Here is a 60,792-nt window from a genome sequence, read left to right as displayed (position 1 = left end):
ATCCAAAGAAACCATAGGAGAAGGCAACCCTTTGGCTTGTCCTTACAGGCCCAGAAGGTTTGGTTTCCTCCTGTGCTTCCACTCTGCAATAGATCTGGCTGCTGGGACACCAACTCTGGCCACAGGCAGGGACACCCTCCACTAGACCAGGTTGCTCCAAGCCTCATCCAACCTGGCACATATGGCAGTGCACGAGGCCAAGAGCTTGTTGGTGGTGGTCCCTTCCAACCCCAACCGTTCCATGATTCCATCACCCGGAGAAGCACGCTCTGCGTTTGCTGCGGCTGCTAAACAGGGCAGTGCCTCAGAGGCAGGAGTTATCCAAAGCTTTCTCTCTCATCCCACACAGCTCAGGGGCTCCCACCCCTGATGATGTGGGAAGTCTGTGAGTTTCCCAGCTCCTCCTCCTCAGGACACGTTGGGAATCGGCTGCCATTGGGCTTACGGTTTATCAAAGGAACATATGTCTTAGGAAATACGTGCCTACACAACTGGGGAACTCTTTGAAGGAGGCAAACCCTACACACACACACACATATGTGCTTCAGTGACTAACAACTAGAGCAAGTTAGCTTCAGGAAGCCTATTTGGGTCAATGGGGAATTCTGCCACTAAACCGAGGTGTGGCGTGAACACAGCACACGGTGGTTTCCCATTCAGCCCTGCATTAAGCAGTGCTCTGTGGTCCAGAGCATCCTGCTGGAACAGGAGAGCTCCAGCTCTGAGATTCTGCCATACAAACACCATTTATGTGATGGAGTTCAAGGCCGGGTTGGATGGGGCTTGAAGCAACTTGCTCTAGTGGAAGGTGTCCCTGCCTGTGGCAGGGGTTGGAACTGGATGAGCTTTAAGGTCCTTTCCAACCCAAACCATTCTATGATTCTATGACCTCAATTCATTCACCCCAAGATAATTCTCAATGATTTTTCCTGTTAATTTCCCCTTTTTCATCCATTTTATTCCTAGCCACTTCTTCAAGCAACTCCGAAGGCATTTTCAAGCAGTTCTCAGCCATTGCAAGTGGTGTCACTGCCAGAGATGCTCTTCAGATGAAGATGTGCTCTCCAGTTCACACAAGGAGAAGCTGGAAGGCTCATGAACAGACCTTGACAAGTATTCCTTACCCTTGGCACTGGTGTTTAGTCCTCTTGTGGTTCGTCAGCACTGAATACGCCCAAAACATGGATGAGAAGCTGCTTCCACCCAAGCAAAGGAAGCAAGGACACCAACTCAATGAGCCTTCAGTGTCCCCCAGCCTTACCCTTTACTGCAGAAATAGCTTAACGTAAGAACGAACCTTGCTGATAAACCAAGCACATTTATACATATCTAGGCCCAATTTGGACATAAAGGAAGGGACACTGGGATACACAGCGTGTATGAGAGGTTCTGGGGTGTTACCTCCCCCCAGACAAAGTAGAAATCCTTTTAGTGTGAGATGCAGCATCCCACAGGGAAATTGAGCTTTCCAAGCTGTATCCTAAGCTCTCAACTCTTCAGGGACAACACAGCTTCTATCTGGACTAAGAATAAAAGAGGGATACCTGCATTTAGGCAGTTTCAACTGAAGGCCATGTCAGGTACTACAGGTAGGCTCCATGGAAACGTACTTTTTACTCACAGGTAGTATGACTGAGTCCAGCTTTCACATTCCTTCAGAATTCCTTATTAATGGGAATGGTTTTGATCTCCCTGTGGAAACTCTTCAATATCAGTGGTGATGTTGGACCTTCTTTTCTGGAAGCAGGGGGTGAAAACCTCACCTGTTTTGGGTCCTGATGTCCAAAAGATGGAGTTTCATCACAGAGGCAGTTCAAGAAGGCTGCTTCATGATTCTCCTTCTTGCCCACACTCCCACATCACTCTGCATGCTTTCTCCACGTGGATTAGCTGCCCCAATTCCAGTGTAGAGTCCACTACAGCTCTACCTGCATTACCAAGGCAGTTTGGGGCTTTATTTTGCACTTCAATCTTGTGCATAGACATGAACACTCCTTCCACAATGTGGCTGTGGCTGAAGGATGGTTGGAATTTGATGTTCTCTTCAGAGACCGCACCAGCTCCCAGAGAAGCTCTCCTGGCTTAGCTTCCTTAAAGAAGCTTAATTCCCACACATCCAAACCATGCTGTGACCCAAACCAAGCTTTAAAAAGCAGGAGTGACTGGGGCACTCCCTTCAAATCCAAGATACTACCCCAGACCAGACAGGGACAGTTTCCAGTGCTGCTTTCATCAAGGCTGTTTTATCTCTCTGCTTTGCAGCGCTGTGATTCCTTTGACAACCTCCCATGGATTGAGAGAGCCCAGAGGGAAGATAAATTCCTCCATGAAATCATAAGCAGACTTCCTGAAGCGCTAAGGCCCACAGGAGCTGACAGGCAGGTGACACACAGAGTTAAAGATAGCGTGAGACACGTTTCTGGGAGGATCTGGACAAGGGAAATGACTGTGGCTTTAAGGCAGAATTCTTGGTGTGAACCAAGATCAAGCAGAACACTGAGTACCCACATTTACCTTAAGATTCTCCTATTCCAAATGTTCTAGGAAGGGAGAAAATCCCTGTTGTTATAATGGGTGAAAGAGTTGCAAGTCACTGAGTGAAGGGTCCAGGAAGTACCAAAGCACCCAGTGTTTTTATGACAACATTTATTTTAGTATAGAAGGCACTTACAATACAGAAAGAAAACAAAACATGAACTAGGATAGGCACCAAAAGTGAAGTTAGAATTCAAATGACAAAGAAACAGTTTACCAGACAAAAGGAGCACCCTTCCCTGTTAACAACAGAGCACACAGAAATGAAGCTATTGATGACTAACTCTTTAAACAGATAGGACTTTAATAGAAAAAGATAAAGACTGTTCTACTGAAATTAAAAAGGAATCCCTCCACACCTGCACAAGGGACTGGGAGGTGGTGGTGGTGGCAGTGGTCACAAACATGGGGCTTTTCAGCTCTGGCACTGCAGGAGGTCCTGGTACATCTCGATGAGGTGAGCGGCCTCTCTCTGCCCAGAAAGCACAGCACCGTGGGTAGTGGAATAGTACTTCCTGTGAGTGGCCTCCCCTGAAAACATCACCTGCATTGGCTGCAGAGGGGAAGAGAAGCAGAAAGCTCAGCAGTGCCCATGGGAAAGCTAAAAGGAGACAAAACTTTGTCTCCTCCCACGTCCCCATGAGCTGACGGCGGTGTTTTAGAGCGCTGGCTCCTGACATCTCAACGTGGTGCACTAAGAGCACAGCGCACCTCTACCTGTGTCATAGAACACAGAACACTTTGGGTTGGAAGAGAGCTTAAAGCTCCTCCAGTTCCAACCCCTGCCACGGGCAGGGACACCTTCCACTAGAGCAGCTTGCTCCAAGCCCCTGTGTCCAACCTGGCCTTGAACACTGCCAGGGATGGGGCAGCCACAGCTTCTCTGGGCACCCTGTGCCAGCGCCTCAGCACCCTCACAGGGAAGAGCTTCTGCCTAAGAGCTCATCTCAGTCTCCCCTCTGGCAGGTTCAAGCCATTCCCCTTGGCCTGGCCCTACAGGCTAATGGTTATTAAATGCAGAGATCACAAAGATTCCAAAGCCACATGGATGAGCAGCTCTTGATAACTTCAGAGATACAGGGATCCCTGAGATGTTGGCATTCCAAACAATTGAAGAGGTAAAATCCTACACACATCATTTGTCCAGATATTACAAAACCTGGAAAACACATTATTGGAGGCCTAACCACAGATTGTCTCTTTTGCCCTCCCTCCCTGAGAACCCACCACCCAACACCGTGTTACCCTTATTGCCACAGAGCTGATTTGGGCCATACTTACAGTAGTTTTGGAGCTTTCAGCATAAGGCAGTGGTTTAGCAAGTTTCTCTACATCAGCCCCACTAGACCCAACTTGGGTGTAAGAGTAGGATCCCCGGAAGTAGGGATTGCTGCCCCAGGAGGACCGCAGGATCCGGCGAGGTTTCGGAATGTTTGGATTTCCTGGGTGGAAAGCAGAAGACAAGAAATAAGACCATGTCCAGCAGAAAACACAGCAATGCCTCTGCAAGGTGGGGGTGGCATGATTTCAGCCTGGTTTATTGAGAATACAACCTAGCAGAGCCCGCAGGCTACAGGGAAAAGGCTCTAAACCACAACTCTTTCCTATTACTGAGGATCTATACAACAGAAACAGCATCCCTTTAACCTTAGCTGCTGTCTTCCACTGTGGGGAAGATCATTAGCCTGGTGTGAAGTGTGCCTCCAAAGAGGAACAGAGATAAGGGGTGTTAGAAGGCAAATCCTCATTATGCAGGGGGACAGGAAAATGTGTCAGGAAGTTCTCAGAACCTGTATTATTCACTCCAATTGCTACCCACTAGCCCCCCAAACGAACCTAAAATCCAACAAACCCATTCTGTGCAATGCCCATGGCACAGAAATAAGGCTTTTGAGGCTAGAAGGGGGATTTCAAGATTGCTGTAGGATTTCCACTGCTAAGAGGATGGAGGACCTAGAGGTGAGCAGCACTGGAGTGCACCAGTGGTAGGGCTGCTGTCCCCATCCTAAAGAGTACAGGGGCAACCTCACATATCCAGGCAAGGTTCAGCTACTTGGGTCGAGCCTAAGTCTTCTTCACTGACAGGGTTGTCAAGCATTGGAACAGGCTGCCCAGGGCAGTGGTGGAGTCACCGTCCGTGGAGCTCCTTAGAAGACATGAAGATGAGGTACTTAGAAGACGTGAAGATGTGGTGCTCTGGGACATGGTTTAGTGGTGGCCTTGGCAGTGTTGGGGTAATGGTTGGACTCGACGATCTTCAAGGCCTTTTCCAACCTAAATGACTGTGATTCTAAGTCTGTAAGAGACTGTCAGCACAAGAAACAAGAGTACTGAGAAGTGTCTGCATCTTGTACAGCCCATGTGCCAGCTTCAGGGCCTGACTGTAACCCTTCAGCACTCTATGAAGATGATCCAAATTCCCTCACAGCTTGGAGAGGGAGACACCCAACTGTAAAGACTCGTCAGGCACTACATCACTTACTTCTACTCCACAATTATTTAGTCATGCCTTCAATTCCTTCAAACCAGGAGCAGGTTACTCCTCTGGGTCAGCTATTGCTTTCAGGAACATCCTGTCTCAACCACAACTATGAAGTCCAAGGCTGAAGCAGAGCAAAGGCACCTGGATGACTCAAACAACACTGTGAACACTGTGTAACCACTAACCCCAGCTCAAAACAGCAGTGGCACAGAGCAGCAAATAAATACACCCTGCAAACAAAACACATCCTACAACTGAATGCTGTTTCAGGAATAACAACTTAGCATAACAAAGGCTCTAAATACGCTCCTGCAAGGATCTTCAAAGCCTAGGGTGGAAGTGAAAAGCCCAAGGGAGTGTGAGAACAAGGAGCTCTCAGATATGGCAAGGAAGTAAGTTATCACGTTTTAGTTTGAAGGGCTGTGGGAAAGCCCAGGAGAACACACCATGAAAGCTGTCAGATAACACAGCACCAACCAGGGATGGAGCAGTCATCCATCACATCGCATCGCATGACACAAAACCAACCGCACAATGATGTCTTTGCACATAAAAGAAGTCTCTGCAGTGGGCTGGTGGGGCCTCTTCCGTGGCTGGTGCCTGTTCTCATGTTCCTGTGTCAAGGAACCCTGAAGATTTTCAATACAGGAGACAACAAGATGTTGATAAAAAGGGGATTAACATTAGGAACTCACGGTGTTACAAGCAATGAGATGAGGGCTTGTCAGCCTGTAAGGCCACAGATCTGCTAAAAGACTGGTATTTGTTAACAAAAGGGGTTTGTGGAGTCATTACCCAATCAACAGTTGTATAAATCCAGCTATCCTTCATATCTATCTACAATAAAATCAGCTCACAGATCTAAATTAGACACCCGAATCCAGCTGCCTACCTGAGAGCAGGGTATCTAAGATCCCATCCAGGCAAAGAGAGATCTGTGGTACTACACACACATTAGAGTCTCCAGCCACTAGAGACATTAGGGTACCCCAGGCATCCCATGGGGCTGGTAGATGTGATGCAGGACCTAATAGAGAGCCATTCCCCTCCAGAGAAATAGCTGGGGTATGGGGAGGACAACTACTGCCTCCTAACACTTGAGCTCAGCCAACAAAGAGAGCAGAGCAAGGCTTGTAATTGTGCACAGCCAGCCCATTTGATCAGATTTAGAAGACACCACTTTTCAGTTGTGAAAAGCAGCTGTTGTCAATGGTCCTTAGGGTAGAACAATCCTCAGAGCTTTCCACAGCAAAGCCAGATCCACAGCACTGACCTGTGAGTGAAATGTAAGTCACCTCTCAGCGGGAGTCTAAAGAATGGATTTCACATAGGATTTAACATCTTCTGAGGCCAGAGCAAAGGCCTCCATGAGCAATGGACTAGAAGAACAGAGCTGCAGATGGGAACCCACCTGGTAATGAATTAATTCTTTAATAGAAGAAGAAGAAATAAGAACCTGGGGGACTTTAGATGCAGAACACTGAAGCTACAAAAGGCAAAGTGAACACTAAAAGGTTCATACTACCTGCTTTCATTACTGAATATGAGGCTCTCTTTAGACTTCATAGAAAAAGCTGCTTCAGAAGATGTCACAGAGCACCAAGCGAGGTGTGGAAGATCCAAACTGCCTTATGGAAGAGTCTTTCCAGTCAGCTTAGAACCCTAGGTTCTAAGGACTGGTTTCCCAACAGAACCTACATGAAGTTGGGTACTGGGAAATGCTTCAAAAGCTGGGTTTGAAGACAGAAGATTGCTTTGTGTCCCCCCACAGGAATCCCCTGGCTGGATTAACCCACTCTCCCACTCCCAATGAAACAGATGAGTGGAGAAGACATTAGGTGCATGGAAAGCTTCTGTTCTTTCAGCCTGCCTGGCACTTGGCCCAGGTTAGCCACGTATTGCTTCTTCTGTGAGCCTGCTAGGGAAAACAGGAGCAAGGGCAACAGGATAAACCCAAGCACCTTAGCAAGGCCATCCTGGAAGATCTATGGAAAGGTTTTCTATAAACTAGCAAGTTTGGGGGGCAGAAAGTGGAACGTGTTGTGTAATGGCTGCTCCAAGAACAGGTTTTTTTCTCGCAGTTTCGGGGCCACGTCTCCGCTTATGTACAAAATGATTTCTGCAGGGCAAGGCCTTGGGAAGTTCAGCGTAGAATTCCCTGGGGTTAGATAACCAGGATTAGCAGAGGGCTGAGGCAGAGCCCATAGTGTTGCTGAGTCTGATGGACAGTGATCAGGTGCAGCATCAGCTGGAACAGCAACTGCAGCACATACCCATGACCCAGTGCCAACAGATTTCCATCCTCAGAGGAAGAGAGGAACATCCAACACATGCAAACAATAACAATAATGAAGGAGCCCAAAAAGGAAGAAGGAGATTATGTTCCATCTGCCACAGAAAGACCCAAAGAGCCAAATTCCCACTAATGAATCAAGATGGCTTAAAAAAACAAAGGTCTTGAGCAAGAAGAGCTGCACAAACCAAGTTGTTTATACGTTCTGAGAGACGTCAGCACTGGAACAACTTGGCCTTGAAGAGAGGAGCCTCCTGTTCTGCTTGTGTGAAGCAGCTGGGCTGCTGAGGTCAGGAGGAAAGAGCTATGTACGGACAGTGCAACGTGACGTAGGGACACCAAACACCACTGAAAACAAACAAGCTGCCCCAATCCAGTATTCACTGTTTCATTCTACTTGTCTGTGAGCTGCAGGACAGCCACAGGTTCATCATCCAACACTGAATAAGCGGAAACACGATTCAGTTTTGGTCCCTGCACTGAGGCTTCTGAACCTAGTGCCTATCCTATGGATTTTGAAGGGAGTAATAAAACCTTTGTTGGCAGTAGCCAACCACGTAGGTGGTCCTTAGCTTCCAAAGCCCCTTCTCTAGATCTTCACGTTGCATTCAGCAAATGGTCTGTAAGGACAGGGGAAAGATACACTTGTGAAGGCAAACTTCTTCAGTGGACAAGAAGTAAGGCTGGAAACCCACTGAGTGTCGAGATTTGTTTAGCACGAGGCAGCAGGCAGATATAAATAGCTTAATCACAGGACTCGTCTCTAGAATAGCTTCAAATACATCTAGTCTAGGATGATGCTGCTCTTATAATTGCTTATAACTATGTGCAAGTTCAAAGTCCTTATTTCCAGGCTGAGTCAACCACTGTTTCTTTCAGCATTGCTACCTGACAGTTGTGCTTGTACAGTGCCTTCCATAAGGGGATCTCAAAGACTCCATAGATACAAAAACCCCTTTCCATGGGAAGATGTGCAACTCTAGGGCAGTGACTGGAGGCAAACTAAGGCCCAGCATTACAACTTTTAGTGATTTCATCTTAGATTTTCTCAGTGCAAGACACCTAAGATCTGCCTTGCTCCAACTGCTGCCCTTAATGTGATGCATGCCCAGTGAATGTGAAACCTGTAAAGTCCAGAAGGTTTAAATGAGGTAACCAGAATGTGGGAACTCTTAAGATCAATGGATTCTTTGAGAATTAGGCCAGAGAGATTTCCATATAGCCTCGGGTTCAACGGAAGTCGGGGATGTGATTCAACCACCACATCTCAGCTGATCTAAGTTAGTTCAACTCCACTGGCTCTGAAAGTGCTGCTTTCCACCCCTGAGATCAGCCCTCAGGAGTACTGAGCCTGACAGCTCCAGCTGCTGAAGAGTTACTTGTGATTAAATAGAGCAGAGGATGTGGAATCCTCAAGCACTTCTGCCCCCCACTTCCTGAGCTGGTTATCAGCCCCTCTATAAATAGCTTTCAGGCACACCCAAGCAGGAGGGATGCTGGAAGCAACAAACACAGCCCATTCAAAGGGATACAGAATGCCAAAGAACTAAAAATGACTTGCATGCATTTCCTTCCTAGCGGCTATTCAACACCCCGGCCCCATCTCCCTCCCCTCTCCACTCACCACAGGAACCAGAGCATGGCTGACCTGTGAATTTACGTAGCATTTCGGTGCAGGTTTCTGCCACAGTTTCATCATCACATTTCTCCATGATGAGTGCCTCCTCTCCACAGATCCAGCCACTCAGGACATGGCCATACCTCTCCGGTGGGTAGAGTACATCGAAGCTGCAGATCTTCTTGTACCACAGCTCCTCAGGGTAAGTCAAGCTCTCACTCTCTGCCTCATCTTCCCAGACAAACTGGATGCTGTTGCATTCAGAGCTCCAGAAAGGCTCTTCAAACTCCAGGAATATCTTGTCAGTCGTATTGATTCCCAGTTTCTCAATGGCCATCACCTTCTCCTCTGGCAAGCGGGGATGGAACAGGCTTTCATGGCGCTTCTTCAAGACTCCCAGGGACACGGTCACAATGACGTGGTCAGCTGGGATGAACTCACAGTCCTCGCACTCTACGAAGACATTGGAGCCCTTGTCCTCCTCGGGGAGGTCACTGTTGTGGTCAGCCACCCTCTCGATCTCCTTGCTGACCGACTGGTTCCAGTGGATGCACTTGACCGGCTTGCGGAGCTGAATGACAGACTCGGGGATGGAGCGGGCCAGGAGCTCCACGATTTTAATGAAACCACAAGGAATGATGTGATGAGCTCCAGGGATTTCGGTCCATTCCCCAAATTCACTGAGTGACACTTCATCCATGCTGTGGGAGCTGCTCTCGCAACTCTCTACCTGAGGGAAAAGCAACACAAAAGCAACGTTGCCACAGAGCAACTCATTTTGCCTCAGCACAGCATCACAAGGAACACAGAGCTGCTGCTGGGAGTCCTGAATCCCACTCTTACTCCACATTATGAAGAGAAGAGATTCAGAGCAGCCCTGCGGAGAAGGACTTCGGGGTGCTGGTTGATGAGAAAATGAAAAGGAGCCAGCAGTGTGAGCTTTCAGCCCAGAAAGCAACTGTATCCTGGGCTGCATCAAAAGGAGCGTGACCAGCAGGTTGAAGGAGGTGATCCTCCCCCTCTACTCAGCTTTCATGAGACCTCACTTGGAGCATTGTGTGCAGTTCTGGGGTCCTCAACATAAAGAGGACATGGAACTGTTGGAACAAGTCCAGAGGAAGCCACGAGGATGATCAGGGGCTGGAGCAGCTCCTATATGAAGACAGGCTGAGAAAGTTGGGGCTGTTCAGCCTGGAGAAGAGAAGGCTGCATGGAGACCTCAGAGCAGCCTCCCAGTACCTGAAGGGGGGCCATAGGGATGCTGGGGAGGGACTGTAGTGATAGGACAAGGGGGAACGGGTTAAAACTTAAACGGGGGAAGTTTAGATTGGATATAAGGAAGAAATTCTTTCCTGTTAGGGTGGTGAGGCACTGGAATGGGTTGCCCAGGGAGGCTGTGAATGCTCCATCTCTGGCAGTGTTCAAGGCCAGGTTGGATGGAGTCTTGGGTGATATGGTTTAGTGTGAGGTGTCCCTCCCCATAGCAGGGGGTTGGAACTGGATGATCTTAAGGTCCTTTCTAACCCTAACTATTCTATGATTCTATGATTATTTTTGCTACTAAAGGAGTGTTTGGCCATAGGACCTTACACAATCAATCCTCAGCCTTCTTTCCAACCAGAGAAAGCATTTTGTCATGGTAAGAAGCTGCATCAGCTTCAGTTGCACTGGCCAAGGTTGCATCATCCAGAGTTCAGAGATGACATCTTTGCTTCTGCATGATTTGTGGTTAAAGCTCTGACTGGTTTCTATCATCTAAACCCCCCTTCACTGGCTGGAGACTGGCCTCTTGGTGCTCCTACAACACAGGCTGGAGCTGTGTTAATCAGATGCTTTTTCCAATGTTAATAAATGTTCCCATGAGGAGCCATGGAAAACTTTTGGCAGCTATTCCTGCTGTCTGCAGCTTTCAGCAAGCTGTCATATAGCAATCAGCAAGCAAACAATCTGCCAGAGGCGAGAGGACTCAACAGAGAAGGAACTGAAGGAGACAGAAAAGGGAAATGCCAAGATACGAGAGACCTGTGTTTGATTCACTTGATGCGATTACCAAAGCTTTAGATTCAGGACTTGTTGGTCAATGTTTGTAGGAGTATCAGGCATAGCTGCAGCTTCCAACAATCACTGGAACAAAGGCAGGATGTTTGGCCTGTCCTGTGATAAGTTTCTAATGATAATACTGATGCATGGGACACAGTGATCTTAAAATCTTCAAATCACTGGAGTCACGATGATTTGCACGCTCCAATTCTTTAAGCATTTTAGTCTTAAATTACATTACATTACAATTCCTTGCCTTCCCCTTTGGCCAGTTTTCCAGGCCTTTCCACACTTTAATGACCCCATTTTGGAAGCCTGGCAAGCTTAGACCCCTCTCCCTGTGGGGCGTCTTGGTGCAGGGCAGGAATCTCTGTGCTGGGCTAAGCAAACAAGTCAGAGCTGTTCTAGGAGTTCACAGGCTGTGACTGTACTGACAAACAGGGGCTGCCCCTTCCTGGTTGTTGCCCCCTGACTCCAGGCACAGCTCTTGGGCCACATCCCTTCTTGAAGACCTATTCTCTGAATCTGCTGTGGTTGCACCCCATCTGATGGCTGAGCAAGCACTCACAGCACTCGCCCAAGATCATTTTGGCTGGTCCACAGCACAAACCCTGCACCTTGGGTCTTGCAACAGGCCATTCATCCCGCCTGGATGCTCCAACAGGACACTCCACATGCTGAACACAACAAACAGTGGTCGCTATTTGATTCAACCACAAAGGACAAAAGCCAGGAAGAAAATCAGGGAACTACCAAGACCATACTTTGCCTGAGACACCAGTTAATCCTCATGCTCTCAGCAGCTCCAATCTGATAGTCTTAAGCACCAGAAGCTTTGTTGTTCTCAGGTATTTACACATGAGAAGGGATTTACCAGGCCTGCAGAAAAGTCTCTGGCTGTGGCAACCTGTAGCAACCACAGAAGAAACCACCAGGAAAACCAGAGCTATACCAGACTAACATCATCTACATAGGTGATGCTGATGGTGTGGATAACACTATCGCTAGTCTATGTGGCAGCTGTGGAGACTCCCAAGCTCTTGGGTTAGACACTGAGATACCAGAACAGCACTCAGGATGCCTGAGTTCGTATCTCAGCTTTATCACAACCCCCTGTGAGGATCTTTAGATCTTTCTCTTTATTTCAGCTTCCTACCTGTATGTAGTGAATATCATACACTTCCTCACATCACAGCATGCTCCTTCCCTCCCCTGCCTCATTTCATAAACCTTTAAGTCATTATAATTGAAATAGGAATGACTGTTACACTTTACTTGTGGAGTGCTTGATGGAGCATTAAGTCCTCATCCCACAGAGATCTTATTTAGGCCAAAGCATCAAGGAGATAAAAAGAACTAGGGAAGCTGTGAGGAAAAATGATTACGACATGGGTTGATACAATCAACCTTTGATTTTATTGCTTTACCTTCAAACTGCTTTCTAGGGATTCCTTCAGCAAATTACCAGTATCAAAGTTATATTTCTTCTGGCCTCTGAGATATGGACAGATGTGGAAGGGAATGAAAAACACTCAGGAAGGATTACGGTGTCCCTGGTGTAAGGCACAAGACATTACTAAAAGAACCTGACAGTCAAGTTAGCTTCAGGTAGTAAGAAAACATTAAATCACAGCAGAAAATTTAACAGGACCTAGGAAAGCCCCTTCTAGGTAGAAAGCTGGAAGTTTAAGGTAAGAAGATAAAAGAATAAAGGTATTATTTCTTGCAGGACACTCTGCATATGCCTCATGAGGAAAAGCTGTCCCATCTAAACACAACCTGCCCCAGCTGCAAGAGACGAAAGTGATTCCCCAGTGATGGGCAAGGCTTAGCAAGGTGTCTGAGGTTCTAGAACTGTCTGTTCTTAGTTAAAACAAAATGTGCACTCACACATACCTTAAGGTACTGCTGGATCATGGCTAGTTTCAGCCTCTTGATGGCCTCTGTGTCATCCGGGTCGGCCTTGACGCGCTTGCGCACTACATCCCGTGTGAAGACACCCACACTGTTCTGGCTCTCAGCGTTGACTGGTTTACCTCGTTGGAAGAACTCCTGAGTCAGGTTATAGACCTGCCAGAGACAGGGCAGAGAAATGGACAACGTGATTCACAGCAGAACCCAAGCAGGATGCTTTTTCCTCCATCCAAACCCAGCACATTCGTCACCTCCTCTTACCAACTCTAATAGCGCACTCTTGCCCCAACACCATGTCAAGTTGCACCCACAGCTATGGTGATAAGAAGGCAGGAAGCAACATTTCCCTGCAGGCAAAGAGAACCACCCTTACTTACCTGCAATAGCCCAGTTACTATTGTTAAGTTGCTATTAACTTACTATGAGTTATTTTTTAACTCAAGCATGTCCATCCTATCACTTGCAGAACACCAAGACCTTCATTCCATTCCCAGTAGCTAAACCATGTTGTTCAACCAAATGTTTAGATGCTGCAGCTGCATTTGCAAGGCAAGTTAAGTTCAGACTGCAGAGCACCTCTGCAGAACAGCTTTGGGTTTGCTCTGTGTGATTCTGGGCTCTGCTGAACAGTATCACAGCCACCAGTCTCCATCCAAAGCCTACTGGGAGTTGAACTCAAGCAGTAGGAGCCATGTGCTTCCTCGCATCTGGCAACCAGCACCAGCTCTTCTCACAGCTCAAAGTCTCAGATGCAATCCCAGCCCATACATTTGACTGCTCTAACCTGGAACCAGCCCTTCCACCCTCTCCATTATTTAGGAATAATGCCCAGGAACCCACCAGGAATTCAGTTTTATAGCTGCTTTTCTCTTGTCCACTGAAAATTAGGAAGCAACCCACACAGGCTTAGCAAAGGAATGATGTATGCACACAGGTTTTACTTGTTGAGTAAAAGACAGGGACAGGCATACATTCATGGAAAACCATGATGTATCCCACCACTCTGAGAAGGGCCCACAAGGAAAATCCCCTTCTAAGAAATCAATGCTCTTTGGAGATCTTCCTGACGTATTTTTAACCCCAGTTTTCCACCCTAAAAGCTACTCAAAAGCAAGAAAACCACCATCCACCTTGACCATCTGCTTGTGGCTGTCTGAAGCAATCACTGTTTCTGCCTGTGATATCACCAGAAGAGCCCGAGATGGAACCACGGCCTTTCATTTCCATGGAAAAACTCTGAGGAATCTTTTAACACAGGAAAGCTCTTAAAAGATGCCTCTCAGAAGTACAACTCATGCCATTAGTGACCAGAATGAGTCAACTTCCCATTTATATCATGGCACTTGGGTGCACGGTACTCTGTACAAAGAGAGAGGCAATATCCCTGCTTGGTGAGTTTTTCCTATCAAAGATGGTTTGATTACAGCTTATGATCCTTTTTGTGGAGACAGATTAGTTGGGCATACTGAGTTCAACTCAAAAGTAAATGCCTGGTAGGAAGCTGTGGGAGCCTCTCCTACAAATGCTCCCAGGGCTTCCCATTCTCTGCTGATACAGATAATCCACCATGGGTTAGTTTCTTCCTGTTCTGATGCTCCCCAGAAGCTTGATTTTCTCTTGGGTTTTAGCAATAACGTGAATTTGAGGAGGCAAAAGAGAGGGATGATGAGGAAAGGAGGTGCTGAGGAAAAATGCATGGCAGTGGTAGGAGTAAGAGGAAACAGGTCTGTAAGGGAAGGAGGAAGGTGAGTAGAAAGGGACAAGTAAGGCATGAAGAGGAAACTGAAGAAGAAAATAAGTGAAACAATGAAAATAAAAGGGGAAAACTACAAAACCAAGTAAATAATCACAAGGAAAATGAACAGAAGTGGTGAACAGAATTGCACACACTGACTGAGACACAGCCTTTCCAAGGAGATTTCCAGACAAGAAAGGTGGAGACCAATGCCCTACATGAAAGGAAGGAAAGGATATAGAACCTTCTCTGTTCCCCAGTGCCAAGGGCTCTTTGGCAATTTTAATATCTCACAGTTCTCAGGCCCACCAATTTATGAGGCTCAAACCACTTGCTGCAGGCACAAGGCGCACAGACCCTTGCGTCAGCACAATGCAGTTCAGCTTCCATAAGCTGATTGCATGCTATAAGCAGATAACAAATTCACAAGACAAGCAAAGCTGTGTTAAAATCCAGCTCCCATTTGGCAAAAGGTTGAGTGAGCCTTTTGGTTTTATTAACCACTGTATTCCTCATTGCCCAACAGAGAAAAGAGCAGAAATGCAGAGTTATCCATGCTGTAAACATCAGGTAAAGCCTTTCCTCTGTATGTCATCCCATTGATCAGCCAGCAGGTAAGTATAATCACCATTAGGATTTAGTATTTTCTCTCGGAATCCCTATCACTTCATTACTTTTTCTCTTCTTGGGGGTGCTGAACCATCTGATGAGGAACAGAAGGCAAAGCTGTTGTAGGCAAGAAGCAGAAGGAGAAACAACAGCAAGTCCTACATTAAGAGATACATTGGCATACTGAAAGAATCAAAAAGACACTCCATATGTATTAATATGCATATGCAGCAAACACATCCTATGTAAGAAACTGTGGGAAAGGTTCACTGGAAGCCTTGATTTAAGGTAGGTTTCCAATGAAGCAGGAGCAGAATTGCACTGTCTGGAGCTGGGGTTACCTAGACTTTCCTTCCCTAGGTGGGAAACTGCTCACGTAACAGAAGCCTTCATCACGCCTATGGACCACCTCTGAAGTCATTGGAAACAGCATTTGTGAGGTCTGAAAACACCTTCTCCTTCCATCATCTCATCATGATGTGATGACAGAAGGGATCCCAAGAGTGTTCAAGTGGGCTTTATCTCAACGATCCTGCTGAAAGTAGCATTGAGAATGACCTGAAAGATGGCGCTGATCTTCCAGTTAACCCTGCAAATACCCATGCATCCAAACTGAGAGTGCTGTGCCCGTCAGCAAGGAGACCTACACCACAGAATCACAAAATCATAGAACAGTTAGGGTTGGAAAGGACCTGAACATCATCCAGTTCCAACCCCCCTGCCATGGGCAGGGACACCTCACACTAAACCATGGCACCCAAGGCCTCATCCAACCTGGTCTTCAACACTGCCAGGGATGGAGCATTCACAACTTCCCTGGGCAACCCATTCCAGTGCCATGTACAGCCCTGACTCATCTCCCTTTCCTAGTATCACAGACCTGACACAAGAAGGAAGGAAGGAAAAAAAGGACAGACTCCATCACCTCCCAACTGCCACCACTGGCAAACACATCCAAGCACAATGATCTGACTGCTTCTCACCCTAAAGCTCCTCTGGGTTTGGGCAAAACAACTGCCCTTAGAAGCCCCTCTGAAAGAACTACCCGCAGAAGCAAAAGACACAGAACATCTCAAATGACTATTCATTCCAAGCAGACTTCCTTCCCTAATTCTGAGGGTTCACATACAGTCCTTTTGGGAAATAGGACTGAAGGTCAGGAATTCAAAGGAGTTAATCCCATCCTTCATCTTCTTTCTGACCAACTCTGGGGCATCCCACAACCAGGCTGTCTGCAGAGAACATAGGTTCCACCCGCATTATCCTCTCTGCTACCTACAGGCTTTCACCTACAACGTCTTTACTACATACGTGCTCCTCCACCATGGGACGAGGCAGGCTCTTAGGAAAAGCAAATCTAAATAAAGCAGTTTCTCAGCACCGAAGGAGGTCAGGAAAGCACATCCCAATCCACACTCCTTCCTGTCAGCGCCGCTGACGAGCCACAGCATTGTCTTTTTCACACTTGGCTTAAAAACTGCAGTGACTTAATCCCTGGTCAGTACAAAAGCCCTGTTGGAAATAGGTCCATGCTGTTACCAGGCCAGACATCTGTCAGTGCAATAGAGGGACAGGGAAGGAACAGTGACACTCGGTGGCCCTTTGGTCCTGCTTTCGATGATAACACAAGGCGCTGGAGCTTAATTGGGGATGGCACAAAGCCCAGCACAGGGTGGGGGTGAGAAGGGTGGAAAACTTTGTCATGCTTTGGCTGCATCCCTGCCCCCAGAAGCTGTGCAAGTACACAGGAGTAAGCTGATTGTTCAAGGGAGGGTTCCTGTGAAGCAGGTCTTTAGGGACCAGATCCTTACTGGAAAGCCCAAGTAAAAATAGGCAGGTTTTGGTTATCAGGCTGGCTGATGGACTGTGACATTCCTGGGTAGGCAAAGAAGGAGGATTTTTCACTGCATTTAACTTATCCAGCTCACCACTTCCCTCCCACACTTCACTAATACCTGGGCTTTAAATACCTCTTTGGGGGGAGACATGAGGACTTAGCAGGGACAGAAGAGCAACCCTGAGATGGATCATCCCTATTCACATTTTCCCAGTAGTTATCTGCACACACAGACACTGATGTCTGTGCAGATGCTACCCTCAAAGATAACATTTCCATCACTTTGAGGGGTTGTGCAGATGTGGCGTAAGCAGGCTCATCCAGTTCCACTAGAGCAGGTTGCTCCAAGCCCCATCCAACCTGGCTTTGAACACTGCCAGGGATGGGGCAGCCACAGCTTCTCTGGGCACTCCCCCAGTTATCTGAGCAGGAGTGACGAGGAGCATGGGAATATTATGAATACATGGCATGGACATCACTGTAGAACCTTCCAGTGGTGGTGCCCCCTTCCTTTGAGAGACTAACTAAACGAACCGATGGGGACCCTGATCAGTGCCAGCCCCACACAGCACACAGCCTAAGGATCATCTTAAAACAGCAGTGGATGGAGAGCTGTCCTGCCAACAGAAGGCTCGATGCTGTTTCTCATACTGCATCACTTGCCAACGTGTGGTTGGAAACCCAGGTAGCAGTTCTGCAGGACTGGAGACCTTCTTTACAGGCACTGCTCACTTTGCTGGTGCTCTCATATGGAGGAGGAATAGTCACCTCATACACAAGCTCTTGATAGATCTTGACTGACTTCAGTGCCGTGCAACAGCCTCTTGTAGAGCACTTCCCGCTACAGAAAAGCAGAGCTGAACACTTACACTGCTCAGCTTCCATGTAACCAAATAAAGGCTCCTGTGAGGCATCCCTACAGCTATTAACATTCAGGCTACGGCAAACAAAGAGAAGCCAAACTTGAAGTAGAAGAAGCAGCCAAAAAAGATTGGACACGTGCCTGGAAAAAGCACAAGGACTCCAAATGAACTAGTGAGGCAAAGAGATGGAGGTACCGGGGAGCTCTGCCCTTCACACCAGGAAAACTCAGCACACATCGAGACCTCTCCTGGCTCCCGCATCAGCAACTTCACATACCCAAGTGAAACACTCAAGGGAGACCCTCTGCACTTGGCACTCACTGAAGGTGGTGTCCAGGTGACAAAATAACTGGGGCTAGAAACAGACTGAAGACTAAATTCCTACTGTTACTGCCCAGCACCCATTTCATCACCAGTTAAAGAAAGAGCATTTGCCAGCTAGGGTGAAACATGAAATGATGGAATAGACTCAAATGAAAATGCAAGAAGAAATGCTGGGGAAGTGGGAGACAACAAAACACAAACCAAAAATGCACCAGGCAGACTCAGCCTGTGTAAAAAGAAACATTCCCTGCACTTTATGCCAGAGGAAAATGGCCCCAAAGCCACATGTGCCTGCAGCACATGCTCCTGACTAGTACCCATGGGTACTTGTGAACTGGAGATGTTCAGGAGATCATGTAGCTCACCTTAATCCCCACTTTTCTTATGCAGCACAGGGAAGAAACTACCACCATCTGTTTCAATCAATAAAGACAGTCCAATCTGACACCCCAAAGAGGCTGGGACAAGAAGCTCAATTGCTCTTGCAACCAGCACACTTGGAAGGAAGACAGTGAATGCACCTCCTAACAGCTACAGTTAGGAACTGGCTGATGTCCTCTTCTTGGCTTAAGCTGTCCCTTACATATTTTTTATGACAGACAGTAGCTGCAGACATCTTTACAACCCACAAATGTGAAAGCCTTTTCTATCTCCTAGTGATAGAGACACCCAATGATAAGCTAACAGTGTGCTGCGTAAAGAAGATTAACTTTCAATGTGGTGTTCTCTCCTGTCGCTGGCTGCCCCCCTTTTCTCTTGCTTTAAAAGAAAGGGCAGATTTACCAAATTCATAATTTCTCAAAAACTGGGCACCTTGTTATAGCCTTTATCACATCAGTTGCATCTCAAAGCTACTTAGCGCTCATCTTTGTGTCCCCGTTTCAGGCTACTTGCCTCTACACCTTCCCTTTGCTGGAGATTTTCCTACCCTCTTTGAGGCAGGATGCTCACCAAGCAGCACATGCGGCTTGGTGGTGTTCCACTTACATAAATAATGCTGCCCACTGCAGTATTTTCCTTACTCCTTCTCTCCTCTTTACTCTCAGTTGCTGTTCATCTTGCTCCCTGTAGCCTGGAGAAGAGAAGGCTGCATGGAGACCTCAGAGCAGCCTTCCAGTACCTGAAGGGGGGCTATAGGGATGCTGGGGAGGGACTCTTCATTAGGGACTGGAGTGACAGGACAAGGGGTAATGGGTTAAAACTGAAACAGGGGAAGTTTAGATTGGATATAAGGAAGAAGTTCTTTCCTGTTAGGGTGGTGAGGCACTGGAATGGGTTGCCCAGGGAGGCTGTGAATGCTCCATCCCTGCTGGTGTTCAAGGCCAGGTTGGACAGAGCCTTGAGTGCCATGGTTTAGTGTGAGGTGTCCCTGCCCATGGCAGGAGGGTTGGAACTGGATGATCTTAAGGTCTGTTCCAGCCCTAAGTATTCTATGTGTCTATGATTCTGTATCTCCCCTGGCTTTATCTGGTTCTGTCTTCAGTCAGATGTTCAGATGAATTCTCTCCACCTTTGTCCAAGAAGAATTCCCTCCCTGCCATGGGTTGCTAAATTCCTTCCATAATGAGGTTTCTTTGAAATTCCTATAAGCCTTCTCTCAAACTGGAATAATTTTGTGCCATCCCATCACAGATTCCAGTTCAGAGACCCCGGACAGCATCAAAAGTCTTTTCAAACAAACAAAAAAGCCATGTCTGTTCCCTATTCAATTCTTGGTAATCCCTCACAGGCTACAGTGACTTTTTGGTGGCTTTCCAAATGCTCATAGGCATATTTTTAAACATAAAGTATGCAAGAGTAACCTGAATCTAGGGCGTGCTTAGCCAAGCATTAGATATTGGTGAAGTTCCAACCCTAACTATTCTTCGATTCTATGATTTCAAGTTCACTCTCAGATGAAAATCTGAAGGTTTTAGGCATGGCTACAGCATGATGAGAATCACAGAGTTTTGTTCTATTTTATACCTGCTTTATAACCAACCAACATTATAATCAACTGACAGATCCCATTACCTGGAGGACTAAACATTCTGCATTGAACCCCTACAGGTATTTCATAAGTGACATGAATAAAAGGTAGGAAACAGTTATCATGGAATCATGGCATGGTTTGTGTTGGAAGGGACCTTCAAGCTCATCCAGTTCCACCCCCTGCCACAGGCAGGGACCCCTTCCACTAGAGCAGCTTGCTCCAAGCCCCTGTGTCCAACCTGGCCTTGAACACTGCCAGGGATGGGGCAGCCACAGCTTCTCTGGGCACCCTGTGCCAGCGCCTCAGCACCCTCCCAGGGAAGAGCTTCTGCCTAAGAGCTCATCTCAGTCTCCCCTGGCAGGTTCAAGCCATTCCCCTTGGCCTGTCCCTACAGGCCCTTGTCCAGAGCCCCTCTCCAGCTTTCCTGTAGCCCCTTTAGGCACTGGGAGCTGCTCTAAGGTTAATTGTAATTAACTTTGGCAAGCCTCTCTCCACCACTCTACCTAACGCCAAATCTTCCTAGTGAAAGCAGACAGAACTAATACCAGCCTTTCATATGTGTTTAACACTTAAATCAGTAAGAAACCCCATGTTTCCTCGGAAAGAACTACCAGGATGACAGCAGCAGGGCCAAGCTACATGAAAGTAAATTTGGCCTTTTTTGCCTAATATTGAGCAGAGGTTAATCTTTCCACTCCCCATGCATTTTAATTTCCATATTGTCAGCTTCTATTTAGTATTTTTAGGCTCTGTACTTGTACTTGTTTGGTTTTCCTTTTCCATTTGGCTCTTCTGTCACATTCTGAAGCCCTTATCTACACTGAACTGAAGAGGACGTCACTGAATGTTGATCAGAAGATGTTAAAATAACCTTAAACTGAAGCCCACACTGGCCTGAATCTACCAGAAAACATGTTCCTTTCCTTCTGATGCAACTAAACTTGCAATTCCTCTGACACAGCACTGCCTTTGGCACACTTCACAGCACACTATGGTATTTATAACATCAATAACATGTCAGAGGGCTACAATATTTAGCTGGCTGTTGCTAAGGTTTTGCGTTCTACTTTGTTTAGTAAGTTGATCCCTCCTCTGCTCTTCTAATTGGGTAGCAACTTTCTAGAGTAAATGACTGGATCTCCCCAGCAATAGTTGTTGGAAGTGATTAAACTGATGACAAATGTGGAAAGACTGCTCTTCCCAACAACAGTTAATCCCATATCACAACCAAATGGGGTACAGTTAAGCAGATGAGAGCAAACTAAGTGTGAATTGAAGGCATTGCTGGTTTTCTACCTTTGGCTAGTACCTGGAATGTTGTAACTCTCAAGGATTCCTACTGTTTCAGGCAAATCTACAACCTGACAAAGCAGGTGAACACCAACCTCGTTGTATAAATCACTGAATTCTTCAACCACATCTTTCGGGATCCTTTGCCCGTTGTTGGTAAGGTGATAAGCCACCCCATTCTTGGAGTAAAGACTGATCCGGCCAACACTCCTCTCGCCATCAGTGGTCTCTTCAAGTAAACCATTGTCTTCTGCTAGATGATAGACTGGGTTTCCATGTGAACCATGAATCCACGTAGCTCCCAGTTCAAAAGTGGCGTGCCCTGCAGGAGAGTAAAGCAAGCAAAGCAGTTAGTGAAGCCCAGCTGCCTGAAAGCTGGTCACACTCAACCCTGGATGTCCCTGTGCAACAGCAGACTGATTGCTCAAGGACAACACAAGTTTGAACATCATTTGAGTGAGCTTCCTCTGTTAGACGTGCTAGACATATCTAAAACATGAAGTGTTCTTCACACCTTTCCTTCAGGATACTAGAAGGTGCTAGAAGGATGGGATGTTTTCAATAAAGATAGATCACAGTGACACATCTCTGATACTTAAGGCAGAATCCAGAATCTCCTACTTGCCAGTGCTTAGCATGGACGTTGCTAACTGCTTTATCCTTGCTACTTGGCCTTTCTAAGTCATCGTCTCCAAACCTGCACTTTAGAACATGATCAAACAGCAGAGGATGAACTGATCATGTTGCAGCATGAGCCCTGTACTAGTGGGAAGGAAAAGAAACCTCACTGCACTGCTGCAAAAAGGACATACAAGAATATTTACATAAATACTATAGCTGTAGGGAAAGAACAGAGTACCTAAAGACTCCACACACTGTATTCAAGAGGAGGGGATGGATATCAGGACACAGGAAGAAAAGCATCTATAGCAGGGAGATGTAGGAAAATTTGGGTTGCCCATCATTGGCCTGCACACTGAAACTTGTCCTGTGATTAAAAATGGATGTTATTTACAAGCATACCTCAGATCAACGGCAATACAAAAATGCATTTCCATTCCCCACATAAGTAAATGGGTTCTGTTTTATTATTTATGCCTTCGAAAACTTAAATCAGGTTCTTTAGAAAGATGCACTGTCAGGATGAACACCAAAGGCATTTAGCCTTCATCACCTACACTCTCTGCCTGCAAAACACAGGGAGTTTGGTCAGCCCCACTCTCTCCCTTTGGGCATGTAAGAATAGGACAAGGGGCATGGCTTTATCTTGCCAGAGGGAAGACTGAGCTGAGCTCTTAGGCAGAAGCTCCTCCCTGTGAAGCTGCTGAGGCACTGGCACAGGGTGCCCAGAGAAGCTGTGGCTGCCCCATCCGTGGCAGTGTCCAAGGCCAGGCTGTACAGGGACATGTTCAGGAGCACAAAGGAGGTGCTAAAACTAAGCCTGGGTCATGTCCTCCACCCACAGTTTTACAGGTTCTCAGAACTCCAAAGCTGATTTCAAGTCTACCGAAGCTGAGCTCTCCCAGCATCCCAGCCAGCACCACGCTGTGCCGCTCACTGCCCATGTGTGTGAATGCCTGATTATAGTTAATAGGATCCTGCTCGATGAAGAAAGGATCATGCAGTTACCAGTCATCACATACTGCTTAACATGTAAATACATGCTCAGGCAGAATGACACTGCAGCACTCTGCTGTAATGCAGTTAAGTAATGGGTGAGAGCTCCAGAAAATGCTGCTCTAAGATATTGCCTCCAAGGGAAGCTCCATGTGTCTTGTTTTTCAAGCACGCAACCACCTCCCCATTAAGGAACACACTGATCTCCCTTCAAAATATGCATCATAGGTCAGGGGAGCACAAGATTTCTACGTGTCCCTAAAACAAAGCATGTGCTTCAGAGCAAACAGCATCGAGTGTGAGCATTTAAGGTACCACAAACTCCACTACACTCCCACAGCACCCAGCCCAGTGGAAACAACTGCTGTGCCCTGGCAGCCAAAGGTAGAGAGCTCATAAATACTGCATTTGGCAGCCACTTGTTAATGCAATCCTCCTGCGAGTCCTCACATGCCAGATCAGCAGCAGCAATGCTGCTTTATGTCAGCTTGCTCTCCTTCTCTTTATCTATGGGGCACCTGAGCTTTGGAAGTAAGAAATCTTCCTCTCACTGTCTTGGTGCTTGGTAACAACCATGCTGCGTTCAGAGTTCTCCTGTTTTCAGTGAGGAATACAAGCAAATAGCAATAAATTAGGAATAGTCATTCTTAGCTGCGAGACTTAGAAGCTCACTATCGTTGCTAGCAAGCAGATAAGCCACTTGGACCCGGTGTAAGTTACACGCTGAATTATTGAAGTGTAAAACTAAATAACATCTTTTAAAATAGAGATAACTAATTTAGTTTCAGGGCCTTAAAAGGCTTTGGTCTCAATGCAAATCTACTTCCAATGAATCTTTCAATACCACAAGGAAAGGAAAAAACCCTGCTTCCTATTAATCCTCACACAAAACAGGCAGTTTTCCTATTAATCCTCACACAACAATATACCATGCCAGCAGTTTTCCAAAGGAACACAGAGATCGTGTATCAGGACTTGGGAATTTTCCCATTTCACTTTGCAGCCCTGACTAATCCTTGAGCATCCTGTCATGAAATACCATGGATACAGGTGTTCTATCTCATGTACAAGAAATACACTTAGAACCCACAAACACACGAACCCTCTGCCTCACCTGAGCTAGAAATGATGAAGCAAAACTCGAAAATTCCCCTGTGCTGAATGGATCCAGTTGGAACTGGAGGAGCTTTAAGGTCCTTTCCAACCTGAACCATCCTGTGATTCTATGAGTCTCGTAACTAATGGGGTTTGCACCAGGGCTCTGCCTCCCCTAAACCAATGCTGCCACGACTGGGCTGGCAGCACAAGGAGATAGATGCTCTGTGCAGCTGAGGTGAACTCCTGTTCCTTGCAAGACATAGCATGGCTCAGTGAGAGCGGAAATGTCAAGATACAACCCCGAGAAGGTGCTACCATAGCTCTGTTGAAGATTTAAATCAGTTCTTTAGTCAAGTGTGCAAACGGGGGAATGGCCAGAAAAGTTTAACGTTTAAATGTTTAACATTTAAGTTTAACATTTGGGGGTTGGAACTGGATGATCTTGAAGTCCTTTCCAACCCTAACTGTTCTATGATTCCAAATGACATTTACAGAGGCTGGGTTTGTTCAGCCTGGAGAAGAGAAGGCTCATGGAGACCTTGTCATCATGCTCCAGTACTTAAAGGGTGGCTACAAAGATGGAGAATCCCTTTCTACACGGAGTCCCATGGAAAGGACAAGGGGTGATGGGCACAAGTTACTGCTGGGGAGACTGCAACTGGAACCAAGAGGAATATTTTTTCCCAATGAGAACAATCAGTCATTGGAATCATCTCCCCAGGGAAGTGGTGACTCCCCAGCATTGGACACTGTTAAGACTGGGCTGGACAGGGTGCTGGGACATCTGGTCTAGGTCATGCTTTGCCTAAAAAGGTTGGACCAGATGATCCTTGAGGTTTCTTCCAACCTGGGATTCTAGTATCCCAGACAAACAGATCCAAATGGTCCTATGCTGAAGACCTGGAAGAACCACTTCTATAAAAGGATTTTGTAAGCTTGAGCCAGTTGTGAGAAATGAGCAGGTAGCACAGAAGAGAACACAGCACAGGACCATGCTGCCCTTTTTGCCCTTGCACCAGGGAACAAGGAAGTTCTGAGTCTATGCTGCTTGTGTAGATCACCACCCACCACAGCTTCAAGACTGTTTAACTGAAGGACACATGAAGCTGCGAAGCACTCAAGGGGCCATAACACAGACCCACCTCGGGAGAGAACTGCAGTCCATACCCACAGTGTCACTGACAGTTTGTAGGGGATAAGACAGATGGGAAAGACATTAAAAGATCAAGACTTTGGATTCCAGTCCTTTGCTCTGCAAATCGCATCTACAAACTGCCAGATCTCCACCAGGCTGCTCTTGCCTCGTATTAGTTAACAAACAGGAGGTATGTTCCCAGCAAAGACATGAGTTACACGTGAGGGTGTGCAAAGGTGAGAGAATTGGTCTCAATACCACTACAACACCACTATTTCCACAAGTGCACTGACAACACGATTTATTCCTGCCTCAAGATTCCCGGTCTTCAACACTTCCCTCCTCCTGCAGACACGATCCAGGATATTTTTAATCCAGAGTATTGTGAGTAAAGGACACACTTCCCATTCCAACCTCTATGCCAAGTCTCGGCAGCATGGAGAGTGCCCTATTCCAACCCTGGAGGTTAGATTTGTCCGACTGCCTTCACATTCATTTCCCTTCTGCAAGTTCATAGGACACAGCTGTTTATTACCGAGTAAAACAGGGTCAGTGATGCAAGCACCTACGCATAAATAGAAAGAAGGGCAGCAAGAGGCCAGAGTTAACAACACAGAGGGTGGGATCAGAAACAGAACTAGGTAATTGAAATCAGGAAGGCAACTCAGTAGAAGTGAAGAGCTTTTTGCCTCCTGCAGAGAAGAGACAGGCAAGACCCTTCTAGATAGCACGGAAAGTCTCCCTGAGTACAACTTTTGTCCCAGTAGTTTTGCATTTAGAGATTTGACAAACCCAACTGATGCTGGATTAAAACATCCAGTGTCTGCACCTTTATTACATGCCGAGAAAGGAAGCTCCAGAAGTAGGAAAGCTGCAAATCAGGATGAAAGGGTACATTGAAGAGGTTTTTCCAGCAGCCTGATTCACAGTGGGTGGTGCCCTACACACTAAATTAGTCCTAGGGAAATGAATGGGGCTATTTGTGAAACAGAATAGGCTGGAGCTTGCTCCTGTGGAAGTGACAGAAGTCACAGAGAACCAGCCCTTCACCAGCCAGATTCACTGATGGCTCTTCATCAAGTCAAGCTCAAAACCACTGGTGAAAACTCTCTCAATACAGCTAATCACAGCCCTGTTAAACAGAGCACTCCCTGTACCAGTGATAAGTCACTGACAGCTTTATTTCACAGGGTCTGGAGCAGCCCTCCCTCCGAAGAGATGCACACACTGAAGGGATGCACAAACCTCCAAAGAGATGCATGGCTCAGATTCACCACCCACCTCCAAAAGCACCAACATCCCACCTCAACCAACCTTCTTCTGGCCGGAAAAGCACACTGCTAAAGTGAGTTTAACCTCATGACAGCACTAAACCCTGTGAGCAGAGCAAAGCAAACCCCCCCCAAGGGCTCCCCGAAGGCTGCTCTTACCAAGTTTCACACTCTGCACGCGGCCTCCGATGCGGTCAGTCGCCTCAAGGACAGTTACATCCGTGAAGCCGCTTTCCAGGAGCGCTTTGGCTGCTGAGAGGCCTGCAAGCCCAGCACCAATGATCACTATTCGAGGCTGTCGCTTTCTCCGTAGGCCACTACTGAGAGGATCATCCGTGCTGTCTGCAGATATGTCACAACTTTGCATGCCGTCCAAGCTCTCTTTCTAAGGAACCTGAAGGGGAAGAAGCACACGAGGGCTTTGTTCAGGGCAAAAAACTTCTCCTCTGCAGTTCAAAATCAAAGAAGAGGAGCAGAAAAGAAAGGGAACGTGTGAATTAAACCCAGCCGTCAAAGTGGGATGTGTAAGGATAACTGAGGTCAAATAGGGATGCACCAACATTTTAGACTGGAGCAACAGCACTGGAGGCTCCAGACATCCCCACCCTCTTGTACCATGTAGACTATTTGAGGAGAAGTCAAAGGATTTTCTACCTCCCATCTCTTTATATAACCTCCAAAAGTGGCAATTTTGTGGTAAAGACAAAGACAAAGCAAACCTCATGCCCAGTGCTGACAAGTCCCACAACACAGAGATGAAGCTTCACTTTGCCTCTGTGGCAACCACAAAGCATAAGCTGCAGATCAGATAACTAGGGGACTAGGTAAAGAGGATTTAGCTCAAAGCACGGAGATCAGAGATCAAACCAGCCATTATAGAAATGGTACAGATAGAAATGTTTCAACTGATGAAAGCCAACAAGGGCCAGCTCAAAAACTCAGCCACGGGAGGTAACCCCTGTCCTGCCACATCAGGATCAGCCTCAGGCTTTGATGAAGAGCGGTTCAAACCCATACCAGCCCTCACTATTCCAATTCTATGTCCACCTACCCAATGTGTCTGACTGCTATTCCAAGCAGTATCCTATTGTTCATGTACATCCTTAGCTCTCAGGTCCCATCACATTATTTAAGCTCATGGCCTGAGCCCATGGTTAAGGTTAAACCTTAATCAGGGACCAGCTGTATAGGATGTCTTTATATAGAGAAGCATAGAATCAACCAGGTTGGGAAAGCCCTTTCAGCTCACCCAGTCCAACCATACCCAGCACTGCCAAGGCCACCACTGCCCCATGGCACTGAGGCCTCGTCTCCACGCTGTGTGAACACTTGCAGGGACGGTGCCTGCAGCCCTGCCCTGGGCAGCCTGTTCCAATGCCTGAGCACCCTCTGGGGCAGGAATTGGTCCTCAGCTCCATCTAAACCTGCCCTGGGGCAGCTTGAGGCCGGTTCCTCTTGTCCCATCCCTTGTTCCTTGGGAGCAGAGCCCAGCCCCTCCTGGCTCCATCCTCCTGTCAGGCACTTGTAGGGAGCCATCAGGTCCCCCCTGAGCCTTCTCTTCTCCACACTGAACCCCCCAGGTCCCTCAGCCATTCCCCATCACACTTGTGCTCCAGGCCCTGCACCAGCTCCACTGCCCTTCTCTGGCCCTGCTCCAGCTCCTCAATGTCTCTCTTGCAGTGCAGGGCCCTGTAACTAACTCTGCCCCTGCCAACACAGTTCCAACTGCCACTGAACAACACAACAAGTGACACCGAGCCAGCTCTGGCTGCAGTTAAGATATAAACTTCTACCTGCGATTGCATCAATCATCTCCCTGTTTTCTTCTCCTGACCAACACATCCCAGCTAGCAGATCCTTGCCATAGGGAACCAGACATTAGCGTTTGGAGAGTTATTTCCAAGCTCAAGTCAAACACATCAAGCATCTGATGCTTTCTAGTCCATGGGGAAAGAGTCACAACTCTTGTCAGCTTGACAAGCAGAAAAGCTGTGAGCAGCCAAACCCAGGCACTGGTCTTCTGAGCAAGCTGGATTTGAAAGCAATACAACAAGAGGCAGGAGTGAATGATTTCCTCCCTGTTCCACAAGAAATAGTGACAATCTGGAGCAGGCAGAGAGGTGGAGGATGCAAAGCTTCCTCCCTATAGCAAGCTGGTCAAGTTTCCAGCTGGAGACACCTCAAGACTTGCCTCTACTTGGCTTTGATGCCGATTCATTCCTCTTGAGGACTTTGCTTGAGCCCTGTCCATCACTGGTCCTTTACCTCCCTTTCCAAGCATGTCCATTTATTGACTTTTAATCTAACAAGTTAGGAAGTGATGTTTCTCTGGGTTCAGATCTTTAATATGGGCCCCAAATATTGGGGTCTTGCTATTCGGAGCTTCAGGGAAGTCTACCTCCAGGATATGAAGGGTAAAGCAGCACAGTTATTAACTGGTACCTAGGAGATGCCACATTAAGTCCTACTGAAGAGCCTGGGGTTGGTTCAAAGAGGAATGACCCTCTTCTGCAAGTACCAGCTTCCAGCAGTAAGGGATCCAATATGGATGCTGTAAGATAGCACTAATGTCTGGACCTCTGAGCCTGAGAAACCCATGGACTTCTCCCCCATGCATTTGCCGACTCCCTTCTGAATCCCTCTGTACTTTTGGCCTTCACAACCATTTTTGGTGAGAAGCTCCACAGCCTGTTACCCTACTGCAAACATTCATGTTCTTTTGGTGGTTTCAACACTGCTATGCGATGAAAACTGAGGATAGCCCTCAAAACTATAGTGGAAGAAACACTGAACACTCATTCCCTGTTCATATTCTCCGTGGTGCTAAGGACTTTCATATATAATCCTAGTCATCTCTATTTCAGGAAGAAATAAATCTTAACCTGGCTAGTCCTTTGTGTGCCATTACAAACCCACAGCTGAAACGACTCTTACTAAAATCACAGCATGGTTAGGGTTAGAAAGGACCCTAAGATCATCTAGTTCATCTCTTCAGGACTTATTACAACCCATAGACATTCTACGACACTCTCCACTTCTCAGCCAGTCTCCAGGAAACACATTGATCCGTGTATTTTAATTGACAAAGCAAAGAAACATCTTTTCTGCCATCTATATCCTATAGAACGGAATTGGTTTAGCTCAGGTCTTTAAGCACAGCTTTCCTAATCCTGGCTTCAGCAAACTTGTGTGAATTCGTCACACGAAAGCTTCAATTTCTTGTCCTCCCCTCCTGTTTCAGTGTTTTAATAGTGGATTAGGTGGCTCATCCAGATGGATGAGACAATGCCAGGGTATTCTGTGTGTACAGAGTCCTGGTTTAGAACCCACCCTTGATAAGCCAACAACCTGCACTGTACAATCAGCAGGGGAAGGCAATTAAAACTGATCAAAACCTTGAGCTTTCCAACCAGGATCCATGCTCCATGTGGAAAGAACAGATGAGATAATTATATGAATCCCCACTACACTTGATTTCAGTATCAATTATACACTCTGTTAGGCTTATAAGACAAGCACATAAAACACATTAGATGCAATGCTCTACCTCAATACTTGCCAAGCCACCAGCCAGGGCTTGAGCCAGTATTACTGGGTCCTCTGACACACAGCTAGTTTGGCTTTTGACTTTCTGATTGCCAAAAAGGGGTTGCTTCTTCTCTTTCTGAAAGAGTGTGTGAGTTGTTGTACAGTGAATCTCCCTGAGGCTGTGATTTGACTTTGGGTCCAAGAGCTAAGTCACAGTTGCACTAAAACTCCCCCTCGCTTTGTCTTGCTCACAACTTTCATGTGAGACAACTAACAGGCACTGGTGGTCAAAGCCAGGCTGGACAGAGCCTTGGGTGCCATGGTTTAGTGTGAGGTGTCCCTGCCCATGGCAGGGGGGTTGGAACTGGATGATCTTAAGGTCCTTTCCAACCCTGACTATTCTATGATTCTATGGTTACCCACAAGAAAGAAATACCCAAATACACATATTCTTTCTGTCTTAAAAATACAGCTTTGAGCCTCTTACCTCTTGTGCATCAGTGACTCATTATATTTTAATCACTTCTTCCAGATCTGCTCCCTTTTCTCCATCTTTATCACCACCCTGCCCTTGCCTCCCCCTCATTCATCCCTTTTCACTACTGTTCATTTCCTTGATTAAAAAAATACCTTAAAAAGTCCTTCAAAACAACCTTTGCCCAAAAAAGCCCTTGAGCACAACAGGTTTCCAGCAGACAAATCTTTGCAGAGATATATTTTCTATGGTGGGCATCATTCTACCAACCCAGCATCATGGGTTTCCATTCCTGGCATTTGTACGCTTCAATCCTATGAGCTCCCCATCCCTTCCTCTCTGCTGATCTTAGTTACCCTCCAAAGGAAATGGCTCTTTTCCTCAGCATCTGTGAACAGGACTTAACACCAGCACTACCCTGGCAATAACTGAGAGATAATGTTGAACAGACTCTTGTGTTTCATCCTATTATTAAAGATACATTCTGCATATATTCCTTTACATAGAGTGCCTTTACTTATGTCAATGGCAACGCAGAAACAGCATGAATGCAAATGCTACCCTACCTTCCCTACCTTTAAAGCAGCAGAAACAGTAATAAAGCTCAGAGGAATGTCCACTTCATGGTATTTTCCTCTCATCTTGTCAACAAAGCCTTGCAGGGCCCAAGGAAGAAGCCAGAGAATTTAGGCAGTTCACAGCTCTTCTCTGCATTACAATACTCTCAGACCAGGCTATTCTTTGAGGACCTTTCAGGAAAAGGTCACCAAGGCTCCAGCAACTTAAAAATACAAAACCAAAATAAACAAGACCATTTCTCAAGGAAATCTGCTATTCTTAGCTCAAACACTCTTGCAGTACTGTCCTTTGGGATGACACAAAGACTCAGGGAAGGCAACATACTGAAAACAATGCTTGCAGGGGTAAAGGCTTGTCTAGTTTGATTGGGGTTTGTCTGGAGTATTTTCCATCAGGATTGGCTTGTCTTACAAAAAAGCATCCTTCCTCACCCCTTGGGCTTCCTATCACACTCTGGATTACCTTATAGCCAGGAGCCATGGCTGTGAGTTCCCACTATTCAACAGCCCACAAACATAGTCATATCTGATGGGACCCACCTTCACCCCAGTTCATCACAGAATCACAGACTGGTTTGGATTGGAAGGGACCTTAGAGATCATCCAGTTGCACCCCTCTGGCAATGGTCATCCCTTCAGGGTAATCTCTCAGACAGGCTGAGAGAGCTGGGCTGGGTCAACCTGGATAAGAGAAGGCTCCTCAAGGGGAGACCTGAGAGCAGCTCCAGTGCCTGAAGGGGCTGCAGGAAACCTGGGGAGGGGCTTGGGACAAGGGATGTAGGGACAGGCCAAGGGGAATGGCTTGAACCTGCCAGAGGGGAGACTGAGATGAGCTCTTAGGCAGAAGCTCTTCCCTGGGAGGGTGCTGAGGCGCTGGCACAGGGTGCCCAGAGAAGCTGTGGCTGCCCCATCCCTGGCAGTGTTCAAGGCCAGGTTGGACACAGGGGCTTGGAGCAAGCTGCTCTAGTGGAAGGGGTCCCTGCCATGGCAGGGGTTGGAGCTGGAGGAGCTTTAAGGTCCCTTCCAACCCAACCCATTCTACGATTCCCATGCCTTCATTCATGCTGGGCAGTGGTATCAAAGCAACCAGTTTCATTCCTTGCAGATGAAACTAAACTAGAGGATGCACTCCAGGAGAACCAAAACGCGTGCCGTCCACTAATGAGTATTCATTATGGGACCAGAGCACAGCAAGTCCAACTTGGAGGCTCCAGGGACTCACAGTTGCAGACTGGGAACCTCAGAACTCTTTCACTTGACATAGCACCTCATAATACCATGATATACTGATCTAGAAAAGGCTTTTTACACCTAAAATGAGGTTGAGATGAGCTGCACCTCCAGAAGGGGCTGTATTTCCACATGCTCTTCTGAGACTCCTGTACAAGATCCCAGTTTTCTTTCCTAACCACACTGTTTGCCTGAATGCTTTAGTCCTTGTGCAGAGTGCTGAGTTGACAGTCTTCACATCAACAGCCAGCCTGGAGGGTAAGAAACGCATCAACACAAACACCCTGCTGACCACACAGACAAAGCAGCTCCAACACAAACCAGCCAAAAGTCACCAGGATCACTTTATTCCCTCTAGGTTTTCAATTGATGGGGATTACTCATCATCCTTAACCAGAAACCAAAACAATACTGTGCGTGCTTGAAAGGAACTGGGGCAAAAAGAAGCCTTCATTTCAGCTGAAAGACTAAATGGATGCACAAGAAATAAACACACTACTTTCTTATTATTGTTTTAAGAGTGCTATTCAAGATACTATCAACACATGAAGGGGCACTGCACACACATGTGTTTATAACGCAGGTTTGGCATCACAGCCTCCGAGTGTTTGCAAACAGGGAGTCCTTGACACCAAAGATTAATTCAGTCTAAGCAGAGACAAAGGGAGATTGAGCAACCAAGGGCAGAAGCTGGAAGAATTCAGAGCAGAAATGTCTATTTTTAACAGTGGCACTAATCAGCTGCTGAAATGCTTCTCACTACACACAGAGAGGATGCTGCTTGAAGCCTTTAAATCAGGATCCAATCTCTCATGGACATTTATGAGCCCCCAGGAGACAGGGCTGTGGTGGTGGGAATGCTCCTGCCTGTCCGATAGACATGGGCAGATTGTCACAATGGAACTTTGTGGCCTTTGCACCTCGGGGATCTCCCGCAATACGGATCTGCCTGTGAGCACATGTGGTATTATAGTGTCTCAAGTCTCTACATAGTGTTCTAGTGATGGAGCACAATAGATGTAATTACCTCTGAACCTAAGTCATGGCAATGCCCAAGCACAAACACAGGCTGAGTGGACAAGGACTTGGGGTGTTGGGTGGAGAGAAGCTCCCCATGACCCAGCTTCAGTGAGCGCTTGAGCCCAGAACCCCCCCGTGTGCTGGGCTGCATCCCCAGAGCGTGAGCAGCAGCTCAGGGAGGGGATCCTGCCCCTCTGCTGTGCTCTGGGGAGATCCCCCCTGCAGCCCTGATCCAGCTCTGGGGCAGCAGCACAAGAGGGACGTGGAGCTGTTGGAGCGAGGCCAGAGGAGGCCATGGAGATGCTGCGAGGGCTGGAGCAGCTCTGCTCTGGAGCCAGGCTGAGAGAGCTGGGCTGGGGCAGCCTGGACAAGAGAAGGCTCCTGAAGGGGAGACCTGAGAGCAGCTCCAGTGCCTGAAGGGGCTGCAGGAAAGCTGGAGAGGGGCTTGGGACAAGGGATGTAGGGACAGGCCAAGGGGAATGGCTTGAACCTGCCAGAGGGGAGACTGAGATGAGCTCTTAGGCAGAAGCTCTTCCCTGGGAGGGTGCTGAGGCGCTGGCACAGGGTGCCCAGAGAAGCTGTGGCTGCCCCATCCCTGGCAGTGTTCAAGGCCAGGCTGGACACGGGGCTTGGAGCAAGCTGCTCTAGTGGAAGGGGTCCCTGCCCGTGGCAGGGGTTGGAGCTGGAGAAGTCTTAAGGTCCCTTCCAACCCAAACCAGGCTGGGATTCTGGGATTCTCTTATTTCATCCACTGCACACAGATGAAAGCACTGTCAGTAGAGCCCATATGCAAAAGCTCCACACCAGAAGGGAAATTTACTTAGCAGATGTGAAGACACTCCAGTACTCAGGTCATTACCTCATTACTCAGTCTGGCACTACTTGTACTAGTGCAGGGCTGTAATGAGTAACCTTTAGCTGAGCAACTGCAGCAACAACAGTTTCAATCATCATCTCTAATGCACTCTTCTTCTTCAGCTGAGGGAGAAGTGCCTGGGAGCATTAATTACGCTGGAGCAATTTTATCTCCTTTAACACCTTTGCAGGCTTCAGACTCAGGCTGTCCACTGAGCACAGGACAGAGCAGGTCCTATCTCTGAGTAGATACAGAAGGGAAGAGGAAGGAGATGTCTGTCACCAGTGCCTCCCATTGCTGTGTTTCTCTCCAGCTCCTGGCACAACAGACAAGCATTTTGTAACTTCTCCCTCTTTTCCCTTTTCATCAGCCTTCTCGGAAGCAAGCACATTAATTCTTACTGTTGTTACTTCAAGATGCTCTTTCCAAGCTCTCCAGGCTGTAAACACATCAAAGGGGAAGATACGTCTCTTCCTATCCTTGTCTACCTCCTTTTTAATCCAGCAGGTTGCACTCCAAAATCCTTTTCAGCATCCCCGTTTCCACCAGCACGGGTTAAGCATGGATGCCCTTTCCACAGAAGGCAGGAGTGTTACTAATGGAACTAAGTGCTCCACATCAGTCAGCGAGTGAACCAAACCTGCTGTTATAAAGTGCCTTTGTGCAGTAGCTGTGCAAACACCAGCGAGGTTTATGGCATCAGAAGCAGACACACCTCATTTACCCAGCTACATGGAAAGCTGCAGGAGCAGGATAATGGTCTGCAGCCATCTACTACATACCAGGGCCCTTCCCAAGCTCATAAATGTGTCAGTGACAGCACATGCAGCACTGAGATCAAGGTTAACCAGTGCTATGCCTTGTGGGAACTCGCCTTCAGTGGCTGGGATGCCACCTGGAGAGTGGCATTTCATCCTTATCCTCATGTTTAGGCTTTATCCAGCTCAGTGTTTCAGTCTAAATGGGTTTGGCAGCTGGATGTGGGCAACTGGAACATGTCACTGAGCCCCACACCAGTTCTGCTGCCCTCTTTTGCAGGCATGGGCAGGCAGCAGGTCTTGGTGGTGGTGACCTGTTCTGACAGCTCACAGACAGCCCCTGAAATTATCTACCACATCCTGGTTCAAGGAGGACCATCACCAGCATGATCTCCATGAATCCAGTGTTTTATAGTACTTAAAATAAGTAAGATAGATCCCAAATCCCTGCTTTTCCCATCAGTGTGATGTCATTTCCTTGCTCCTCATCATCTCTTCATGCTTGACCAGAGGCAGGACCTTTGCCAACACCGCATGGGGACAGGAGAGCCCAAGTGAGCAATTCTCCCTGGACCACAACATGTTTTGAGTGGAGCATCTCCATCACCTCTGCAGCACCCTCTCTACTGCATCCCACACCACCAGTACAACCCAGTTATCCCCTGTGCCACACCTTTACCCACCAGCCCTGACAACAGAGAGATGACCATGCTCACCTTGCTCATCATGCCCCATCCCTGGCAGTGTTCAAGGCCAGGTTAACAGAGCTTGGAGCAAGCTGCTCTAGTGGAAGGTGTCCCTACCCGTGGCAGGGGGTTGGAACTGGATGAGCTCTAAGGTTCCTTCCTACCCAAACCGGCCTGTGATGTTTTGCCTTGTTACACCCACACCCCTGCACCCCAACATTCAGTTTGCAAGTGATCCATTAACACACCAACATTCCCAAGTCACCAAAAACATGCTAACTGGGAAAAAATTCTGTCCTTTTGGATGTTTATGGAGGAGATTAAAACAAAAACATAACAAAAAAGGGGGGTGCTTTTGATGAGGAAACCACTGCACATTTACGGCAGCGATCCAAGTTGGTTTAATGCCTGCAAACATCCCTTGAGTCAAATGAACTTGTTCAAAGCTGATTCACACCAAGGCTACTTTTTCAACTGGGTAGTTGTTGACAAGTAGAATATATTTAACAAGCCCCAAGCATCTTGGCACAGAGTACAAAGACTTCCTATTCCGAGTGGGGTCTTTTAAAAGCTAACATATGGGTTGAGCAGGTTGTCTGCCACGGGGTACATCCATACAGTGCTTGACACTAACAGAACGCAAGGATATCCAAAAAAGAAAGCAAAGAACATCCTGCCAAGATCACAGGGGATGAATCACCCCATTTCAAACTGATAGAATGCACCATTATGTGGTTTTCAAGTCCTCATCTGAAGGAAACGAAAATGAATCAAAATAATTGGCTGATTCTCAAGTGTGTTCCTCTACCATGACAATCATACAGTCATAGAATGGTTTGGGGTGGAAATGACCTTCTAAGGTCATCTAGTCCAAGCTCCCTGCAAGGAGCTGGGAAAGTCTCTCCCCATCTTTCCTATAGGTCCCTCTGAAGTACTAAAAGGCCACAATAAGGTCTCATTGGAGGCTTCTCCAGGCTGTCTCCATAGAAGAGGTGCTTCATCCCCCAAATCATTTTTGCGTCCCTCCTCTGGACCCTCTTCAACAGGTCCGTATCTTCCCTGTACTGAAGCAACATCTTTGTCATCCTGCTGGCATACACCTTGGCCAGTGGGTCAGCATCTTGATTTGCAGTGTAAAATTACAGACTAAGATGATTTCCTTCACCTCCAGAAGCTCCCATGGAAGCGCTGGGAGGCAGCCACCATCCCCATGTGATTCCCAGAGGAATGGGCTGAGAATGAAGTCAAAGGCCTTTTCACAAACACGCAGCAAGGCCACCCTTGATAAAATCTTGGTCAGACTGAGCTTTCGGGATGGTCTTGGAGGCACCAAGTCTCTTCCTTGCCCTTTTTCTTCTGGTCACACAAAGCTGGTTAGTTCTGCTGCTGAGACAATGACTTCCCTGTGCCATGCAGTCTGGGCTATGGAGCTTCTCCTTGCCCACGCAGCTAGTTGAGATCAGACCACTGTCATGCTGTGGTTCATTGTGCCAGAGGCTACAGCATTACACAGGACACAGTTAAAAGGAGTTTCAGAGCAGTGACAAAGAGCAGAGCTTTGGCATGTTCCTTGCACAACAGAGGAGCAAATCCAGTAAATCTGCTGCTCTACACATCCCTGAAGATAGGATGAGTAAACGCTGCAGCATCCCCTTTGATTTGGAAGGTTAGCTACAAGACCCACAACATCTACCTACTCCATCACCAGAACACTCCTCTACACTGCCAGAACACTCCTCTAATGCACCAGAAGAAGCTGGAGAGAACCAGGGACACCAGGGTGGTATTCACCCTGCTGCAGAGAATGGGATATTCATATCTTAACCCTGGTGACAGAGATTGTGATCCAGCCAAAAGTGCTAACACCTTTGGTTTCCACATCCTGTTGACCATCACAGACTTGAGAATCCAGAGGAGGCCATGGAGGTGCTGCGAGGGCTGGAGCAGCTCTGCTCTGGAGCCAGGCTGAGAGAGCTGGGCTGGGGCAGCCTGGACAAGAGAAGGCTCCTGAAGGGGAGACCTGAGAGCAGCTCCAGTGCCTAAAGGGGGTGCAGGAAAGCTGGAGAGGGGCTTGGGACAAGGGATGTAGGGACAGGCCAAGGGGAATGGCTTTAACCTGCCAGAGGGGAGGCTGAGATGAGCTCTTAGGCAGGAGCTCTTCCTTCCAATAGCTCAGGCACAGAGCTGTTGCAGACCCAAGGTGGCCTGCTGTCCCATGTCTTTGCAAGCTTTCTAAGCTCTGGTTGCCCCCAGGGTGGGAACCTTCCCCTTATTTCCAGCTCCTCCCTCACATTCAGTATTCAGAGATACCTACTAAGTTTCTCATGAAAGCAAAGCTTTCAGGACTGTAAAAGGAAGGAGATACAGACAGTAAACTATGGGGGGAAAAAAAAAAAAGGTTATAAACTGAAAACACCAGCATAATGGCTAGAACAATGCTGCAAACAAGCTTCCTGAAGAACTTGTGTTCTTAGTGCCAAAAAGAGCTGTATCCTGTCCCATCTGCATAACTGGGTGATCTTATCTTCACTACCCTCCTTCTTGCTCCAATTGTTTGGGCAACTTAATGGATAAAAGCAGCTGAATTAAATAGGATCCATGCCCATGTTTGCACAACTCTGAAGACAATCAGGTCTCAGTCAAATAAACACTGGGATCCATATTACATTTGGGAATTCTCTGTGGTTTGGGGTTTTAAATTCACTGCAGCAAGCTTTGGGAGCAAAGTTCCAACAGGCATCTTTTCTTCTCCTCCCATCTTCTGTAATAGGAGGGTGAGACAGGGAATGGATCCACATGCAGAGAGGCTCAGTACTGCTTCCAAGGCAATGTGTACATGAGGAGCATTTCAGGACACACCATATGAGACACGCTAGCCCGAAAGCAATTAGTTTTTCCTCACCACTTCTTAGAAGCCAGACCTAACAAACTGCCCTGAAATAGCAGCACCACTCTCTAAATAGCATCAGTTCTCTCTTTGAAAGCAACACCCATACTGAATCTTTGATTTCAAGCCATGCCCGAGCACTTACCACATCTTTACCATTCAAGCCACAGGGAAAATCCTTAAAGACAACAGAAACATTATTAAGGGATGAGAAGCAGAATTAGGAACACCACATGGATTTACTCCGACAGTCACTGGGTTGGGCTTCAGCCTGGAACAGACTAGACAGGACTCCAGGAAAAGGATATAGGAAAAGTATTAGGTTGCCCAGAAAAGCTGCCCCATCCCTGGCAGTGTTCAAGGCCAGGTTGGACACAGGGGCTTGGAGCAAGCTGCTCTAGTGGAAGGTGTCCCTGCCTGTGGCACAGGGCTGGAGCTGGATGAGCTTCAAGGTTCTATCCAACCATTCTGTGACTCTATGATCCATTCTATGTCTCTCCAGGAGGAGCTGTGTTGAGGGGACTTCTCCTGGGTTCATGCTTTCCGCATTAAAGACAAACCACATGTTCCAGTCTTAAGGCAGTAGACCCATAAGCAGGGCACACTGCCATACACACACCTTTTTCCACCCCACTACACCTCACATGAGAGCCCAAGGCAGGGGAATTCAGCTTGGGAAGCATGTCTTTAGGTCTCTATGGAGTCTGGATCATGGTTGGCAGACTGGCTTTCTGAGCCTTTTACCCACCAGAAGCTCTTCTTGAAGGAGACAGATGTTTGCCCCAAGGTGCTTAAGGTATGGTGTTATATATACATTCTCCTAACTGATCACTGTCTGCATTCAGGTTATCTAGAGATACCCAGATGGTATCAGCAAACAATGTCTTGTACAGGAAGACCCTGTATAGGATACCCTTACATATATGTGTGTGTATGTATATATATATATAATATATACACACACCCATCTATATATGTATAAAAATACAATACCCCTGCAGTAAGGCAACAGAAGCAATTCATTCTGCTGAGTGACACTCCTCCTCCTCAGTGCTAGGGACACAGAGGCAGAGAGGAGAACAGAAATAGCTCAGGAAAGATGAAAAAGAGAAGGGTGGGAGAGGATGGAGATGAAAACACAATGGTGACACCTTCAGCTTTGTTTCTCCCTTGTTGCAACCTTCAAAACCAAGCCCAAGGAGCTTTTGTCTGGAGATTCCAGCACAAAACCTCCTCCAGTTGACTTCTTGTGCTTTGAGGTTGCTAAGAACAGCCTGGAGTGCCACAGGACGCACACTACTGATGGACTATCACTTCTGCAAGGTGCCTTTCACTCCTCCTCAATGCAAAACCATCTCTTCTCTGTGACAATCAAGCCATTTTACTGAAACAAAGGGATGTTCACTTTGCATTGCTCCTCTTCAGGAAACTGTGGCTCCAACAGCTTCACAGGATGGAGATAAAACACTGCTCGGAAAGAGAAAAATTAAATAGCACAGGCTGAAAGGGGGAAAAAGAGAGATTTTAGATCTAAGAGATTTTTCACAAGCAGGAAAACCTGCCATGTGGTAAACAGCAGAAAGGAGGAACTGTGACAGTGGTGATTTATCTGCTCTTCCACAGCCTTCCCATGTGACTGGGGGTAAAAGAATGACAACTCTATCCATAACTCGCTAAAAATACAGCACAATTGTGATGTGCTGCACAAAATGAGCTCCCATCTAAACACATCACTCTTTATCCTTTCAATACTTCAGCTCTGCCATATGTAGAGCAGCATTAGCACCCACCTGTGCCAGAAAAGCAGATTGATTAATGCCCTCAGCTGAAAAGGAGTCAGTGTGAAGTATTAGATACCCACCAGGACTGAGCTCTGGGGAAGAAAGAAGAGATAAGGAAGGAACTCTGAACTCACTGCTTGCATTCATCCTATGCATGCTGAAATCCATAGAGCAAGAAAAATGTCACCTCTAAATATAGCAGACACCTCAGTTATTGTATGATGCTTCAAAAGCAACAGAGAGATAAAGTGGAGTTTATAGGACAACCATTTAAACTTAAACGAGAGCAAAGACTCCCTGAGCAAAGTCTTTTCTGAATTCCCTTCCTGTTTGGACAGTTTGATCCACTTCTTTTTTCCCCTGCAAGCACAAGGGTCTGTCCTGCAGTGAATGGAAAGGCTTTTTCCTTTTCTGGGATAACTTCCAGGTTAAAGAGAAAAGATTTACACTTGAATGAAGCATAGGCTGTGTATTTGGACAACGTGTTGTGAAAACTTGGGAAGAAAGCAAAGCCTCCTCCGGTGAAAAAGGGACTCAATTAACATTCTCCAACCAGGCTTCCTAGCGAAAGGACAGGACTTGGTGGGGGACATGTGATGTGAAACTTGTTCTCCTCCTCACAATGGCCCTTTCTGAAACACAGGTCACTGGGTGTTGACAGACACGAGGGTCTTTGCACAGCTTTCCAAAGGGCTGCTTGCCACAGTCAATGCCTTGACTCCAGACAGAAGATGTCAAGTGTAAGGCCTAGGACTTAGGCTCAGGCAACTTGAAACAGTGCTTAAAGACCCTAATGGAGGCGTGCGGTGACACATTCATCCTGTGAACACTGTGGATCCATGCTCAGCCACAACCTCAAGATGAATCCTCCCCAAGAGCCAAGAAGCATCACAGATCTCTCCACTTTATCTTAAGCCCCATCTGGTCTGGGGCTTAAAACACATTGTAAAGACACTAATGCCCAACCAAGCAGTGCTCATGGGCTTGATCTGCAGCAGGCAGGGACAAGACCACCACAAGGGTGGTCTTGGTTTTGAAAAGCAATCTCAAGTGCACGTCTAGCTATCACCCACATGGGAGGAGGGAAACAACCTCCACCATTATCTCTTTCCAGCTAAAGGGAAAAAAAGGCCACTGGCAATTTAATGTGTCCTTTTATTTCTGACTTCCCTTATCAACTGCATATGACAGAGCATTCTTCACCCTTTAATACAAGTTCATGTCTAGCCCAACTCAAAGTTGATGATGGATTGACTATGGGAGGTTACTTCAATACACAGCAGATTGAGATGGGAGATAGAAGTATTATCAGTTGCTATTTTATATATATATATATATATATATATATATATATATATATATATATACACACACATCTATTTTGCTACAGCAAGCATGCAAACATCACCTCATTTAACACCTTGGGGAGACCATCTGTAACAGAGCACTCTCTGCATGCCTCAAACTGAAATGTGACCAAGACACACAGCAACAGAAGGGAACACTTACCTGGAGCTACCCACCACCAGCGCCTCAGCTAGGAGGACAGGCTCTGTTTTTAGTGAAACCAAGGACACAGACCCTCTCCAGAGCCTGTCCCAGTAATTTAGACACTGAATGTGAAAGACCCTTTGGAAAAAAAAACAGGATTTTCCCTGCTGGCCATGCTCTTAGTTCAGGTACTAAATCAGGTGTGGGTAAACTATAGAATCAGACTGGTTTGATAGCTTCTCTGGGCACCCTGTGCCAGCACCTCAGCACCCTCCCAGGGAAGAGCTTCTGCCTAAGAGCTCATCTCAGTCTCCCCTCTGGCAGGTTAAAGCCATTCCCCTTGGCCTGTCCCTACAGGCCCTTGTAATAAGCTATAAAAACTCTTCTGCATTCAACAGCTATTCTCTAGTTCATCTAAAATAAATTGGTGGTTTGGAAGTTTGTCTACACTGAAACGGACCAAACCAGCTCCCCTGCAATCTTTTCTTGTCATCCAATATAAAAGTGATTTAAGGGGTTTTGTTATTCAATCAGATTTTCCATGGGAAAGTCAGCATGCTTTAAATTCACACCCCACTTCACAGTGGAATCAGTTCCTCCCATGGACTCTTAACCCTTGCTGGCCTCAAAATCACAGATGTCAAGACAGAAAGCATCAGAGAATCCTCTAAACTTCCCATATAAATGAGCTGCTCAGTGACAAACACACTTAATAGAGTATACATTTGCTTAAGACACTTAAAGATTAAGAGGTCTACTAACGTCTTTGCTTACTACCAGAGCCAGAGGTTAGATAGCATGACAAGCTGAAGATGCTTTTTAGATGAGGTAAGCAGGCTATAAGTGAAAGACCCAAGAAGCCAAAGGTTGGGCTCAACTTGAGCCTTCTGTCAAACCCCTCCATCAATCCCAAGGGACCCCACACAGCATTTGGAAAGGGTATGTTTCACATAGACACCCATTACCTTGAGCTAAAGATCCCCTTGGCAGAGGCAGCTTTTGTACCCAGCAATGTCCCTTGCTGATACCTTCTCCTGAGAATATAATGGGTGGGGACAAGTCATAAACTGTGGATTTGAGCACATGGCTGCCAATAACAAGCTGGCTGATGGGAAAATATAAACACCCATCCGCAAGAGTCTGACTTGGTTTTCATTAGGTCTTTGGAAAGAGTCAGTCCCCTCCAAATGTTTTAAGATGGGTAAATGCAGTAACTGCATCTTCCCAGGAAAGAAAGGGGAGGACGTTTCAATAGTCATAGAATGGTTTGGGTGGGAAAGGACCTGAAGATCATCCAGTTCCAAACAGCTTCTTCCTTCCATGTACAGAACTGGTCACACCAAGCCCTGTGCAAGCTTTCTGATCCTGTCCACTGGGCATCTTCACTATACTGGAAACAAGCTTTAAGATTAGGAACCTACTGCAAAATCCAGGTGTAACACACACAGGATGTCCCTCTCTGCTGTATTGTAGAATGGCTTGGGTTGGAAGGGAGCTTAAAGCTCATCCAGTTCCAACCCCCTGCCATGGGCAGGGACACTTTCTACTAGAGCAGCTTGATCCAAGCCCCTGTGTCCAGCCTGGCCTTGAACACTGCCAGGGATGGAGCATTTACCACTTCTCTGAGCAACCTGTTCCAGTGCCTCAGCACCCTCACAGGGAAGAACCTCTGCCTTATATCTAACCTGAATTTCCCCTGTTTAAGTTTAAACCCATCATCCCTTGTCCTATCACTATAGTCCCATGCTAGATTTAAAACCAGGGATAAAGTTATCCTGCATGTTCTATTAAAAGACACCTCTGACAGATTTAACCACTAGAAAAACTACTTGTAAAAGTGGAATTGCCTGGCTAACACGGGCAAAGCCTGAAAGTGCTGCAGCGCCCTGCTCTGGGACTCAGATGCTGCAGACATAGACCCTCAGCCTCAGAAAGTTCCTGAAGTGATGAGGACACAGCACCCTATTTACACCACTGCTCCACTGCACATCATCTGTGTCCATTTGTCACCAAGCACATCTTCCCCTCCCTGCTCCAAAGCAGATTAAGCTTAATCTACTTATGTAGTTGTGAAGCGTACTGCCTATTATCCACTTAGACAGCTAACAAAATCTGAGTAACAGCACGTAGGCACCGATAACCACTGCCTGATACCTGGTACAGATTAGACACGTTCTTTATCTTCCAGCCCTTGCAGAAGAAGGGGTTGGGATTCGTTCAAAGGCTGCTTAGAAGGCTGGATCCAGGTAATTGTTTAATATTGTTTGGGACCCATAAACACATCACGTTTGTTTCCTCTTGATCTCCTGGCGCTGTCCTATCGCAACCGTCCCGTTATGAAACTCCTGATAGACCTGGTGTGCACTGAAACCCTCAGTGGGGACAGGGGCAGCTCCCATCACCTTTCAGACCCCTTCTAGCTTCCAGATCCTATGGAACAATAAAGGATGCATGTATCAGCAGGAAATGGAACGTATGCCTGCCCAGAAGTGATAAGGCTATTCAGAAATGCAATCTTTATTAGCTCTGACACTGTTCCACATCACATTCCTATAAGATCCAGCTATGAAAACAAACTAGATGTAATCAGCATCAAGTGGCTGCTTGACAACATAGTTCCTGGAGCATATTATCAAGGGTTTCTTATCTAACTGGGAGAGCACTGAAAGCGGGTGCAGCCAGGCAGGAGAGCTGTGCAATATTTCCATTACCAGTATGGATGACAGACTGGAATGTATGGCCAGGAATCCATCAGATGATTCAGCTGGGAGGATCTGCAGTGCTATGGTATTCAGGTTTACATTTCCAAATGATTTTGATACACTGATCCAACATCAACATGAGGGAATAGTTAAGAAAGAGAAGTCACAGGTACAAGTGCAAAAATGGGGAGCAATTTCCTATAGGGACTCCAGAAAAAGCTCTGACATTTTAGAGGGTCAAGGTATAATTGGAGGTTCAATATCCCACAGCTGCATAAAGGCAAACTCAGCCTGCAGGGATGATCCATGGGGAGTTTAGCTCTTCTGAGTTGAACACTGAGGCTTTAGCATCTGTTTTAAGCACGCATTGCTTAAAACCAAGCTAATGGCCATCAGTGTGGCTGGAAAGAGCAAGAGTCCATGGGTTTATCAATACACTGTGCTATACTGAGAAGGACAAGAGCCAAGAGCTTAGGGAAGTGGCTCCTCTTCTTAGCACCAAGGAGGTTATATCTAGAGCACCATCCAGTTTAGCTGCACTCCCAAGACCACACTGACAACTGGACAGAGTTCAGTGGAGCACTACTAAGGTGGTCTGGTCACTGGAATACATGATGGAAGAGAATGAGGGAATGGGGTTTCTGTAACTTTGAGAAGAAGTAGAGGTTAGTGGAGGATTTAATTCCTGTTTTCAACTACCTAACTGCAGCGTTACAGAGAAGATGGAGCCAGACTCTTCTCAGTGAATAGGAAGAGAAGGACAGAAGCACTAGGCTTAATTGACAGCAAGGGAAACGCTTATCATAGAATGGTTTGTGTGAGAAGGGAGCATAAAGCTCATCCAGTCCCAACCCCTGCCATGGGCAGAGACACCTTTCACTACAGCAGCTTGCTCCAAGCCCCTGTGTCCAACCTGGCCTTGAACACTGCCAGGGATGGGGCAGCCACAGCTTCTCTGGGCACCTCAGCACCCTCACAGGGAAGAGCTTCTTGCTTTACATCTAACCTCAATCTCCCCTCTTTCAGCTTAAAATCACACAAGAGGATAATATTCCTCACGGTGAGAGCACTAAGCATGGCATAAACCTGCCACACTGCCTGGAAAAGGTCTGAAACATGATCAGAAGCATTCATAAGAAACCTACCCTTGATTCTGGCCCTGCTTAGAGCAGGAGGTCAAACGAGAGCTCCAGATATCCTATGCAAACCATATTACCCCTCAGTTCTAAGAGACTGTTATCTAGAAAAACTGAGGAAGGGATTTTGCCCAGTAACCTACAGCACTCTATACCTGTTCAGTGATAACAAGAACTTTAGACTCAAAAGCTGCCAACAGAATACTTTCCACATGACTAGAGATCCCTGCAGCTGGAATTAAGGGAGAAAAAATGCAAGCAACACTAAAGCTTTCACTGCCATTTGAAACAAGAGAAACTAGAGATTCACATCACACAAGTTATCACACAAAAGCTCTGCAAGGAAACTGTGAGGAATTCAAAGGAGATACATGCTGATAGTTCAAACACAATCCAGACTGCTCCTCCCACCACAGTAAACAGGAGTCGATGCCAAGAGGTGTTTCAAACCTGTCCAGGCCAGCCTTCATTTTGATGCTAGCTTCTCCAGTTGTCACAGGACAAAGGCTCTCTGTATGCAGACATGCCTTTCACACACACTTCCCACTCTCTCCCACTGAAAGAGTGTAAGAGGTGTTAACAGATCTGCAGGAAATGCCTGTAACAACACAGACAAGTGGGTCGTGTGTCGTGTCCCCCCCCCAAGATAAAGTGATGTACTTAAATACAGTTCAAATTAAACTTTCCCCAAGCATACTGTAAAATGACCCATCTAAAACCTGCCAACACAGAAAACAAGGTATGAGAAGGTCAGTGAATGCAAACTGTGGTGCTTTGTGCAACATGGACACCTATCCACCTGGCAGCAGCAGTACCCAAATTCACTGCCCCCACAGACCAGCAGCACCCAGACCTGTCCCTATTACTCCACAGCCATTTGGGATAATCTTCCTGAAGTTACAACAATCACCTTCAAGCAAACGGTCAAATGCTCTTGTAATGCTGGCTGGGTTCTTACCCAGTTTGCTTCAGCATGTAATGTTTCTAATGCTTATCTGCTGCATTTTCTACCCTGTTTTATGTTTAAACGCTACCTCTCCTCTCAGAATCAGCTTCACCAGCTTCAGAAATGCAGGAATAACTGTACCCTTCACAAAAACCAATAGTAGTACGTACAAATCAGATGCACAGAGCATACCCAGTGCAGGGAGGTGGAAGGTCACTTGTGAACTACAGCTGGAAGGTCAGCTCAGGAAAGCTTAACTGCCCAAGCAGGTCCTGGGGAAAGCCTTGGTGAGAGCAGCTGGCAAAGACCTTCACCTTGTTCTGTTCTGGAACAGCCTGTGAAGATCCATAACACATCCCTGTGGGAAAGGGCACTTGAAGAGCTCATACCTTGTTTTTCTAGGGGGTAAAGAGACAAAGCCTTAATGAAACCTGCCATGACAAACACACTGTGCTGCTGTAGGAAGAAAAGAAGTGGATCCATCATACCCCAAAGGCAGTCATACAATTGTGTCTGAGAGCTCAGGAGAGGAAGGTACTAGATGGAGCACTGCAGGCAAGTCTGGGGCTCTGCAGCTCAAGAGAGCCCTGAGGAGAAGGACTTGGGGGTGTTGGGTGAAGAGAAGCTCCCCATGACCCGGCTTCAGTGAGCGCTTGAGCCCAGAACCCCCCCGTGTGCTGGGTGCACCCCCAGAGCGTGAGCAGCAGCTCAGGGAGGGGATCCTGCCCCTCTGCTGTGCTCTGGGGAGATCCCCCCTGCAGTCCTGATCCAGCTCTGGGGCAGCAGCACAAGAGGGACGTGGAGCTGTTGGAGCGAGGCCAGAGGAGGCCATGGAGATGCTGCGAGGGCTGGAGCAGCTCTGCTCTGGAGCCAGGCTGAGAGAGCTGGGCTGGGGCAGCCTGGACAAGAGAAGGCTCCTGAAGGGGAGATCTGAGAGCAGCTCCAGTGCCTGAAGGGGCTGCAGGAAAGCTGGAGAGGGGCCTGGGACAAGGGATGTAGGGACAGGCCAAGGGGAATGGCTTTAACCTGCCCGAGGGGAGACTGAGATGAGCTCTTAGGCAGAAGCTCTTCCCCATGAGGGTGCTGAGGCGCTGGCACAGGGTGCCCAGAGAAGCTGTGGCTGCCCCATCCCTGGCAGTGTTCGAGGCCAGGTTGGACACAGGGGCTTGGAGCAAGCTGCTCTAGTGGAAGGGGTCCCTGCCCATGGCAGGGGTTGGAACTGGAGGAGCTTTAAGCTCCCTTCCAACACAACCCAGGCTGGGATTCTATCAAAGACGGGGCCCAAGCATTCCCAAAGTCTGCTGCAGAGCACTGAACCGCACTCTCTGTACAGTAAGAAAAGGACAAAGGGGTCAGCAATTTTCAACTGCAGCACAAAAATGGAAGTCAGAAACTAGGAAAATCCTGGCAATGGTTAAGAACAATAAAGGACTTTACAGGATCATCCACGGAGGATGGGGAAAGTCCATCGCTGGAGGCTTTTAACAACCGTGCTGGGCAAATACCTGCTGGGAAAGGTTAGATAGGGCTGACCCAGTCTTGGGGCAGGAGGTCAGATTAGACAATTTACGAAGGACCCTTCCGGCCTTACTTGTAGCAGGAACATGACACAGAACATCTCAGGAGCAGCCCCAGAGCACAGAAGCTTCCCTAGTACTTCTATAACCTGCCAGCGCAATGCTGTAAGATCCATCCACATAGAGATGACACAACCAACCAGCCTGGCAAAACAGGAGCTCCCCAGCACGGCTTCCCACTGGGATAGTCCCTCTCACGTCCCACAGCACAGGGATGGTTGTTAACAGGAGCCCACCTGCACTTTAACTCCCATTTTACCTCCTTCACATCTCACCCTGCAGCCACTCTCTCTTTTCTTCTCTTCAGGCCTTTCTTCTGCTCCTGCCTGGAACATTTCCATGTGTAAGATCTTCAGAAGTGGATCCCTTTCATGTTTTGGGGAAGCCCTGAGCAAAACGTCTGTGCTTCTCTAACAACAAAGCTGGCAAATCCAGACTCCCACCTCCCTTCCAGCACTGCCTGTCCCTCTGCTCCACCACGAGCCTGGTGTGGGAAACCCCACCTCCATAAAGCCTTCATGCAGAAAAGCCAAGTTAGCATCGACCAAGACCTGCAGCCTCTCCAAGCACTTCCTACCACCTTGCCCAGCTGCTGAGAGCAAAGCTGACTTTATGCAGTGCTTTCATCAAAACTTGGGACACCTTCCTAACAATCCCTATCCCCCAGGGAGCCCGCCACACTCCCAAATCCCACACCAAGGGGATCAGGGAATAAAAAGGGTAATGACCCAGTGCTTAGCTCTGAAGGCCAGGGTCACATTCAGCCCTTTGTCAAGTTCTCTTTCAAGTCCAAACAGAGGCACCAGATACTATTGTATAACTGGAGCAATGGTGTGACTATAAAGGGGACATTTGATTTAGCTACTACACATCTAGTCTACTACAGTATTGGAAGCTTTGTGCTTCTATAAGCATTAAGGGTACACAGCGTTCTGCAAGTTCAGACCATCCAAGTGGCAGAGCGTAAACTGCAAGCCTCAAATACTAACCTTTATCTCTGGGTTAACACTTGACCTATCAGCTTCAGCAGCAAAGGGGTGTTAGGAGCTTCTGCTTCCTTGTGTGCCCCCCCACAGTTCCTCCTGGCTCATCCTTGCAAATCTCCTTGCTCTCAGTTACATCTGTCCATGGAATGCATTGATTCTATGGAAGCACACAGTGAGCAAGGTGACAGAAGTGCTCCAAGGCAGAAACACCCACTCATGTGTGTATGTCTGTGTGGCTTTTTAAGTACACATCTAGAGGCATAGTTTTGTAATCCCAGGAAACTTAGATCCAAGATCACACTGTCCTTAAGGAGGACAGCCCCGGCTGTGTGGGGAGTGCTGACAGCAGCAGCCACGGGACCAGCCAGGGCTTGGATCCAACTGAAAAATAACCCTAGGAAAACAAGTAATAATGTGCTGCCAGGAGTGTGGGCTGCCTGATCAAGATCGCTCACCCGCACTCACACCACAGCATACATGAGAACAGGACAAACCTTCTCACCAGGAGCCTAAGTCACCAGTAAGGCTATGCCCCGATGCGGGTGAGGAGTTAATGCAAGAGAGGAAACAGCAGTCGGAGATAGGATGGAACAGGGAAAATATCTCACAGTTTCACTGCTGAAGCCAGTGCCTTGTAAAGAGATGCTCCTTCCAGATCCCCAGGCTTTCCAAAAGGATCTAGGACTTTCAGTTCAACCAAAGGCTTACCAGACAGGCTAATGATGCACATCTGCCTGGCAGTCATAGAATCCCAGCCTGGTCTGGGTTGGAAGGGAGCTTAAAGCTCACCCAGTCCCAACCCGTGCCACGGGCAGGGACACCTTCCACTAGAGCAGCTTGTTCCAAGCCCCTGTGTCCAACCTGGTCTTGAACACTGCCAGGGATGGGGCAGCCACAGCTTCTCTGGGCACCCTGTGCCAGCACCTCAGCACCCTCCCAGGGAAGAGCTTCTGCCTAAGAGCTCATCTCAGTCTCCCCTCTGGCAGGTTCAAGCCATTCCCCTTGGCTTGTCCCTACAGGCCCTTGTCCCAAGCCCCTCTCCAGCTTTCCTGCAGCCCCTTTAGGCACTGGAGCTGCTCTAAGGTCTCCCCTTCAGGAGCTTTCCCTTCCCCAGGCTGAACCAGCCCAGCTCTCTCCCTGTCAGTGCTCTGGGATCACAACTGTGACCGATTCCAAAAGAGAAAATCCTGTCGGAAGAAGACTGCAGATCAAAGCAGGAGGTTACACCTACATCCTGGAACACGCATGCCCATGGGACAGAAGAACTTTGAATTCAGCTTCAGACTAAATGCATGTCTGTCCAACAGAAACTCTGGGTTAACGTGCTCCAATTCTGCGCAATCTCTTTGGGAGAAAAAAACATTCCCCATCTGCCCTTGAAAATCAATCAATTGAATAGCGGTCTTATAAAGGCAAAGAAACTCCCTTCTTATGCAATTCCCAGTTTAGGGGTGGGCCAGGACTACCTGCTTAGCTTAGTGAAAGGTATTTTCTGGATCCATTAACTACAAGGTAGCTCAGGTAGGTACTTCAGAGCAGAAATGATCCAAATTAAAGTGGTTTTCTTCCCCTCTCTCCTCAGTGTGCAAAGATCATCATATCCTGTCCAATACTTCAGTCATTCCAAGCATGCCACAACCTACACTGTGAAATGCCACCCAGCTAAACCTAGAGGAGGCACTGCAGAAGAAGCTGGCATTATGCAGAGTAATGAATGATGAAGAAATGAATAACTCTCCATTCTTCAGAAGTTACCCACCTCCATTTAGCTCTCTGCCAGGAAAACAAATACTGTCTTAATGCTTTAAAAGGTAGTTCCTGCCTTTGAACTCAGGAGGTACAACCCCTGATTTTAATGACATTTTTAAGCCATTATAAAGACTTTACAGCCCTTTAAACAGAAAGAAATGCAAGTGACCTACCCCCTAAGCTTTATTGTCTTTTTTTATGTCAGTTCAAGTCTCTCATAGCTGAGAATCTGCCTCTCTTACTGCAACCTCTATGCTGTCACTGGTCTGCTACGGGGACCTCCAGCTCTCTCCCCCTCCATCCCTTTGCATCAGGACATAAATGTGGGCTCAGAGGACGATGTGGAAAAGAGCTCTGAAGAGGAATATGTCACACCCAAAGCCCTGTGTAAATCACTACTCCGGGGCTGCAAATCTGTTTCCCTCAGGCCCTGCGAGCTCCAGCCACCACCAATAGGTTTGGAGCTATTTGAGAGCACTAACAATAGCTGTCTTGTTTTACTGAGACTTAAAGCATGGCCTCTTAGCAGAGAACTACCCTGAAATAGCTCAGGGATCAAACTCCAGTGTGAGCAGCAGGGAGGGGCTTTTTGACCCCTCTTGCACTACATTTCTGCTGAGGAGCTTAACTCACCGCCTTGAGAGCAGCCCAGGAGTTCCCTAGGTGCCAAATCCATCCTGACAGCCTCCTGTTCCTGGGCCCAGGATGCCACAGAACAGAAACTCCAGTGGCCACAAGGACAAAACACATAAATTGCACTTAAAAGCAAGGACATGGTTAAAACTCACCAAAGCAACACCATGTTTTAGAAATCTATTGCACTTGAAGATCTCCAGAGGGAAAGGTCAGCAACGTATTCTAGTGCCCAAAGGGACTATAAGAAACCTGGAGAGGGGCTTTGGACAAGGGCCTATAGGGACAGGCCAAGGGGAATGGCTTTAACCTGCCAGAGGGGAGACTGAGATGAGCTCTTAGGCAGAAGCTCTTCCCCATGAGGGTGCTGAGGCGCTGGCACAGGGTGCCCAGAGAAGCTGTGGCTGCCCCATCCCTGGCAGTGTTCAAGGCCAGGTTGGACACAGGGGCTTGGAGCAAGCTGCTCTAGTGGAAGGGGTCCCTGCCCGTGGCAGGGGATGAAGCTGGAGGAGCTTTAAGGTCCCTTCCAACCCAACCCGCTCTGGGATTGCAGGATATACAGTGCACCTCCCAAAGCAAAGCCTGTGTCACGCTGCTGTCAGGCTCAGCCTGTGAACAGGTTGCTACAAAAGCCCTGAAGAAACCACTGCCACAGCAACGGAGGAGATCCTAGTTGTACGTGTCAAGCTTAACCTCACGAGGCTTTATTACAGACTCTAAGAGGTACAGGGAGGAGCTGAACCCCACAAGCTCCCCAAAACATGTTCAGAGCTGTACACGGACACCAACACAGGACCTCAAACTTGGGTTCTTACAAAGCCACTCTCCAGAGCATCACATGGAACTACCGCACCACAGCAACACGCTCTTCAGGTGCCACGATGCACCTCAACTGGGGTCTATGCAAGTGCCATAATGCACTCTAACTGGAATCACCACAATGATTTTATTTTCCAAGTAGTTCATATTCCCACCCATACTATTTCTGGAATCTTTTGTTACAATAAAAAGAAACCACGGAAATATCAAATTTAAAAAACAAGCAAAGATTTGGAACCAATTTCCATGGCGACTACTCTAAACTCAAGCGGTGTTACTACGCATACATGTGCCCTCTACACAGAGCAGGCTACACTTGGACACATCAAAGACAACACATCAAGAACTGGTGAGAATGGGACACATCATCAAGGTAGCTGAAAGTGTTCCATGTTCCTTCAACAGGAACACTGTGAGGATGATAACATGGTTTGGAAACACGTTAAACATGCAGTTGTTAAACTATGTGCTTCTTATGAGTCCATAACACAAGGGATCAGTTGCATTTATTAGTATTTTATGTGGTTATGCTGCTATTCCCTCATCACAGACCTGGTAGCATACTTGGTGTGCAAGAGGATCTGAACCCCAGCTTCTACCAGCTAGGATACAGCACCTGGTTCACCACTGTGGTGGGATACTGCCCCTCTCCCACATCACTGCTGTGCTATAGATTCATTTTTCCATCCAAGCAGAGCAGGAGAGATCCTTAAGCCAGGGGTTTAGACTCTGGCTTGAGAAGAGTTCAAACCCACTCTTCACCCACTTCACTTCCAAGGGGTAACCTTTATACCTCTTTATCATTTACCAACCTAACACAACACTTTGGCTCACCAACAGAGCTAAAAAGAATCAGTTATTTAGTTTCCATAGACTTGGCTTCATTAACTTCTGGAGAGGACTAATGTTTGTGGCCACTGGGAAAGGGTATTTCTACATTTTTCCATTTTCTGGTCTCTTAATTATGGTTCCTGAGAGAAGGAGACAGCAGTTTGCTTTGTGAAATACAACTGTATTTTACTGTTTGTCAAAGGCACAGAGAAAATAGCTTCTTTTTTACATAACCCAGTCATACAAAGTAAGTAAATCCACATACTTCAGAAGCCAGCATGGCCATTCTCCTCAGACCCTCATTTAGGCCAGCAGGAAATTAGTTGGAGAATCTCAAATTTCATTAAAAGAGCTTATTTTTCTGTGGGATGACAGTCACAGAAAACACGAAGCAATGGAACTAGGGCTGAGGCAGCTACACTTTGAGAGTCACAGACTGGTTGAGGTTGGAAGGGACCTTAAAGCTCATCCAGTTCCAACCCCTGCCACGGGCAGGGACCCCTTCCACTAGAGCAGCTTGCTCCAAGCCCCTGTGTCCAACCTGGCCTTGAACACTGCCAGGGATGGGGCAGCCACAGCTTCTCTGGGCACCCTGGGCCAGCACCTCAGCACCCTCCCAGGGAAGAGCTTCTGCCTAAGAGCTCATCTCAGTCTCCCCTCTGGCAGGGTAGAAACCCCTTCTGTAGCAGGAACACACTATCTGCAGGAACACCCCTCCAAGGTTCTGAGGACGAGCAGGAGACCACTACCTTTTGAGGATGGAGGATTGTGAAAGACCCAACTGATACTGCTTGCCTAGGTGGAGACCTGTAAAAGAGCACCATCACACCTTTTAGACCAAAGGGTCCCATAGGGAGCCCCTAAAGCATTAAGCTCCTGTTTGTGAGGAATGTTAGTGATTTGACAGAGCTTTCCCAACTCCACCTTAACCCCTCCATCCCCACGAACTCAGTTGCGATTCCCCCACCCCAGGAAAAGGCTGTGTTTCAAAGACACCACAGTCGTGACAGCAACTGAGCACATTTTGGTGTGAGAGACACAACAGAGCCTTCAAGGGAAAACCTGAGAGGGTAACGCATGAGTGCCTTCAGCAACAGCAGAGATGAGGAGAGGGGATCCCAGGACACGAGCGCTGTGTTTGTGGTGTTCCAACCCACTCTGCTGGTTCAAGAAAGGGTGGCACAAAGCAGTACAGCTGCTCCAAAGGACTGAGAAGGATAAGCAGCAACAGGGCCATCAGCCAGCATTTTCAGGACTCAAACACCCAGACCTCTCTGCCTAACTCCACATACAGCTTGGCCACTACACCAGCTAGATGTTCCTCTAAACCTGAAGTTACCCAGTTAAACATCTGAGCAGCAGTGCAACGATTTGGATGCAGGAACTGAGTCAGACCCAAGAGTGTTGGTGTTTTGCCAGCTCAGTAGCCATCCAAATCAGTTTCCCAGTCCAGCTACCCACTCCATGACCGGAGTACAAGGGAAAGGCAGAACTGGGTGGTTTAGAGGCAAAGCCAGCTGAAACTACAGACCTTGCTACTCACTGCAGTGCACTGTACATCTGTTCCACAGCAGTGCCATAAAAGATTAGTAAGTGCTAGGCTAACCTGGAAAGGGAAAAGGAGCTCGGAGAGAATGTTATCACTAAGTCAATAAAACAACAGTTGTTACAGGCTGAAAACACACAGCATTCTTGCACAACATGCAGAAAACACTCCTAGGCTGATTCCTCATCCTCCGCTAAACCTGTCTGGTAACTGGGAACAGGACCCTGCTGTAGAGGCTAAAGGAAAAGTGGATCAACAGGGTGAGCTGAGGACAGAGCTCCGGGCTCCATTGTGCAGGATCGCAGCGTGGACGCGCACAGCTTATACATACGGTTTCACTTTCATGCAAAGCTCGTGTTTACATCTGATGTACAGGGCAATTACAGCTGGTCCCAGCCGTGGATCGGAGACAGCACGCCTATACACCCCGCAAAGGATATTTAGGGGCGGTCAGAGAGTAAGGAACCTGTGGATCAGCTGTATTCCTATGGCTCAGGATACCGGAAAGCTTCATCTTGAGGTCAGGTTTGGTAACCGGCAATTGGTTCTCGTGCGTTTGGCTACCCCAGGTCTAATCCCTCACCCACTGCAGGGGTTTTAAAGGCAATTCTAGAGGAGTCAATGGAAGCACGGGATGGGGCTGAGCTGCCGAAGCCCCCGGGACTGTAACAGCTTGATATAAACAAGCAGCACCAACACCCGAACCACCCGCGAGGCATCCTGCCTCCCGGACCAGGTTAGGGGGACTTTTCCCTACTTAAACCTTCCTTCTTCACGGCATCGCCTGCAAACACTGAGGCGGTACGCTGACAGAAACACCTGGGAGGACGGGAAAGCACAACCCAGAGCAGCCGCACACATCACCCTGCACCGAGGTGCTGTCCTTATCCCCCCAAAACCACCTTTAGGGACGGCTAACCCCATCCTCCCGCTGTCCGCCTGCGCTCGCCATGGGTTCGTCGGAGCCGAGCAAGGAGGTTTAGCGCGGATCTGAGGTGATTGATGAAAGCGAGGGCACGGCATGGGGCACAAACACCCCCCATGGCGCCCGCCCGCTCCTCCCCGCAGGGCAGGAGCCCTCCTCGGCCGTGCCCTGAGCGGGAGCCGAGGTGCCCGCCGGCCTCTCCATGCTGGCGGGGGGCCGGGGCGCGGCAGGTGCCGCTGAGGAGAGCCGGCGAGGAGCCGAGGGGAGCCCTCGCTGTGCCCGCCCATGGAGGGGAGAGCCTCGGCAGCGGGGCCGCCGCGTCCCGTCCGTCCGTCCGCTCCCCCCCCCCGCCCGCCCCGTACCTCTCTCTGCGGTGGCCGGAGGGGACGGGGTCTGGCCGCCCGCCCGGCTCGCCTCAGCGCCTCGCTGCCCTCCCTCCCTCCCTGAGCGGCTCCCGGCGCGGCTGCGGCGGCTGCTGGCACTGCGGGGACAGAACCAGCGCCGGCCTGTTTTCCAGCCGCCTCCCCTTCGGCCCGCCCCGGCTCCGCCTCAAGGATCCCCCCGCCTCCTCCTCCTCCTCCTCCTCCTGCGGCCGCTTCGGGCCTGCGGGGTGGCGGAGCGCCTGCCCCCGGAGCTGCCGGGGCCTGCCCGGGCAAGGAGTGGCCACGGTGGGCCCCGAAGCGGCGGAGGCCCCGGGCGGGGGGTGAAGCCTCGGCAGGTCCTTTAGGCCAGGCCTGGTAGGGGAAGGCAATGGGGATGTCAGGGTTATCCCGCAGCACCCCTCGGACGTACGTAACACCTGGTGATGGGGAATAAATACTGATAAATGAGTTAAATACTAATGAACAAGTACTGATAAATATAAACAAATGCTAATAAGTAAATTCAATACTAGTAGATGGTAATAAATTCGATTAAATACAAATGAATACTGACTAAATGCTGAGAAATTGATTAAATACTGATAAGTTACCAATATAATAATACTAACAAATACCAATGGTACTAAATGGTACTACTAAACACCAATAAATACTGATAACACAAATAAATACTAATATATTAAATGCTAATAAAGGCTGATGATACTAAGAAGTAAGTACTAATATATTACATTAAATACTAATAAATACTAAGAAAGAAATCAAATTGGAGAGGGGCTTGGGCCAAGGGCCTGTAGGGGCAGGCCAAGGGGAATGGCTTGAACCTGCCAGAGGGGAGACTGAGATGAGCTCTTAGGCAGAAGCTCTTCCCTGAGAGGGTGCTGAGGCGCTGGCACAGGGTGCCCAGAGAAGCTGTGGCTGCCCCATCCCTGGCAGTGTTCAAGGCCAGGTTGGACACAGGGGCTTGGAGCAAGCTGCTCCAGTGGAAGGGGTCCCTGCCCGTGGCAGTGGTTGGGACTTGAGGAGCTTCAATGTCCCTTCCAACACAAACCACTGTGTTCCTATGAGATACGTCTGGGTTCTGAGCCTTTGGCAATCAAGACCTCTCCCAAAGGCAGGGAAAAGCAAAACCAGAACTCGTTACAAGCTGCTAGACAGCGTTCAGAGCCCTAATGCAGAGGGAACAGGTTCTGCTTCTCAATTTGATGCCTTTCCCCCAGCTGCAGGGTAAAAGTCTTGTCCAAGCAGCAGCCCCATGAGCAGTGTGCTTTATTAACTGTATACTCTTTCCAAACCAAGGTTTGCGACAAGGAAGGAGCAACGTAAAACACACAGGATGAGGATCCACTCCAAACCACTGGGATGTGTCCCCCAGCCTTCCCACTCAACGCCAGCTGGAATTGCTTTTGCATGTCTGGAGAAAAGACTGAGCCTTTCATGGGAATAACTGGTGCCTGTACATTGCCTTCAGGTGCTTTCAGGTTACACAGCCCATGCTCAGCTGCATGCCTGAGGTTCTCACCTGCACGGCTGGGGTGAGGCTGCTGAGCCAGCCAAAACATCTGGAGACAAGAGTGAGAACAAAATGGGGGGGGGGGTTGGGTTTCCCCACGTCAAGCAGGTGCTAAATAATAACTGTGCAGACTTTTCAGATATACCGTGTGCAGGCTGCTTTCTTCCAGACTTTCTGGCTGCCCTTTCCTGCTGGATTCAATACCTGCAAAGCACCTCAGAGTATGCAGATGATGAAGCCATAGTAGGGTTTATGTCCAGCTGTGGGGGCAACAGCACAAGAGGGACGTGGAGCTGTTGGAGCGAGGCCAGGGGAGGCCATGGAGATGCTGCGAGGGCTGGAGCAGCTCTGCTCTGGAGCCAGGCTGAGAGAGCTGGGCTGGGGCAGCCTGGACAAGAGAAGGCTCCTGAAGGGGAGACCTGAGAGCAGCTCCAGTGCCTAAAGGGGCTGCAGGAAAGCTGGAGAGGGGCTTGGGACAAGGGATGTAGGGACAGGCCAAGGGGAATGGCTTGAACCTGCCAGAGGGGAGACTGAGATGAGCTCTTAGGCAGAAGCTCTTCCCTGGGAGGGTGCTGAGGTGCTGGCACAGGGTGCCCAGAGAAGCTGTGGCTGCCCCATCCCTGGCAGTGTTCAAGGCCAGGTTGGACACAGGGGCTTGGAGCAAGCTGCTCTAGTGGAAGGGGTCCCTGCCTGTGGCAGGGGTTGGAATTGGATCAGCTTTAAGCTCCCTTCCAACAAAACCACTGTGTTTGAAACGTGGTTCCCAGTCCTGCACGCCCTAAGGATGGCTCTTCCCATCCAACATGCTGCAGGATCCAGCCAGCAGTGCTGGGCCAGACTGGGCATGGTGAGGTGCCAACAGGGAAGAAGCAGCAGCACTGCCCTGTCACACATACCCCGCAGTCTTAGCTCACAGTCTCCACCAAGCCTACAGATGGAAGCAGAGCTTTGCAAACTAAAGGACTTTAGGGAAAAGAGCCATATCCCTTGTAAACCAGCTATATCTGGAAAGAGAGGAGTTGGCATTGAGGTTGGTTATTTTGGCTGGGATGAGCAGCCATTCCCACCGGACCGGACAGAGTCTGAGATGCTGAGGAAATAGGTTCAGTTTGATGGTGCAGCTTGAAAGTACCTATCTGGAGGGGATGGACGGGAATCTGTGATTTCCTGCCTGTATTCCTCAGCATCTCACAGAGCAATACCTGCCCCCGGGGCTGCCTCTAATCGAGGCCATATCTGTCCCTAGCCAAAGAGGAGCCACGGTGAATTACAGACTGGTGCTCCCTGTTCCCACAGAGAAGCTGACCCATGAGAGATGCTAGTCATCCAGCAGCTGGGAAAGCTGGAGAGCCAATTCCTACTGAATGGCACTTCTATTTCCTCCGTAGCAAATAAACAACCGTGCTCCAGGACTGCGCTAACTCCTTGCTTGCTTGGCTGCAGTTTGAAGGGTTTGAACTAAATCTAGAAAGCTCTGAGTAACTGGGGTCCCCTGGGCTCTACCCTCTTTCTGCAGTTTAAATTTGGCAACAGAGCCCAGCCAGCCCAAAGGCATCCTTGCAAGGCATTTGGAGGCTACATAGAAATGCAATTACCTGTGGGAGAATAAAGCTGAAATGTATCACAAGCACATGTTTAATGCAGTGTTCAGTGCATTAAGAAAGAGGAAATGACAGGTAAGGCTGATGTGGGTGCCAGACTTGGAGAGTGGTTGCAAGGAAATGCAGTTAAATCCTAAAATGAGCACTTTTTGTGCCTCTGACGCTTGTTTTGTTGGCTCGTGGTCCGTGAAGAGCTGGCCTTCACGGTGAATAGAGCATCTTCCTGGGAAGAATCCATGAATGACAGGTTTATGAATGAAACATAAAGTGAATGATAAAAGTCCAGAGAGCATAACGTAAAAGCTGGGGGGAAGATGTCCTTGTGCAGCCCACCTGAGAAGATTGCCACGAGCTGCAAGGCAGAGATGCAGCCAGCATGAAGAAAAAGGGTATCATTGCCTGGAACATCTCTTTCTGAAGGGGCTGCTGTGTTTATTGCACTACAGCAAGATCTCCCAGGGCCAGACAGAAATAGCTCACACACATTCAAGTGGGTAAGGGAGGCTAGTAAACAAGTCAGGAGAGCTCATGGTGGGCACAAGGAGGGCAGAAGGGTACAGTGACACTGTATTAAGCTGTACTTATGGCTTGGGGGGCTTGCCAAGGGGATCTGTTGGATGGATTGATCCTTCTTTCTGCCAAGCAAAATAATGATTTAAAGCCATTAAGCGACTGTCCTCTAGATTCCTAATGACCAAGATAATGCCCCCTTCCTAGGAGTGTCAGACAAGATGAGGATCAAGCCTGGCATGAAGGGGTTTTTATAGGAAAATAAAGATCCAGCTGCCTGGAAAAGAGAGCAGGAATGGGAATGAAAACCAGGCAGCGTGCAGTGCCCCTCCATGCTCCGAAACACCCCATTCCTGACATCCAGTACCAAAAGGCTTTGCCTCTTACCGTTCTCATGCAGCAGTTTTCATCCTCAGAGTTAAAAACCCTGGTAAAAGAGCACTGTGATCCACGTGAAGTCAGCACTCCTTCAGTGCAGAGCCATCTGATCCAAGCTGCAGGGTGAGCTGTGCTTTACAGACTGCCCGCTCCTGCTCAGGTTCGGAGCTGGCGTTAGCAGTGTGTCTGCAGCCAAAAGGCCTCTTTGAATGTCAGAAGTCTGGCACACGCTCAGAGCTTTGGGGGATCTGCTCACACAATGGTATCTAGCAGGACCCGTGTCAAGGTAAAATTGAAATCAGAAGCAAACACAAGCTATGAAGCTTAGTAGAAGGGTTTTCACTGAATCCCAGCCTGGTTTGTGTTGGAAGGGAGCTTAAAGCTCCTCCAGTTCCAACCCCTGCCACGGGCAGGGACCCCTTCCACTAGAGCAGCTTGCTCCAAGCCCCTGTGTCCAACCTGGCCTTGAACACTGCCAGGGATGGGGCAGCCACAGCTTCTCTGGGCACCCTGTGCCAGCACCTCAGCACCTTCCCAGGGAAGAGCTTCTGCCTAAGAGCTCATCTCAGTCTCCCCTCTGGCAGGTTCAAGCCATTCCCCTTGGCCTGTCCCTACATCCCTTGTCCCAAGCCCC

General features: G+C 48.0%; 1 protein-coding gene across 3 annotated transcripts; it reads right to left on the bottom strand.

Moving 5' to 3' along the window:
* Positions 1 to 2,594: 2,594 nt before the first annotated feature.
* SMOX (spermine oxidase) lies at positions 2,595 to 60,269 on the bottom strand. Of its 3 annotated transcripts, none has more exons than XM_057403210.1 (7): positions 60,168 to 60,269; positions 26,793 to 27,027; positions 21,608 to 21,834; positions 12,865 to 13,038; positions 8,935 to 9,658; positions 3,817 to 3,977; positions 2,595 to 3,088 (listed from the first exon to the last, which is right to left on the bottom strand). In XM_057403210.1, the coding sequence occupies exons 2-7, from the start codon at positions 26,998 to 27,000 to the stop codon at positions 2,951 to 2,953; spliced, it is 1,632 nt and encodes a 543-aa protein (XP_057259193.1). In that variant the 5' UTR covers positions 27,001 to 27,027; positions 60,168 to 60,269; the 3' UTR covers positions 2,595 to 2,950. The 3 variants fall into 3 exon arrangements, with proteins under 3 accessions (XP_057259193.1, XP_057259192.1, XP_057259194.1); XM_057403209.1 differs by lacking the exon at positions 60,168 to 60,269 and adding an exon at positions 56,136 to 56,296; XM_057403211.1 differs by lacking the exon at positions 60,168 to 60,269 and adding an exon at positions 56,136 to 56,296 and having other exon boundaries at positions 8,959 to 9,658.
* Between the last annotated feature and the right edge of the window lie 523 nt (positions 60,270 to 60,792).

Source organism: Pezoporus wallicus, unplaced genomic scaffold (assembly GCF_028554395.1).
Source record: "Pezoporus wallicus isolate ANWC-B61680 ecotype Strahan unplaced genomic scaffold, APGP_CSIRO_Pwel_v1 contig_6644, whole genome shotgun sequence".
In the NCBI taxonomy this organism is placed as follows: Eukaryota; Metazoa; Chordata; class Aves; order Psittaciformes; family Psittacidae; genus Pezoporus; species Pezoporus wallicus.
This window is presented reverse-complemented; position numbering and strand designations above follow the sequence as displayed.

What these genes read in the sequence shown, in the direction of transcription:
- SMOX (XM_057403210.1), bottom strand. Translation starts at nt 27,000, where the DNA reads ATGCAAAGTTGTGACATATCTGCAGACAGCACGGATGATCCTCTCAGT. An exon ending in TCAGTGATTTATACAACGAG is followed by an intron (nt 13,039 to 21,607) that starts GTTGGTGTTCAC and finishes TGTCTCTGGCAG; the next exon opens with GTCTATAACCTGACTCAGGA. An exon ending in GCCATGCTCTGGTTCCTGTG is followed by an intron (nt 3,978 to 8,934) that starts GTGAGTGGAGAG and finishes CTTTCCACCCAG; the next exon opens with GAAATCCAAACATTCCGAAA.